The sequence below is a fragment of the Octopus sinensis genome, unplaced genomic scaffold, assembly GCF_006345805.1.
Source record: "Octopus sinensis unplaced genomic scaffold, ASM634580v1 Contig16136, whole genome shotgun sequence".
In the NCBI taxonomy this organism is placed as follows: domain Eukaryota; kingdom Metazoa; phylum Mollusca; class Cephalopoda; order Octopoda; family Octopodidae; genus Octopus; species Octopus sinensis.
In genome coordinates this window covers 1-50,941 of record NW_021834174.1, presented here as the reverse complement: position 1 = coordinate 50,941, position 50,941 = coordinate 1, and the positions used below count along the sequence as shown (strand labels likewise).

The window sequence follows — 50,941 nt, the reverse complement described above, 5'->3', positions numbered from 1 at the left end:
TTTTGCCATGTTCAACATGGCCAAAAAAGAATTTTTCCTGCTTAGGGTGCAGTTTTTGGCTGGAGGTGTGGTTGCACTGTGGATAGGTTTGTAGTTTCCACTTTTGTTGTTGTTGTTTTTTGTGTCTTCCTGAAATACTGGACCAGCATTACTGCAGCATGGTGTGTTTCTATTTTTATTTTTATTCAGGTTGTGTGTGGCTTGAAGCCCCGTTTCTGTTTGTGCGTCGGGTCCCTGGAAGATGAGTGAAGGGACAGTCACTCAGCAGACATGTTCTCTCACGTTGGGAATACCGGCAGATTTTGGGACTCCAAGTTGTGTGTGTTTTGAATTTCGATTTACTATTTGGTGGGGTGTTGATGTTATTGTGGGATGCGTGCTTTGGCCTTGGCGGTAGTGCGTCTAGTGCCGGGTAGATGCGTGAAGATGCAGTCACTATTTGTGCAGAGTCTCTGGCGCAGTGAATAGCGGCATATTCTGGGTTTCTTGTTTGTGCCGTGGGGGGCGCATTCTGCTTCTATGTTTCTTTAAGTTTTTGTTACTGCAGTGGTATTGAGGTGGTGATGTGGGGGAAGAGAGCAGTGGTTTCCTTTTTGTTTTTTGGTGATAGAAGACGATGGTGCAGCGGTGGTGATGATGATGATGATAATTGTGGGGTTGCCGTGAGAGCGGTGAAAAGATACTGGCATTTAGTGAATCGTCTAGTATGCTAGAGTTGAGGAGTGGCTGTTGTGGTGTTGTGCTTGACCGATGTTAGGGTCAGCCATTGTGCTGGGAACCAGGAGTGGCTCATTCTGTGTTGTGTTGTGGCTGCTGATTTTCTAGCTGTTGCTGTTCTTGAACAGTGAAAATATATATATATATATATATATGTAATATATATGTATATATTATTCATATATATATTATATAGACATTATATATATATATATATATAATATATATATTGTATATAATATGTATATATATGTATATATATGTATCTATATATGTATATATGTGTATTATATATATATATATATTATATATATATGTATATATATATAGTTATCCGTAATAATGAAGGGTGAAATTAATTAATTGGAAAAATTATCAATTACACCAAGTAGTCTTCGGCATGTAAAAGCCTCATTCGAGGAAAATTTAAGTAATACTAAGCAATAAGGGTTTAGCAACGAGTTGCCTTACCACATACCGAATTTAGAAATAGCAGTCAAAGGGTTATAGCTATTTCTTCTACTAAAAAGGGAGATCTCAGTAAAAACAGCATTTGGAAGGCAGACACAAACAGGTAAGAGAGAATGAATTGACTGCAATCTATCATACATTTTTTTAGTTATCCACGGACGTACATTTCGAAATCAAGTTTTTTAGGAAAGCATAAGAACTAAATATTAAATATTAAATAATAAATAATTCTATCTTACCGAAACTTCTTTTCTCTTCAGCGTAGAATACTATAATCATAAATGATTATATATTGAATTTTGAGATACCAGAAGGCACCAACTCAACTCAGTATCAGAGCGAGCTAGAATCCGCAACTGGTATCACCGAATTCAATTTGTGAATGAAACGATTGTGTCAACAGCCCCTTCCCACCCGCGTGTAGCCAAAACAAGATGCTGTGGTCATCTACTGAGATAAAATATGGTTATCCGTAATAATGAAGGGTGAAATTAATTAATTTGGAAAAATATCAATTACACCAAGTAGTCTTCGGCATGTAAAAGCCTCATTCGAGGAAAATTTAAGTAATACTAAGCAATAAGGATTTAGCAACGAGTTGCCTTACCACATACCGAATTTAGAAATAGCAGTCAAAGGGTTATAGCTATTTCTTCTACTAAAAAGGGAGATCTCAGTAAAAACAGCATTTGGAAGGCAGACACAAACAGGTAAGAGAGAATGAATTGACTGCAATCTATCATACATTTTTTTAGTTATCACGGACGTACATTTCGAAATCAAGTTTTTTAGGAAAGCATAAGAACTAAATATTAATATTAAATAATAAATAATTCTATCTTACCGAAACTTCTTTTCTCTTCAGCGTAGAATACTATAATCATAAATGATTATATATTGAATTTTGAGATACCAGAAGGCACCAACTCAACTCAGTATCAGAGCGAGCTAGAATCCGCAACTGGTATCACCGAATTATTTGTGAATGAAACATTGTGTCAACAGCCCCTTCCCACCCGCGTGTAGCCAAAACAAGATGCTGTGGTCATCTACTGAGATAAAATATGGTTATCCGTAATAATGAAGGGTGAAATTAATTAATTTGGAAAAATTATCAATTACACAAGTAGTCTTCGGCATGTAAAAGCCTCATTCGAGGAAAATTTAAGTAATACTAAGCAATAAGGGTTTAGCAACGAGTTGCCTTACCACATACCGAATTTAGAAATAGCAGTCAAAGGGTTATAGCTATTTCTTCTACTAAAAAGGGAGATCTCAGTAAAAACAGCATTTGGAAGGCAGACACAAACAGGTAAGAGAGAATGAATTGACTGCAATCTATCATACATTTTTTTAGTTATCCACGGACGTACGTTTCGAAATCAAGTTTTTTAGGAAAGCATAAGAACTAAATATTAAATATTAAATAATAAATAATTCTATCTTACCGAAACTTCTTTTCTCTTCAGCGTAGAATACTATAATCATAAATGATTTATATTGAATTTTGAGATACCAGAAGGCACCAATCAACTCAGTATCAGAGCGAGCTAGAATCCGCAACTGGTATCACCGAATTCAATTTGTGAATGAAACGATTGTGTCAACAGCCCCTCCCACCCGCGTGTAGCCAAAACAAGATGCTTGTGGTCATCTACTGAGATAAAATATGGTTATCCGTTAATGAAGGGTGAAATTATTAATTTGGAAAATTATCAATTACACCAAGTAGTCTTCGGCATGTAAAAGCCTCATTCGAGGAAAATTAAGTAATACTAAGCAATAAGGGTTTAGCAACGAGTTTTACCACATACCGAATTTAGAAATAGCAGTCAAAGGGTTATAGCTATTTCTTCTACTAAAAAGGGAGATCTCAGTAAAAACAGCATTTGGAAGGCAGACAAAACAGGTAAGAGAGAATGAATTGACTGCAATCTATCATACATTTTTTTAGTTATCCACGGACGTACGTTTCGAAATCAAGTTTTTTAGGAAAGCATAAGAACTAAATATTAAATATTAATAATAAATAATTCTATCTTACCGAACTTCTTTTCTCTTCAGCGTAGAATACTATAATCATAAATGATTATATATTGAATTGTGAGATACCAGAAGGCACCAACTCAACTCAGTATCAGAGCGAGCTAGAATCCGCAACTGGTATCACCGAATTCAATTGTGAATGAAACGATGTTGTGTCAACAGCCCCTTCCCACCCGCGTGTAGCCAAAACAAGATGCTGTGGTCATCTACTGAGATAAAATATGGTTATCCGTAAAATGAAGGGTGAAATTAATTAATTGGAAAAATTATCAATTACACCAAGTAGTCTTCGGCATGTAAAAGCCTCATTCGAGGAAAATTTAAGTAATACTAAGCAATAAGGGTTTAGCAACGAGTTGCCTTACCACATACCGAATTTAGAAATAGCAGTCAAAGTGGTTATAGCTATTTCTTTACTAAAAAGGGAGATCTCAGTAAAAACAGCATTTGGAAGGCAGACACAAACAGGTAAGAGAGAATGAATTGACTGCAATCTATCATACATTTTTTTAGTTATCCACGGACGTACGTTTCGAAATCAAGTTTTTTAGGAAAGCATAGAACTAAATATTAAATATTAAATAATAAATAATTCTATCTTACCGAAACTTCTTTTCTCTTCAGCGTAGAATACTATAATCATAAATGATTATATATTGAATTTTGACAGATACCAAGAAGGCACCAACTCAACTCAGTATCAGAGCGAGCTAGAATCCGCAACTGGTATCACCGAATTCAATTTGTGAATGAAACGATTGTGTCAACAGCCCCTTCCACCCGCGTGTAGCCAAAACAAGATGCTGTGGTCATCTACTGAGATAAAATATGGTTATCCGTAATAATGAAGGGTGAATTAATTAATTTGGAAAAATTATCAATTACACCAAGTAGTCTTCGGCATGTAAAAGCCTCATTCGAGGAATTTAAGTAATACTAAGCAATAAGGGTTTAGCAACGAGTTGCCTTACCACATACCGAATTTAGAAATAGCAGTCAAAGGGTTATAGCTATTCTTCTACTAAAAGGGAGATCTCAGTAAAAACAGCATTTGGAAGGCAGACACAAACAGGTAAGAGAGAATGAATTGACTGCAATCTATCATACATTTTTTTAGTTATCCACGGACGTACATTCGAAATCAAGTTTTTTAGGAAAGCATAAGAACTAAATATTAAATATTAAATAATAAATAATTCTATCTTACCGAAACTTCTTTTCTTTCAGCGTAGAAACTATAATCATAAATGATTATATATGGATTTTGAGAGATACCAGAAGGCACCAACTCAACTCAGTATCAGAGCGAGCTAGAATCCGCAACTGGTATCACCGAATTCAATTTGTGAATGAAACGATTGTGTCAACAGCCCCTTCCCACCCGCGTGTAGCCAAAACAAGATGCTGTGGTCATCTACTGAGATAAAATATGGTTATCCGTAATAATGAAGGGTGAAATTAATTAATTTGGAAAAATTATCAATTACACCAAGTAGTCTTCGGCATGTAAAAGCCTCATTCGAGGAAAATTAAGTAATATAAGCAATAAGGGTTTAGCAACGAGTTGCCTTACCACATACCGAATTTAGAAATAGCAGTCAAAGGGTTATAGCTATTTCTTCTACTAAAAGGGAGATCTCAGTAAAAACAGCATTGGAAGGCAGACACAAACAGGTAAGAGAGAATGAATTGACTGCAATCTATCATACATTTTTTTAGTTATCCACGGACGTACGTTTCGAAATCAAGTTTTTTAGGAAAGCATAAGAACTAAATATTAAATATTAAAAATAATAAATAATTCTATCTTACCGAAACTTCTTTTCTCTTCAGCGTAGAATACTATAATCATAAATGATTATATATTGAATTTTGAGATACCAGAAGGCACCAACTCAACTCAGTATCAGAGCGAGCTAGCAATCCGCAACTGGTATCACCGAATTCAATTTGTGAATGAAACGATTGTGTCAACAGCCCTTCCACCCGCGTGTAGCCAAAACAAGATGCTGTGGTCATCTATTGAGATAATATGGTTATCCGTAGTAGTAATGAAGGGTGAAATTAATTAATTTGGAAAAATTATCAATTACACCAAGTAGTCTTCGGCATGTAAAAGCCTCATTCGAGGAAAATTAAGTAATACTAAGCAATAAGGGTTTAGCAACGAGTTGCCTTACCACATACCGAATTTAGAAATAGCAGTCAAAGGGTTATAGCTATTTCTTCTACTAAAAAGGGAGATCTCAGTAAAAACAGCATTTGGAAGGCAGACACAAACAGGTAAGAGAGAATGAATTGACTGCAATCTATCATACAATTTTTTAGTTATCCACGGACGTACGTTTCGAATCAAGTTTTTTAGGAAGAAGCATAAGAACTAAATATTAAATATTAAATAATAAATAATTCTATCTTACCGAAACTTCTTTTCTCTTCAGCGTAGAATACTATAATCATAAATGATTATATATTGATTTTGAGATACCAGAAGGCACCAACTCAACTCAGTATCAGAGCGAGCTAGAATCCGCAACTGGTATCACCGAATTCAATTTGTGAATGAACGATTGTGTCAACAGCCCCTTCCCACCGCGTGTAGCCCAACAAGATGCTGTGGTCATCTACTGAGATAAAATATGGTTATCCGTAATAATGAAGGGTGAAATTAATTAATTTGGAAAAATTATCAATTACACCAAGTAGTCTTCGGCATGTAAAAGCCTCATTCGAGGAAAATTTAAGTAATACTAAGCAATAAGGGTTTAGCAACGAGTTGCCTTACCACATACCGAATTTAGAAATAGCAGTCAAAGGTTTAGAGCTATTTCTTCTACTAAAAAGGGAGATCTCAGTAAAAACAGCATTTGGAAGGCAGACACAAACAGGTAAGAGAGAATGAATTGACTGCAATCTATCATACATTTTTTTAGTTATCCACGGACGTACGTTTCGAAATCAAGTTTTTAGGAAAGCATAAGAACTAAATATTAAATATTAATAATAAATAATTCTATCTTACCGAAACTTTTTTTCTCTCAGAGCTAGAATACTATAATCATAAATGATTAGATATTGAATTTTGAGATACCAGAAGGCACCAACTCAACTCAGTATCAGAGCGAGCTAGAATCCGCAACTGGTATCACCGAATTCAATTTGTGAATGAAACGATTGTGTCAACAGCCCCTTCCCACCCGCGTGTAGCCAAAACAAGATGCTGTGGTCATCTACTGAGATAAAATATGGTTATCCGTAATAATGAAGGGTGAAATTAATTAATTTGGAAAAATTATCAATTACACCAAGTAGTCTTCGGCATGTAAAAGCCTCATTCGAGGAAAATTTAAGTAATACTAAGCAATAAGGGTTTAGCAACGAGTTGCCTTACCACATACCGAATTTAGAAATAGCAGTCAAAGGGTTATAGCTATTTCTTCTACTAAAAGGGAGATCTCAGTAAAAACAGCATTTGGAAGGCAGACACAAACAGGTAAGAGAGAATGAATTGACTGCAATCTATCATACATTTTTTTAGTTATCCACGGACGTACGTTTCGAAATCAAGTTTTTAGGAAAGCATAAGACGAATATAAATATTAAATAATAAATAATTCTATCTTACCGAAACTTCTTTTCTCTTCAGCGTAGAATACTATAATCATAAATGATTATATATTGAATTTTGAGATACCAGAAGGCACCAACTCAACTCAGTATCAGAGCGAGCTAGAATCCGCAACTGGTATCACCGAATTCAATTTGTGAATGAAACGATTGTGTCAACAGCCCCTTCCCACCCGCGTGTAGCCAAAACAAGATGCTGTGGTCATCTACTGAGATAAAATATGGTTATCCGTAATAATGAAGGGTGAAATTAATTAATTTGGAAAATTATCAATTACACCAAGTAGTCTTCGGCATGTAAAAGCCTCATTCGAGGAAAATTTAAGTAATACTAAGCAATAAGGGTTTAGCAACGAGTTGCCTTACCACATACCGAATTTAGAAATAGCAGTCAAAGGTTTTATAGCTATTTCTTCTACTAAAAAGGGAGATCTCAGTAAAAACAGCATTTGGAAGGCAGACACAAACAGGTAAGAGAGAATGAATTGACTGCAATCTATCATACATTTTTTTAGTTATCCACGGACGTACATTTCGAAATCAAGTTTTTAGGAAAGCATAAGAACTAAATATTAAATATTAAATAATAAATAATCTATCTTACCGAAACTTCTTTTCTCTTCAGCGTAGAATACTATAATCATAAATGATTATATATTGAATTTTGAGATACCAGAAGGCACCAACTCAACTCAGTATCAGAGCGAGCTAGAATCCGCAACTGGTATCACCGAATTCAATTTGTGAATGAAACGATTGTGTCAACAGCCCCTTCCCACCCGCGTGTAGCCAAAACAAGATGCTGTGGTCATCTACTGAGATAAAATATGGTTATCCGTAATAATGAAGGGTGAAATTAATTAATTTGGAAAAATTATCAATTACACCAAGTAGTCTTCGGCATGTAAAAGCCTCATTCGAGGAAAATTTAAGTAATACTAAGCAATAAGGGTTTAGCAACGAGTTGCCTTACCACATACCGAATTTAGAAATAGCAGTCAAAGGGTTATAGCTCTTTCTTCTACTAAAAAGGGAGATCTCAGTAAAAACAGCATTTGGAAGGCAGACACAAACAGGTAAGAGAGAATGAATTGACTGCAATCTATCATACATTTTTTTAGTTATCCACGGACGTACGTTTCGAAATCAAGTTTTTAGGAAAGCATAAGAACTAATATTAAATATTAAATAATAAATAATTCTATCTTACCGAAACTTCTTTTCTCTTCAGCGTAGAATACTATAATCATAAATGATTATATATTGAATTTTGAGATACCAGAAGGCACCAACTCAACTCAGTATCAGAGCGAGCTAGAATCCGCAACTGGTATCACCGAATTCAATTTGTGAATGAAACGATTGTGTCAACAGCCCCTTCCCACCCGCGTGTAGCCAAAACAAGATGCTGTGGTCATCTACTGAGATAAAATATGGTTATCCGTAATAATGAAGGGTGAAATTAATTAATTTGGAAAAATTATCAATTACACCAAGTAGTCTTCGGCATGTAAAAGCCTCATTCGAGGAAAATTTAAGTAATACTAAGCAATAAGGGTTTGTCCGTGGATAACTAAAAAAATGTATGATAGATTGCAGTCGATTCATTCCCTCTTACCTGTTTGTGTCTGCCTTCCAAATGCTGTTTTTACTGAGATCTCCCTTTTTAGTAGAAGAAATAGCTATAACCCTTTGACTGCTATTTCTAAATTCGATATGTGGTAAGGCAACTCGTTGCTAAACCCTATTGCTTTGTATATATATATATATATATATATATATATATATATATATATATATTATGTTATGTATATATATATATATATATATATATTGTATATGTATATATATATATATGTATATATATATGTATATGTATATATATATATGTATATATATATATGTATATGTATATATATGTATATGTATATATATGATATATGTATATAATGTATATGTATATATATGTATATGTATATATATATATGTATATATATGTATATGTATATATTAATATGTATGATATATATATGTGTATATATATGTATATATATATTATATATATGTATAATATTATATATAGTATATATATATATATATGTATATATATATATGGTATATATATATGATATATATATATATATATGTATATATATATATATGTATATATATATATGTATATATATATGTATAATATATATATATATATAATATATATATATATATATATATATATATGTATATATATATATATATAATATATATATATATATATATAATATATATATGTATATATATATATACATATATATAATATACATATATAGTATACATATATATATATATACATATATATATTATATACATAATATATAATATAATATATATATACATATATATATATATATATATGCAAATACATACATCATTACATATATATATATATATATAATATATATATGTATGTATGTATTTGCATACACCAACACACACACACACATACATACATATATATATGTACAGCACATGGCAGGAACTGTAAACTGGTTAGCATTAGGAGAATACACCCAAAGAAACCCCAAAAAATCAGATTGGAACCCAGTGCAGCATTATGGTTAGCCAGCTCATGTCACACTGTGCCACTCATGCCAGTAAAATTTCCGCTAAAAGATGATGATGATGAAAACACAACACAGACAACATCAATGTCAATTTAATTTTTTATTCATTATTCCCATGCTCTATCGTTCCACCACTGCTTATATCTCTGAGATACTCTTTACTCTTTTACTTGTTTCAGTTATTTGACTGCGGCTATGCTGGAGCACCGCCTTTAGTCGAGCAGATTGACCCCCAGGACTTATTCTTTATAAGCCTGGTACTTATTCTATCGGTCTCTTTTGCCGAACCGCTAAGTTACGGAGGATATAAACACCAGCATTGGTTGTCAAGCAATGCTAGGGGGACAAACACAGACACACACACATACATATATATATATACATGTATACAATGGGTTTCTTTTCAGTTTCCGTCTACCAAATCCACTCACAAGGCATTGGTCGGCCCAAATCTAGAGTAGAAGACACTTGCCCAAATCGCAAAAAAATAGGGATTTTCATAGAAAAAAGCACCTTTTTGATGTAAATAATTTTTGGTGTTAACATGGTCCAATTTGAATTTTTTTCTTCTACGGAAGGAAGAGCAAGCCTTCTTCTATCATACTCTCAATTTTGGTCAACTTGCGCTGCAGGGTCTCGGAGGAGATAGTGTTTGTTGATGGCTACCAAGTTGTCTGGCATACACAGACAACTTCACCTTTATATATGTTAGTTAGTTAGTTAGTTAGTTAATTTGGCTCAAAAGCAAATAGCAAGGCCATGTAGGGGGACATGGAGTTAAGTACAGGGTGGTGTTCATGTAAAGAGTTCAGGCCACTTGAGGTCAAGGGAGACTTTGAACAAAGCGGTCGTCGGCATCTTCATCATCTCGTCTGGCAGCTTGTTCCACGGATCCGCAACCCGGACGGAGAAAGCTCCTCTCCTTCGATTGAGATGAAATCGTCGCAGGTAGAGCTTTTCTGAATGACCCCGCAGCCGACGCTCTGGAGCAGGAGTGAAGAACAGCTTTTTCGAGAGGTTACACTGATGTTGTGGGCGAGAATGAGATCACCACGGCGGCGCCGTTTTTCTAGAGAATAAAGGTCGAGCGTCCTCAGCCTTTCTTCATAAGACAAATTTTTGAGACCATGAACCATGCGGGTAGCCAGCTTCTGGACTCTTTCGAGATGCCGTATGTCTTTGAGGAGATAAGGAGAAGAGTCTTGAATCCTGTACTCCAGTATGGGTCTCACCAGCATGACATAGAGTGGTAGGAATATGGCTGCTGTGAGCATTCCGAATGACCGTCGAATCAAGAACAGAATTCCGCGTGCTTTGTTGGCAGCATGGACGCACTGGGACAAAGGCGAAAAGGAGGAATCCACCAAGATACCCAGGTCCTTTACCTGATCGGTCCTCTCCAGCAGCAGACGACCCGGCTCAAAATCAAGTTGAGTTGCAGGAGTAGAGCCAACAGGCAGATGACAGCACTTTGACACGTTCAGACACAGGTCCCATTCGTTAGACCACCTCCAAATTTGGTGGAGACATCGACGAAGATCCTCTATATCACCGCGAGGAGCGACCAGTTTGACATCGTCGGCAAATAGAAGGGTGTGTTGCGTGAGGTCGTCAGGCAAGTCACTTATGAAGACTAAGAACAATAAGGGCCCAAGATAACTGGTATGTGTTCACAAAGTAGAAACGATTAATACGAAAAAACCCTCCAGGCTGCATCCCGAAAATTCGTTTCTTTGCCGAATTTCTACAATGTTTACGGCAATTCGTTTTTATATCTTGATTTTTTATTTTTCATGCAATTTACGCATGCTTGCACGCGTAGTGAACACAGTTCACGTCAAACAGGTGACTGAGTAAAGTTCACTATTCAATGCATGGGATAAGGCCTAAACGAACACATTATCGATTTTTGCACTTGCAAGATGAATTTCGGAACAGAAATAGCACAGTTCAATTTTCATTCGCCTAAACTTTAAGTGACCCATTTTTGGTGGTTCTACGATTTTCTGGCTAGGAGATGTGCTGGGAAGTTAAACACACAGATACACAAGTTGAGTTTTATATATATAGATATATGCAATCATAAAGTTTTATTTTCTGCTGATAAAAAAAAAAACTTCAGTAATTAGTAACTAACAATGATCCTAAAGCTAGAATATAAAATAGAGATAACTCTTACTTGCACTCCCATCCCTGAGTTTTATTCAAACACCCCCACATTAGAGGGAGCCTGTCTTAAACCACAACAGGACAAAGTGAAATACCCACAGGTATCATATATTACATAGAAAAAGTATCTGTATATGATATATATATCACCATGATCACTGTGACCGACCAGGCTATCTGATGTTGCTACACATCACTGGTCACAATGCACTTCACATTGTTTTAGCCTTCAAATGACAACAGCCTGCTGGCTAAGCGAGCAGGCCAACAGAAGAAAGATGTGGCAAAAGAGTACAGCAGGATCACTACCACCCCCTGCTGGAGCCTCGTGGAACTTTGGGTGTTTTTGATCATTAAACACTCACAACGCCCGGTCTGGGAATCGAAACCGTGATCCTACGACCGCGAGTCCGCTGCCCTAACCACTCGGCCATTGCGCCTCCACATATGATATACTCTTTTACTTGTTTCAGTCTTTTGACTGCGGCCATGCTGGAGCACCACCTTTTAGTCGAGCAAATCGACCCCAGGACTTCTTTATAAGCCTAGTACTTATTCTATCAGTCTCTTTTGCTGAACCGCTAAGTAACGGGGACGTAAACATACCAGCATTGGTTGTCAAGCGATGTTGGGGAGACAAACACAGACACACAAATATATATATATACACGACAGGCTTCTTTCAGTTTCCATCTACCAAATCCACTCACAAGGCTTTGGTCAGCCTGAGACTATAGTAGAAGACACTTTCCCAAGGTGCCACGCCGTGGGACTGAACCCGGAACCGTGTGGTTGGTAAGCAAGCTACTTACCACACAAACAAAAGACATCAATATTTATATACCTGACATTTCACTTTCAGCTTTAAATGAAGGTAGATAACTATGAATATATGAGAGGATATTAAAACTGTTTACACAATAATGGGGAGGAGGTTAGATACACAGCAACAACAACAAATAAACATTTCAAAGTTTATCTTTATTTCAAAAGTTAATTTCTAAGAAGAAAATAACCAATTCAGGAAGGGAGTCTCTTATGTTGTTGATAGATTTGCTAGAATTAGTAGCCAAATCCTGCTCAATTCAATTATCACATTGGACAATGTGATGTTGGGTTCCCTATACTAAGGATAAAGTCAGGAGGGTCCTGGCTGGAAGGCATTTGATCATGAGTCTCTGTTTAGTCAAGGTTGACCTTGGACTAAACAACTGCAGCATTTACACACAAGTTCAATTTTCTTCTGATGGTAGACATTCAAGTGCCTCAAAGCATTCAGCTTCCTCAAGAGCTTTTCTGAGTGTTTTGAGTGTTCGTCTCTCTGGATCACAACTTGTGTACCATGTGTGCAGCATCTGGAAGCTCTGCTCTTTAGTGTTTAAAGGATTGTCATGCCTGATAATCCCCAGTTGGACATTTCTGATTCCTAAATTCCTGCCTGCAAAACATAAAACAATGAGAAATAATTTCAAAATCATTAACGATTACATAAAAGATGTGTACTGTAGTTTGTCATAAATGTAACAAATAAATTATGTCAATGAGAAATAGTTAAGAACATTAAAAAAATAAATAAAAGATGTTGTTCTCTGTTTTTAGAATGTAATTAAATAATAACGAGAGAGGTGGAAATACAGATGAAAATGGTGAGATTTTAAAGAAAGAAAATAATTGAAAATACACTTGTGAAAATTTATGGTAAACAGATGGTAGGAGAAGTGTTTGTGGAGGCAAAAGTGTATGGAAGACCTAAAGAATAAAAATAGACCATCAACAGTCAATCCATTTGATCCACCCAACCATTGTCTCTGATCAATATTCTTGGGAGGATTGTAAAGACAGAGTCTTCAGGCATCTCCCCCATAGGGTCCTATCAGAAGCAGCCGTCATTAGAGCTTTTGGTTGGGTTCCCAAACATAAACAGCTAAGACAATGGCTATCACCCAACCATTTAGTTCGTGATCTACCCCTAGGACCCCTGCTCCATTGGTTTGGCTTGAAGAATCTGTCTTGTCATTTGTTCCTGCAACACATGTCCATAGTACCAGAGATGTGGAAAGGAACTGGCTCAACCTGGAGAGATTCCCAGATCTCTGGACTATACATCCTATTTAGTATCATTACTCCAGGGACCCTTCAAAGGAATCCCATTTTGGCCGTCTGATAACATTCCATGGTCAATGCCTGAAATAGTTGTCTGAGATGCTTCTCCTCTTCTGAATAATTGATAACTAAAGCATATCAAGAGTTAGAAATATCTAGAAGATATGGTTTGAACTATCAGACAATACCAGTACTATTAGGCATATCTGGGCCAATTCAAATACAAAGAGACAAGATACCAGAATGATCTCAACTACACAAAGCATTGGGTCATCCTATAAATAATAATGCATTTGTTTTATACATCTTTTATTCTTCAAAATTAAGATAAACAAAGTTCTTTTTTAACCTAAAATATACTCTCTATCATTTTCTACAATGCTCTTCCATCTATCTGGTGCACTTGCAAGGCCCCTCTTCCAAAATTGACTTGTCCATGACAAAAATTACTTCTCTACTACCGTTCTGACCTCATCTACAGGTAACATATTTTTTACATCCAAATAAGTTTGAAGATGGGGCAATGACTGGTGAATATGGTGGGTGGGGAATTGTTTCTCATTCAAACTGCTCCAGCCTTTGGAATGTCATCCTCACTCTATGTGATTGAACATTATCCTGATGGAAGAACACCTTTCGTCTTGAAACTGAAGATGGTCGTTTTTCTTCTAGCACTGACTTAAGCCGCTCAAGCTGCTTGCAGTAGATCTCCTTAGTTATTGTTTGGTTAGGGTTTAAAAGTTCAAAGTGGACCAAACCTTTCATATCCCACCAAACAGATAACAGCACCTTACGTGGGTAGAGACTTTTTTTATTCTGGAGTGCCAGTATTTCTCCTTTCCCTACCCACTGTCTTTGGTGCATAACGTATTTATAGAGAACCCTTTTCTCATCACCAGTCACTATTCAGTTCAAAAGAGGTTCATTCATGAGACATGGCAGCAGAGAAGAGCACACATTTACTCTGTGTGCAATCCATTGACCCAATTGCTGATTTTTCCAATACCATGCAAGTATCGATGAATGGCTGCTGAATGGACCGAATCCAAGCTTCTCTGCTAGTTACAATGGGATTTTGTTCCACCAGGGTTGTAGGATGTCCTCGTCCAAGCTCTACATATCTTCCAGAACAAAGTTGATCTTCTTGGCTGTAGTTTCCAGCTCGGAACTTCTGAGACCACCATTGACACTGGCTTACGCTTATTGTCCAATCCCCATATACTGCATTAATATTCCTCGCACTTCTGTTGCATTGTTGCTTTACTGAACTCAAAGCAAAATATTTCGAATATGCCTTTGTCACTTCCATTATAGCTTTGAAAAAATAACTGTTAAAATTAACTGCACTCTTCAAAACTCACACTAAGAATAAGTACAGGTACTGCTTTTATAGCAAGTTGATGCAGATAGTTTATCCCATCCCCCTCTGACTTTTAGTTCATACAATTGAAAACACTGCATTACTTATGGGATGACCCAATACAAAAATATAACACATTTTGGTAGACAACATGGGTCCATGACTCATAATCTCTTTGAATGGTTCAAGGACATGATTTAGAGAGAAATCAATAACACTGAAGAACAAACTTTTAATTTTTTCTTGTCTTTGATAAGTTAAGTGTTATTTCCTATTTACTTCCATCAAGAAATCAAAGGAAAGGACATCTGTTTCCTTCAAACGTTGCTTTTGTCACCTGGACATCAATGTTTTGAAACCTATTTCCAAACAGATTCAGTGCTGAGTCACTGAAGCAGAATTTTCTAGAATTTTCTAGAACTATCATCAAGAAGTTACTAAAACTTCCAAGAATTTCTAGAACGTTCTGGCAACATATACCAGTGTAAAAAAAGGGATGACAAGATCACCAGTTCAGTTTATTTCTAACTATCCAAGAACTGCATTCATCACAGATGGCATCAAGAGGTTGTAAGCATCTGGCAGATACATTCTGCTGTGTCTGTGGTGAATTTATCAAGACAACAGCGTAAAATCACTGTGAAACAACATCAGCTGAAATGTGTGAGGTCTACAAGGTATATATTGTGACGAAAGCAAAGTTTGAAGGAGATACTAGCCATTCTCGTATTTTCTAGGATTAAGCAAATTGGAAATAACAATTGTTATCCATGGACAAAAATCGTTGTTACTCAGTGTAATAGAGAGGTGTTAAGTTAAACCAAGCAAAGAGGAGAGTTTTAACTTGCAGGAAAGAAGACATGAATCACCAACATAAACACCATCCACCTACGTACAATCAACCATTACATGTCAGTGAAGAGTGGTTCACAACTAGATGGACACTGGACAGTGGAGTGACTGCAACGTGCCACTCACTATACACAGGAGCATGTAAAAAAGGATGCACTTAATGATGTAGTCCTGTACTACCAACTGAAAGACAGAGATGTCCCACCTGAAATACTTTCCATCGTATTTCTGATTAAAACAGGCAATTTGCAAAGAAAAAACAATAAAACGTAAACTTAGTAAAAATGTAAAACAAACAAAAAAAATTATCATTAATTCACCAGTTTACCCTTAAATGACATATTTTAATCTGCTCTCTCAAAAGACAATATTAAATCGATTGTGTCCTCTAATTTAGCCATTTTACTGACCCCGCTAATCTCGGTGGCTATTTTATGATGTTTCAGTAATACCAACACCTTTAATAGAATCACTTTACAGCTAGCCTTTCAATTGGAAAGTAGGAATGGGATCTTCTCTTAGTCATGCTGACAAACAAAAGCTGACACTTATTGAAATCAATTAAGTACTGTTATTTTATACTCACCAACTTGCTGCCAGTTGGCTCCTAATAGTTTTGCAACATCTTGGAGACACCTCTCCTCTAACTTTGGAGTTTCTGAAATAAATATTTGCAACTGTTATACTTGAGAGTAAAAATTCTTTATTAATAATCTATATTTTATTATAGTGGGACATACCTGTCATCATCGCTGGTCATCGGGTGACCACTATGTTTTTGGTCAACATTTTTATGCTTTCTCCAGTGGGACCAGGTAAATAGCTCAATACTTAGGTCTACAACAAAATAGACTGACCTTCCTCAATTTCCTTTCTCTATTAAGACATCTTAAATAATCTAACAATGTTACAATTATCTCATTTAATTATCACTTGATAACACTGTTTTTCTTTTAGTTTTCATTTTTTTTCCTTATATATGTGCCACATGTATTTGAGATGTTAGAAGACTTCTTAATGAAGCAGATTTCTCTCCAGGTGGGCAATGATCAATTCTACAGAGGGGAGCAAAAACATATCAGGTATCCAAAAACACTTTATGCTTTCACAAAATCTTATTAACTATATATAATTGTTCATCCATAAATAATAGCAATAAAAAAATCTGAAATGTTGCATAAAAACTGATACTCAAGAATTTTATAAGCAAGGAAGGGATACAGATCAAACTGGAAGCATCAAATCTTTTATTTGCTAGGAAATGTTGGCTTAGCTATTGCCTTTAACCCATCTTCTGTTTGTGCCATGACCTCTATGCTTCTACTCTTACTGGACAATGAGATAGCATACCATCGTCCAAAAGATTTTAGAGGTTTCTCTTTAACCCTTGGCATGGTTGTGTATGCTGTTTTGAACTTCACTTGCTTCAGCTAACCTTTTGACAAATGACTGCATTAATTATTTGGTTTAAACCCCATTCTTGACCAAAGAAATAGTTAATCCAGTCCATCCAGAACTATTTGCATACCCTTTTGGTCTCTTGTTAGTATTGTTATATCATCCTTTAAAATTCCTTCTTGGGAGATTTCACTCGAGCCATTTCTTCTGATCAATCTGCTGATCTAAGTAACATCTCCATAACAAGCACAAACCAAATGACTGATATTGTGCAACCTACAGCAATTCCAGTTTCAAAACGATGTCTGTTGTGAAATTTTCTGTCGGGAACCAAATTTTGAAATTATTACAGCAGCTTCTAGCCAGATCTCTAATCTTCTCTCATATATAAAAGAAGTTCATTGGTTCCATCACTAATTTGTATGGTACAGAACCATAAGCATCAACCAGATCAGGTCATACAACGTTCAAATCCCTTTTATTCTTCTTTATGTCTTGTATTGCATTGCAGATTGAAAAATCATGTTCTACCCATCCAGTGGTTCTGGACATTCCAGCATTCTGGACACTCTTGGTCTCATAGTCATTATTTTGGAGATGTGTAGCTGATCTCTTGGCAACTGGACCCATATAAATCTTGCCATCTACATTCAAGATTGAAAAGGTTCTGAACTGCTCAATCAGTTCTGTTTCAGCTTTCTTTGGTAAGTAATTTTTTTCTGCCTTGTACTAGTCATCAACCATTTCACCTTTATGCCACAAACTATTAAGTACAGCTTATAACATAATTGTGCACAATACCTGTACACTTTCTATGATACGCCATCACCTCCTGGGCACTCTTTGCTTTTGCCTTCTTCACTCAGCTATATAATTGTTTCTGCTAGAAACCACCAAGTTGAGATTTGAGTCATGGTTTTTTGGGGGCATTTCAAACTGTCCATGAGTGGGAATGGATTATCTTACTTAGGATCAGTGTAGATCTCCTGTATGTGCCCCTCCAGTTCATCATCATCACTTCACGTCCATTGTCCATGGATTGGACAGTTTGACTGAGGCTGGCAAGTTGGAAGGCTGCACCAGACTCCAGTCTGATTTGGCATGGTTTCTATGGCTGGATGCCCTTCTTAATGCCAACCATTCCCTGAGTGCAATGGGTGCTTTTACATGCCACCAGCACGGCACCAGTATCTGCCATGACTGCAATTTTACTTGGCTTGATGGGTCGTCTTCTCAATACTTGGCTTAAAGGTCATGTTCTAAAACACCAAACAATCAGTCTCACTAAAAAGCCAACTGAAGTCTCACCAAAATAGACAGAAAAGCGGAAGGTTTTACTTGATATGATTGGAAGAGATGATTCAGTTGGACAGCAATATAGTGTGGTAACGAGGGTTTTGAAATATGATCAAAAATGAATGTTAATTATGAATTCTTCGATTAATACAAGTGGATAGATCTGTAGGAGAGAGTATGAAGTCAATTAGTTTGACATGTTATGTAACTTGTAATTGTTTTACTGACCTGTGAGGAATGAAATGAAAAGTCAACCCAAGAAGGTACTGAACTCAGAGAATGAATGTTAATAATAATAATAATAAAAGCTTAATTCAACTACTAAAACATTGTTTCTTTTTAAATGATACAATGTAATGACCAAGGTTAATCATCTGACAATGAGAGTAGCCTGCAGTTAGCTAACATGGACATTCAGGCCTATAACTAGCAGAAATAAACCCGTAATGGCATGTTGTGGTTTCATGTAGCAGTGTGCAAATTGAAAACAGTTGAACGGGAATGGATAATATTGGTTTCAAATTTTGGTACAAGGCCAGCAATTACAGAGGAGGGGACTAATTGATTACATCAATCCCAGTACACAACTGGTACTTGCTCATCACCTTGGCAGAAATGGACAAGATTAATAGCTGCAAAAATAAAGCAGATTGTAACTGGTGAAATTTCAAATTAGTAAATAATAAAACAAAAAAGTTAAATATATATATATTGAGGTCAGTAGGGATAGCTAAGAATGCTTTTCTAGCTATCCCTACTGACCACTAACCATACCTAAGCTGGATTTCATTTATTACATTTTATCCTGCCGCTCTTAACATCTGCAAACAGCTTCCGAGTAACCTCATAAGGTTTCTTAACGAGCTGCTCTCTAATTCATTTACTTTCCTTTCTTCTTTCAACATGTCTGATATTTCTTTGCATAAGTTTGAGAGGAACGTTTAATTTTGTTGAATACATAACAATCTTTCTTGTATTTGTGCCACAATAAAATGCACCCAGGATCCTTTATAAAGTGGATGGTGTTAGGAAGGGCAGACCATCATAGGAAAGCTGGAATATTTTAGTGGGACATGATCCTCAACCAACGAAGGTGGACAGTAACTGCTAACAAGAACTGACTTGGACAGTGACCCCTCCACCATCAATTCCACAGGAACATGGAAATCAGATGATAAATGATGAGGACAATGTCATTTATTGTATCTTGCAGCTAGTATCTATCAAAAAGAGAATGCGAGAGAGAGAGAGAAAAACAACAAAGAAGCAATGGCTATCTCAGTAGCAAGCCAGTGTTTTCTACTTCGATAAAGACAATGCATTTAATGGATGTAATGATAGATTTCCTATCAGTGACAAAAAGACAGGATGTTGACAATTGGAATGCATTTCATTGTAAGTCTGCCAGATTATGAGAGACTCCTGCTAAAACAACAACAACTTATTAGTAAACAGTATAAATGCAAAACGAAGGCCTTGTCGTTAAAGCACTTGTTCACCCCCAACCAAATAACATATTTTAGTTCTCTATTCCAAAAGACATCATTAACTTTTGTCTGTTCTAACCTTGGTGGGTATTCTCTTAAATTTCAGTAATTTCTTCAAAAGAATTATTAAACAGATAATTTTTCAATTGAAAATTAAGAATGGAACCTGTTCTCAGTCCTTCTGACAAACAAAATATGCTCAAGTGAAGTAAAACTAACTTGAAGTCACTTACGGACTTATTTTATACTCACCAACTTGCTGTTGCTTAACTGCCACCTTCTTCGATGTGCTATGGGCGCGGTTTTCCTCCAAATTTAAACTCTCTGAAATAAATATTTAAAAGTTTTACAATATATAGTTAAATTTTTAAAAAATTATTTCTCTTAATAGTCTATATTTTATTAGTGTCAGGCATTCCTATTATCAATGGTCAACTGGTGATACCATGTTAAAGCTCAATATTCAGGGACACCACAAAATAGACTAACCTTCCTAAATTCCTCCCCTTTTCTCTCTCTATTAAGACAGCCTACATAATCTAACATTTCTGCGAATATCTCATTCAATTATCACTTGATAAAACTGTTTTTCTCTTCATTGTGTCTTTTCTTTCCTACAACCTGTTCTCAGACATTCACACAAACAATATATTTCAGATGAAATTAAAATTTATAGAAATCAATTACAGTTATTTTATACTCACCAACAGACTCTACAACCATCTTGACTGCTTTCTCTCTACACCTCGGACACACTGAAATAAGGATTGGAAATTAAGAATGGAACCTGTTCTCAGACATTCACACAAATAATATATTCAGGTGAAGGTAAAATTATAGAAATCAAGTACAGTTATTTTATACTCACAAAACAGACTCTACAACCGCCTTGCTGCTTTCTTCAGACTTTGGACACACTGAAATAAGAATTGGAAATTAAGAATGGAACCTGTTCTCAGACATTCACACAAATAATATATTTCAGGTGAAGGTAAAATTTATAGAAATCAATTACAGTTATTTTATACTCACCAACAGACTCTACAACCGCCTGGACTGCTTTCTCTTCAGACTTTGGACACACTGAAATAAGAATTGGAAATTAAGAATGGAACCTGTTCTCAGACATTCACACAAATAATATATCTCAGGTGAAGGTAAAATTTATAGAAATCAATTACAGTTATTTTATACTCACCAACAGACTCTACAACTGCCTGGACTGCTTTGTCTTCAGACTTTGGACACACTGAAATAAGAATTGGCAATTAGGAATTGAACCTGTTCTCAGACATTCACACAAATAATATATTTCAGGTGGAAGTAAAATTTATAGAAATCAATTACAGTTATTTTATACTCACCAACAGACTCTACAACTGCCTGGACTGCTTTGTCTTCAGACTTTGGACACACTGAAATAAGAATTGGAAATTAGGAATTGAACCTGTTCTCAGACATTCACACAAATAATATATTTTAGGTGGAAGTAAAATTTATAGAAATCAATTACAGTTATTTTATACTCACCAACAGGCTCTACAACTGCCTGGGCTGCTTCTTCTTCAGACTTTGGACACACTGAAATAAGCATTTCAAAGTTTTATACTTCATAGTAAAATTTCTTTGTCTCGTTTAATAATCTATATTCCATTATTGTAAGGCATTCATATCATCAATAGTCAATTGGTGACCACTATGCTTTCGGTCAACACTTTCTAAGCTGTTACTATATAATAATTCAATATTTAGAACCACAACAAAATAGGCAAACCTTTCTAAGTCTCATCTTTCTCTTAAGACATCCTATATACTAATCTAACAATTCTGAAATTCTCTCACTTAGTTATCACTTCATAACACTCTTTTTCTCTTAGTTTTGTTGTTTCTTTCTTATGTCTTTGCTGGACAAGTTTAACGCAAAATTTCACATTGGTTATTTGTTCCTAACCATTAGAAAATTGCAGACTACAGCCTACAAATGACTACAAAAGCACAAATTTCACAACTTTTGAAGTAAACGCAGTGGTGTCACCCAGCACACTGCCTCATGAAAGTCACTGCTAGCTCTCACTGTGCGCGCAACGGTGTGCTGCCATCTGTTGGCATGCTACAGAACTAGTCTGAACTTTCTGATACTACCTTGGACCAGGCTTCATGTTTGAATTAAAACGAATCAACTCAAAAGTAAAGCCAAAAGGTGAAAGAGTCAGAAAACAATGTCTCTTTTAGCATTAATCACATCTAAAAACTAACGAGTGTGAGTATAAAATGTCTAAAAGGATGGCAAACATTATAACAAGTGTTAATCATATATAGTTACAAACAAGGAGTTGCATGTCTCCACTACAATATGAAATGCATTATTCCATACCAGAAAGTTGATGAGACAACAGACAGATCAAGAAAGAATGTTCTTACCAAATCCACTTTTGCTGCGTATGTGTTGTCGACATATGGGGCATTGCTTAAATGTCATTTGAGAACAGCAATTCTGACAAGTAACGGTATGTTGACATGGATGGAGTGTGACAGTAGCCTTTTTCTCTTGACACCACCGACACCTGTGGAACAAAATATAAACACCATCCCATTAACATTCATTTATAATAAAATATTTCGTTGTGGACATGTTTAGAGTACAGAATATTAAGGGGCACAACAGTAACCAGCAAGAGTACATCGTAAATTCTTCTGTAAACAATTACATACAAGCAGATTTGTGTGCATACAAGTGTCACATTAACATACACATATAAGGGTGGGCTGAAAATATCAAAGGCTGACTAGGGTGCAGCCTTCCAACATGCCATCCCAGTCAAACAGTCCAATCCATGCCAGCATGGACAACATACGTTAAATGATGATGATGATGATGATGACATACACATTGTTAGTGTGTGTTTTATGTTATTTTTACATGAAAGCGTACATGACAACTGATTGAGTCAGAGAAGAGAGAGAGAAAAAATTGTTGGTAGACAGATAAATCCTATTTACTTCTAAATAGCAATTTGAAAATGTATTCATTCACTTTATTATTTAGTACTACATTTTCATGGAGGTCACCGAACTCTAAAATAGTCAGGGGTGGATGGTGAGGTATATCAGTCAACACAAGCAATCATGTGAATGTCATCAAAATAGTGTTTTTCGTTTGATCCACTAACAACTGTATTTTCTGTTTATTGTTCTTATTATTGTTGTGTGGTCTTAAGGCTGCAAGCTGGCAGAATCATTAGCACACGGAGCAAAATGCTTTCTGGCATTTCGTCTGCCTTTACATGCTGAGTTCAAATTCAGGTGCAGTTGACTTTACCTTGCTGTTGATAAAATAAGTACCAGTTGAAAACTGGAGATGTTGTAATTGACTTATCCCCTCCCTGACCTTGCTGGCCTTGTGCCAGAATTGGAAATCATTATTGTTGTCTTGAGTCAAGACACTAATGACGGAATAATACATTGGGAGAATTCAAACTAAATAAACATATAAACATGATTATATACAAAGGAGAAAATGTCCTGGTTTATCTTGTCGTTGCCAGTGAGTACTTACAGTGATTGTAAAAATGTTTTTAATTTTTCTTTCAAATGTTGATTTTTTATGTAGTCCAATGGGGTCACTTTCTTATCATTACGATGATATAAGCTGGCTCCTTTGCTGGCAAGATAACTCCCAACTACTATTCCAGAGAACCTCCTATCCATGTCCAGTTGGAGCTCTCTGCAGCACTGCAAATGATGAAATATAAAACGATGAGTAGAATATTACACAAATATATATTGTAGATAAACAAATCATGTCAAATGTAGGAAATATAATGGAACAAGTATCACAAATAACAGAACACAACAAACCAACAAGAACCTATCTTTACAACTGGCTTAATAAAGCCAACTGGCCATAACAAAAGAAATACTTATGGAAGAGTATTGTATATATAAATATAACACAACAACATAACAACAAACAATGGCAAGCAACATTTTGTTACACAAAGGCCATTCTAATTACCATGCGGGTCGTCTGATGGTCTATGGTCACTCAAGGTTTTCTGTAATTCCTTGTGGAGATTTTAACTGGTAGCAACAAGAAGTATTTTTTTAACAACATATATACTCCTACTTGAATTTGCAAAACTGCCATCAAAACTCAGATTTTTGACATCTTCAGATCTGCATCTATGAAAGCAGTCACCCATATTTTCCTACTGGTAATTTCGATAATCCAAATATTGATTGGGAAACGTTTCACTGGTCACTAAGTGCAACTCATTTCCATAACAACAAACAATGAACAGAGAACACCAAGAACATAATAATTTCTTCAGACACAGCAACAAAACCAACACCAGACAGACATATCCAAGCATATCAATAATGTTTCCAAAATTTATAAAGAAACATTTTTGGCTGATGAAGTGAAGTAAAGATTGGTGTGGTGGTTGAGGCAACACACCAACACATTATAGCCAAGAAATTGTTGAAACTGTTAGTCTGATAGACAATTCCTATAATAATGGGTCGTTGACTGCTAGAGTAGCTTCTTCTCACCAAAGAAGACATTACAACAATACACAGGTGACCATCAACTGTCTGAATTACAGTCACACATCTGTAGTGACCGTTACATATTTGGGAATCAAAGAGTTGCTTAAATTCTGCAACAACAGACAATAAATGCCATCAGATCTAGCAGTGGATAGATGCTGATGTCTTTCAAACAAACAAACACACACACACACACACACACATATATATATGCACCTAGAAGTAGTTGATAGCTACTGTTATCTAGGTAATCAAGTCAGTAGTGGAGGTGGATGTGCCAAGAGCATAGCTGCTAGAATAAGATTAAGCAGGGCAAAGTTCAGAGAGCTTCTATCTTTGTTGGTAACAAAGGGCCTCTATGACTATCTGTCTAGTTACATCGTCATACATACAATCTTGTGACATCACACTTTTGTATGCACATCTTAATGTAAATTCATTCTCATCACATCTCCCTTCTTTACAATCATTGCAAGGGGTATTACTGTAGTCAATATACACACAAAGTACAAGCCCTGGCAATATTTGGAACCCTAATTATCAACTTTGAATAAACTCAGTTATATATTCATTATCATACTGATAAAAGAAACTTTCTTCGAAGTCCATGAATATATTTTCTTTAAATTTAATTGTCCATAAACGAATTTATTTTCCTTTTCCTTTCTTTGAAAAAGAATAATGAAATATGCTTTCTCGCAATTAACACAGTTCAACTCGTTTAACTTGAAATTCGATATTTAAAACAGTTTGTGAATTTCTCTTTCTTAAATTTAAAGACTTATCTCTGTCGTTGGTCACCTCTCCTTCATACAGTGATGGCAGTGTTTACATGACACATATTTAAGATGGGTTACCTTTTTTACAGTGGAGTGGCCATGCTTTTGAATGTGAAGATGAATGAAGAGATGAATATTGTTAGTTACATAATACAACTGGTGCTATCAGGAGAAACTGAATTATTTAATACTAAAGGAGGAGAAGTGGATGGGAGTGAAAGAAAATAGCAAACAATGTCTGCCTGTTTCTCTACTTCTCTCTCTTTCTCTCACTCACACATACACAACTTCTCCTCATCATTTTACATTCGTTTTCTATGCTGGCATGGGTTGGATAGTTTGGCAGAAGCTGGGCAGCTGCAGAGCTGCTCAGGCACCAATTGCCAGTTTTGGCATAGTTTCTACGGTTGCATGCCCTTCCTAATGCCAACCACACACACATATTCACAAACATTTTTATAAACTTACCTCATCTAAAATGGGAATGGGTTCCACCTCAGAATGGAACATCTCTTTCTTTTTTATGGCGAGGTGCAAACAATTATTGCCATCATTGTCGACAGCATTTATGTTTGCACCAAGTATAATAAGTTTATGGATTATTCCGAGGTGGGCCCCGGAGACGGCTTTCAGCAATGGTGTCATTTTCTTATGATTCTCAATATCCAGTTTCAGTGAATCCTTTGTGGAAGTAAAAATAGAAATTGAAAATGTACATGGGATATGTGTTAGGGACATGATAAATATATTAAGAGGTCTTAAACAGATTGTTTCAGCCTAATCTATATTTATCTCTCACTATAGTAAGTTTTAGGGGAGCAGAACAAGAGTGAACATATAATTAGCAGATCAAAACTAGTAATGAAGAATTATGATGTTGCTATATTAATAAGGGGTTCATAAAACAGGTGAGTTGGTTAGTGTCCACATCCTTAACATTCCTGTACATACACACACATATACATGAATGTTATGGAAGTGAGATACACACAAACACACACACACACACACATATATATATATATATATATATATATATAATATATATATATATATACACATACGGGAGTGGCTATGGTAAATAGCTTGCTTACCAACCACATGATTCCGGGTTTAGCCCCGCTGCATGGCACCTTGAGTAAGTGTCTTGTACTATCTCGGGCTGACCAAAGCCTTGTGAGTGGATTTGGTAGACAAAAACTGAAAGAAGCCCATCGTATATGTGTGTGTGTGTGTTTGTGTGTCTTTGTTTGTCCTCCCAACATTGCTTAACAATCGATGCTGGTATGTTTGCATCCCTGTAAGCTAATGATTTGGCAAAAAGGATCAACAGAATAAGTACTAGGCTTACAAAGAATAAGTCCTGGACTCGATTACATGTTGTGGTGAGAGTCACAAGAACGCGTGCAAGAACAGACTTGACTGAACGACTATGAATAGTAGCAGTCTGAGTGAGAGACCAGAGAGAGTAGGTGTTAATTGCAGGAAGTCGTAAGGTGTTGTTTTCATTGTTTGTTGGTTTGTGTATGGATTGTTGTTGTTACCCTGATCCGTAATATGTTTTATTGTTACTACAAGGTTATAGTATAAACAGTATCGTGTCATAATAATTGGTGATACAATACATATATATATATATATATTCAATAATATTATATACTGAATTTATATTAAGTGCTCCATTGTATAAAATAATATTAATACTATTAAAGTATTTATATATTTAATATGAGTGATATATACATATATATTTTAATAATATATTATTATTATTAATATAAGGAAATCAATATCGAATTTTTCACAAAGATATACCCATATGAAAGACTTTATGTATTAAAAATGCATATAAATAAATAAATAAATATTAAAAAATATAAATATGATGTATAAAATAAATTTGAAAGTTTAAAAGTTTTGAATTAAGTTTTAAGCATCTTACAATCGTTTCGCAAAAGGGTTGACCCTATAATAAAGTCCTATGTTGTTAAAGCACTTATAGACAACCCTTCTCCTCTTCAGAGATATAAAATATGAATATTGAATAATGTACCGAATGATATTTTTATATAAAAATTTGAATTAAAATTGTAAAATGGTGTTTCATATGGGTATATCTTTGTGAAAAATTCGATATTGATTTACTTATATTAATAATATATTATTAAACAATACATATATTTATATATATAGGGTTTCTCCTATGTAATGTAGTGATTATGTAGTGCATAAAATGATGGTGTAGTGTATGCAGGTTGAAGACTATTGTATGTTTATGGGTTCTGCCAAATGCAAGCTTTCTTTTCAGGTACGTGGTGCTGCTGTCCCCCATCCCAGGGTCTCATGGACCCATACCTTCAACACCCTCAGAGTTAGTACTCTCAACGTTGGCACACTGAAAGGTAGGTCTGGTGAGATTGTTAACATGCTTGAACAGAGACGTGTAGATTTGTGCTGCATCCAAGAAGGTAAAGAGGAAGTTCTCCTAGGTTCCTCACAGGCAAAGAACATAAGTATAAGATTTTCTGGGTAGGGAACACTGATGGAGTCGGGGGCATGAGTATACTTCTTGCAGAGAAATGGGCTGATAAGGTAATCGGGATAGTCAGAGTCTGTGATGGAATACTTAAGTTTAGATTAGTGCTGCAACATGGATTAGCAACCATTATCTCGGCTTATGACCCTCAGCCAGGGCTACCTGATGAACAGAAAGACTGATTTTATGACACCCTCTTGCAGACTACCTCGTCAATGAATGACAGGGACCTTCTCTTTGTGGCTGGCGACTTCAATGGGCATGTTGGACAACATGCAGGGGGCTTCCATGTGACATGGTGGCTATTGTTTTTGTTCCCACAATTTGTTGTCCACCATGTACCCCTGGAAGATACCTGGGTGCTGCCCAACATGTCCATTGAAATCACCAGCCATGAAGGTCACGGTCATTTATCTTTGAAGTGGCCAGCAGAAGAGTGTCATAGAAGTAGCCCTTCAGTTCATTTGACAGACCTGTAGGGGCGTGTGGGGGAGGTGCGCATAAGACGAGATACTTGTTGCATGGCTAATGTGCCCCATCGACAGTGCTGTGTCTACATTGGCTGCAGCTATCAGCATCTGAAAAGGTTGTTATTAGCATTTGCTCCGCCAGCATGTTCTCTCCAAAGGGTATTTTTCAAGTTATTATTATTATTATTATTATTTTATTATTATTATTATTATTATATCATCATTATTAATTACTATTATTATTATTGTTATTATTCAAGTCACTGCCTGGAACTGAACTCGGAATCTTGGGGTTAGTGGCCTGTACTATTAACCACTATGCCAATGCCACAGGCATATGGCAGAGTGGTTGATGACGATATATATGATCTGATATATATGGGTTGAATTCATGACCTTGTTTTGTCTGACCATTAAAAAGATAGTACTATCAGCAGTGGTGGTACTATTGGACTGTCATCACCACTACTAAATCATCATTGTTATTACCAACAATTAATTATTCTTCACAGACTCAAGACCGCCATTTAAAGGCTGCTGCAGTGCAGTGATTAAATCTTACCCCCAGAATTTCGCTGGTATTTTGATGATATAAATATTGAATAATAGAGAGAGGATATAATATTATTTGTTAACTTACCTGGGCCAGCATCAACGATACCACACCATAGTGTGCCTGAAAGTTATACAAAGAGGAGAGGAAAAAATTATTATAATAGATAAACCAATGAAAACAAATGTAATTAGGTCATTATAACCTAATTACATCAATAATTACATACACACAAATACACATTATACTATGTGTGTATATATATTATATATATATATATATATATATTATATATTATATATATATATATATATGAGTTTAAGAAAGTAAGTAAGAGTAGATAAAATCTGGGCTGCTACATAAGTTTCAAAGCAGGTGGAACATCAGAACTGGTAAATATCCAACGAGGGTTTACCACAGGCTACTCTTCAGACCAAGGGTGTCTAGATTAAATCAGTTTACAGTATCAATAGGAGGCACATGTTCAAACACAGAAGATGCGGTAAGGGATAAACCAACAACCTTGCACTCCAATAACCCCTTTTGTTCCTGAAAGTTGTTTCTTACATTTTCTATGGATTGTTTGAAGCTCACCTTCCTACATCTCAATCCATGGAGCCTACATATATATATATATATATATATATATATATATCATCATCATCATCATCATCATCGTTTAACGTCCGTTTTCCGCGCTAGCACGGGTTGGACGGTTTGACCGGGGTCTGGGAAGCCAGGGGCTGCTCCAGGCTCCAGTCTGATCTGCAGCAGAGTTTCTATGGTTGGATGCTTCCTAACGCCAACCCACTCCGCGAGTGTTGTGGGTGCTTTTTACGTGCCACCTGCACAGGTGCCAGGGGGGGGTCCGGCATCGGTCACGATCGGTTCGAGCTTTTAACGTACCAGTGGCACGGAAGCCAGCCAAGGCGGCGCTGGCATCGGCCACGTTCGGATGGTGCTTTTTGGGGGTGCAGGTAATATAGGGAAGCACCAGTGGGGAGGGTTGGGGTAAGAGGAACGATGACAGGCAGGGTTGGTGCAGGTTCGTAGGAAATAAAACGTAGGACATCACGAGTGGGGGAGGGGACTGGAAGGAGATAGCTGGTTGAGGCAGTGACAGATTCAAAACAGGAGGAAACGTAAGATAAGTGGGGCGGTTGATGAGCTGCGGCGCTAGCTGCTTGTCTTGGTGGGGAGGGAGGGGTAATACCATTGAAAGCATGTGAGGAGGAGGGGTAGGAGGGAGAGACACACGTAATGTTGGTGGGGGAGGGCATATCCGGTGTAGATGGTGTGAACAGTGTTCACCGTATTGGTGGTGGGGGTGGGAAAAGGCGGCGCACCGCGAATGGCGAAGATCGAATTAAAGGATTGAAGGTACCTTAAAGACGAACGAATGGCGGAAATGGCGATGTTTTAGGGTAGCATAGAGAAATGAACGAAATTAACTTTTATACCGGAGGGGTTTAAAGAATTAAATTTCGTGGAGAAAGAAAAGGAAAGCAAAGCACGTTAGTGTATAATATATATATATATATATATATATATGAGGTGGGGACCTAGAAGGGCCCAGAATTTTGCAATATTATTTTCTTTGCTTAGTTTTACGTATTAACACTATTATCACCGTCAAAGTAGTCCCCATTTGAAGCAATGCATCGACCCAGACATGTTTCCCACTATTTGTAGCAGTGCTGGAACTGCCCTGAATGAGGTTGGACCTCAAGTGACAAGTGACCATTCGAAAAGCATGAAAACCACTCGTGATTTTGTGTTTTGCTCGTGGCATCATGGCAGTGTCCTCGTAAACTGTTTGAAGCATGACAACTGTTTCGGCTGCCGTTTTCTCCAGCAGAAAACAGAATTTCATGGAAGCAAGCTGATCCTTCATTTCAGCCATTGCAAAACTCGAACAGGGGAGAAGCCCTGCAAAACAAAGATGCACCACATGGTAACAGCACCATCCTCAAAGATGCCACTTGGCAAGCTGATGCCTGAGTATCGCATCAAGTGGCTTCTAGCAGCAGAAGCCTGAACTTCAATGGCCTTCCCTACAGAAACGTTTCCGGCCACTTTTGGGTACCCCCTCGTATATTCGATATACTCTCTACATTATAGACCAACGATAGATATACACACCTGAGTAAACACAGCAATCTATATATGGTATGATGAACAACTGTTATATAGCCATGAAATTTAGGATGGGGAGAAGCGTTAATGTGGATTATAAGGACCCCAGTACATGACTGGTATTGTATTTTATTAGCCTAGCAAAGATGGAAGGACAAGGTGACCTCAGCAGGATTTGAACTCTGAACATAAAGTGTGGTAAATAAATACCACAAGGTATTTTGCCCAACAGCAATCAGACACAAAAACAGGAGAAAAGAGGGAGGACAATTTATTAAATGAACCCCTGGATATTACTGGTGCAGATTTTCACTCCAGGCTGTTAATAAATACTCTGGCAGGATTTGAACTTGGAACATAAACAGATCAAACTAAACACTGTAAGGAATGATTCTGCATTTAGCCCAGGTCAGAGGAAAGAGGAAAATTATAAGAGAGAGGGGGTGAGGGTTTTATATGGAATGAAAAGAAGAAAAGGAAAGATTTGAACTTGTAACGTTGAGGTAACGAAGGATGAGATGAAGTAAGAATCTAGTCAGGTAACAACAGCAACAATAATAATTATGATGATTAATTAATGAAGTAGGTTACAGTGTCATTAGAGTGTGAGAGAGAGAGTTGAAGCACGACGTCCCATGGTGGGATTATGACATGAATGACTCAAAACAAGAAAACAAACGTTATTGAAAACATTAAAGAAAAAGATCTGGATAATCCAAATCCATTGGGGACTTACTTTTGAACTGCCACATGGAGAGGAGTGTCACCATCATTGTCCATTTTATTGGCATTGATGCCATTTTGTCGTAGGAGAAGTTCAGCTGTGTCTGTGTGTCCATTATAAGAGGCATGATGTAGAGGTGTCCAACCATCGTTGCTCACCACCCTCACATCAGTGCCATTTTGTTGTAGGAGAAGTTTAGCTGTGTCTGTGTGTCCATGAAGTGAGGCAAGATGTAGAGGTGTCCAACCATCGTTGGTCACCACACTCACATCAGTGCCCTTTTGTTGTATGAGAAGTTTAGCTGTGTCTGTGTGTCCATGAAGTGAGGCAAGATGTAGAGGTGTCCAACGATCTTTGTCCACCACCCTCACATCAGTGCCATTTTGTTGTAGGAGAAGTTTAGCTGTGTCTGTGTGTCCTTGAAGTGAGGCAAGATGTAGAGGTGTACAACCATTGTTGCCCACCACCCTCACATCAGTGCCCTTTTGTTGTATGAGAAGTTTAGCTGTGTCTGTGTGTCCATTCTGACAGGCAAGATGTAGAGGTGTCCAACCATCTTTGTCCTTCACCCTCACATCAGTGTCCTTTTGTTGTAGGAGAAGTTTAGCTGTGTCTGTGTGTCCTTGATAAGAGGCAACATGTAGAGGGGTCCAATGATCATTATTTTGCTGAGTGACCTAAAAAAGATAAACAATAAAGACATTAAAGATGGCGTCAAGTGGATGGGGGTGGGGCAGCGCAAAAATGAAATATTTCAGAAAAAAAGAAAGAATCAGATTAATAAACAGGTGGAATGAAGTTGGAGAGGAGTAAATAAATGAGGTTCATATCATACCTGTACCCACAGACACACACACACACACACACACACATATATATATACACTCTCACGCACATATATATACATATGTGTTTTATATTTTCACTGATCACTTGTTTATATATTTTTGTGTATATATGTGTTTATGTGTGTTTATATTTGTGTATGTATAGATCTCATCATCATCATCATCATCATCGTTGAATGTCCGCTTTCCATGCTGTCATGGGTTGGACGGTTTGACTGAGGACTGGTGAGCCAGAGGCTGCACCTGGCTCAATCTGGTCAGGCAATGTTTCTACAGCTGGATGTCCTTCCTAATGCCAACCACTCCGAGAGTCTAGTTGAGTCCTCTTTTGTGCCACCGGCATGGGAGCCAGTCCGGTGGCACTGGCAATGATGATGCTTGAATGTTGTTTTTCATGTGTCACTGGCACGGGAGCCAATCCATGGCCCTGGCAACGATCACGCTTGGATGTGCTTTTAACTTTCCACTGGCATCAGTGGTACTGTCATCGGCCACGTCAGCGATTGTGGTTTGTTTTCACTGGCCTCAAAAAGTCTTCACAAGCAAAGTTCATTGTCCAATGAATGAGGGGTACCCATAAGTGTCCTGGTTACACCCCACATTCGGATGTGCTTTTAACGTTTCACTGGCATGAGTGCCAATCAGGCGGTACTGTCGTCGGCCGCATCAGCAATTTTGATTTCACTTGCCTCAATAGTTCTTCGGTTTATCTTCCAATGAATGAGTATTCCTAAGTGGGCTGGTTACATCCACTGGCATAGGCCATGGTTTCCCTTGGCTTGTCGAGTCTTCTCAAGCACAGCATATCTGTAAAGGTCCCGGTCACTAGTCATTGCCTCGGTAAAATCCAATGTTGGAAGGCCATGCTTCACCACCTCATCCCAGGTTTTCCTGGGTCTACCTCTTCCACAGGTTCTCTCAACTGCTAGGGTGTAACACTTTTTCACACAGCTGTCCTCATTCATTCGCAACACATGACCATAGCAGCGCAGTCATCTCTCCTGCACACCAACTTTTCTCCCATGTATGCACAGACATCACAAATCCTGTGGAGCATACTGGCTTCATTCCTTGCAAGCTTAGCCATGTCCTCAGCAGTCACAGTCCATGTTTCACTGCCATGTAGCATGGCTGTTTGTACACATGCGTCATACAGTCAACCTTTTACTCTGAGTGAGAGGCCCTTTGTCACCAGCAGGAGTAGGAGCTCTTTGAACTTTGCCCAGGCTATTCTTATTCTAGCAGCTACACTATCAGAGCATCCACCCCTGCTATTGACTTGGTCCCCTAGTTAATGGAAGCTATCCACTACTTCTAGTTTTTTTCCCTGGAATGTGACAGAAGCTGTTCTCTGCGCATTTTCCGTGGTTATTGCACCTGAGCATCTGCCACATACAAAAACTATCTTCCCAGTTAGCCTTCCTTTGATATTACTGCACCTCTTATGTGTCCATAGCTTACACTGGATACATCTTATAGTTTCTACCTACACCTTTTCTACAGATTGAGCAGGGTCATCTACCTGAAGGTGTTTGTGATTTGTCTGCCTTGCTACTTATTAAGACTTTGGTTTTAGCTAGGTTGACTCTAAGGACCTTCGATTCTAATCTTTGCTTCCACACCTGAAACTTTTCCTCTAGTTCTGATAGTGACTCACTAATTAGAGCAAGGTCATCAGCATAGAGGAGCTCCCAGGGGCATCATGTCTTGAATTTCTCTGTTATTGATTGGAGGACTATGATGAATAAGCGGGAGCTAAGGACAGATATTTGGTGGACCCCTACCCCTACTCGGAATTCTTCTCTATACTCGTTGCCAACCCTCACCTTACTGACAGTGTCCCTGTATGTGGCTTGCACAGCTCTCATTAACCATTCATCTATCTCTAGTTTCCTCATTGAGCACCAGATAAGGGATCGGAGGACCCTGTCAAAGGCTTTCTCCATGTCAACGAAAGCCAGGTACAGAGGTTTATCTTTGGCTAGGTATTTCTCCTGCAGCTGTCTTACCAGAAATATAGCATCAGTGGTGCTTTTCCCTAGCATGAACCTAAGCAGCATCTCATCTAAACTGACTCTCTCCCTAATTAGTTGGGCTATGACCCTCTCCGTGACCTTTATTACCTGATCCAACAACTTAATACTTCTATAATTATTTGTATCTAAAGCGTCACCTTTACTTTTGTAGCAGTTGTCTATAGTGCTACTACACCAGTCATAGGTATGAGTCCTTCATGTATCACCTGGTCAACTAGACAGGTAACTAGGCTATAGCCAACACTGCCAGATATTTTGAGTATCTCTGTGGTGATTCCTGATGGGCTGGGTGCTTTCCCTGTCTTCATACTCTTAATTGCTTTATCTACCAAGGTATGTCAACTCGGATAGCTGATCCCTGTTGGGTCGACATTCAGCAGACTCTCTTTCTCCCATTCATTCTCTTTAAAGAACAACCTTTCATAGTGGCATTTCCAAACCTCTCTCTTTGCAGTCTCGTTTAATGCAAGTGAACCATCATTCATGCGGATACATTTCTCTCCTACGACATCACGATTCTCTCTCACACACTGTCTTGCAACACAAAATACCTCAAGTCTTTGGTCTTCATGGCACAGAACATTGGCAAATTTTTTCTTATCTGCTTCCCCTCTGGCTAAATAAACCTGTCTCCTAGCTTCCCTTCTGGCAGTCTGATACAATTCCCTGCTACCACCGCTCTTCCAGTCCTTCCAAGCCTGTTTCTTTTGTCTAATAGCCCTGTCAACAATGCTGTTCCACCACCGTTACCTTAGGTCGAGAGGGGACTTTGCACCATCCACAGATCTGGTCAGTGGCCCCCAGCAGGTTGTCCCGTAGAAACCTCCAGTTGTCTTCAACATCATATGATGCTATATCCCCTTCTATTTCGTCAAAGGCTTTGAGTAATAGGTCTGTGTGAAGAAAATTTAAAATTAAACAAATATAAACTGTTTAGAGAAACTGCTGAACAAATAATTTCCATTTTGTGAGACCATTTCCAAAACGACCACCCATTTTTCAATGAAATTTAACAGAAATCCACCCTTTTCCATGTTGTAGCAAACAATTATGTCTGGATTGTGGGAAAGAAAGTGAAAAAGTGAGTGTCATGGGAGGAGGGGTATTGATCTGCAACTCATCAAAGTTATTTATTTTATTACCATAATCATCATCTACACACAAGGAAATGAGCAACTTTCAAAAGAGTCCCCCCCCCACCACCACCAGTTTCTCCTAAATTTGTTTACTTAAAAAATTTTTTGGGACACGGAGTTTCCGGAAAATTGCCAAAAAAATCGGCAGTGGAATTTCCACCCCCCTCCCAAATTCTTCAACTTTGACTTTTTTCCCCAACACTAACCCTAACCCAACTACAGAAATGTTTTGAAATTTTTGTCCGAATCATCATCTCCGTATTTTCCCTCATATTCTGAAAAAAAAATTGTGAAAAAAGTAAAGAATGAAGGAAATAGGGGTGGGGGTAATTTAAAAATGCCGATTTTTGCCAATTTTTTTGCAGATTCGTATTTCCCTTAACCGAAAAGCGGGATTTGTGTCGGGGAAAAAAATTTAAAGAAAGGGTGGTTTTTTTGTGGGGTACAAAAGGAAGTCTTGCAGCAACTTTTATTTATAAAAATATGAATCATCAGTTATGAAGAAACAAAATTTGGGGCACTAAACTGTATGTGTATATCATATACATATAACACACACACATTCATATATATACATATCTATATACACAAATATAAATGTATTCGCTAACCTGTAAAATGTTATTTCCTTTGCTACTTAACAGACTTTGACTACATCATCATAGTTGTTCTGCGCAGCCCGATGTAGAGGTGTGTTGCCCCATGAGTTCTGCTTATTAACATTTGCTCCCCTGGAGACTAAGGAGGCCACAGCACCAATTTTACGGCTGAAAGGAAGAAAAAAACATAAAACATCAGAGACATTCACTTAACAATTACATTAAATATACACTCGTGTTCAATTAAACGCCTAAAAACCTATATCTATTACAGCCGCGTGTGTATATCATCATCATCGTTTAACGTCCGCTTTCCATGCGAGCATGGGTTGGACGGTTCAACTGGGGTCTGGGAAGCCCGAAGGCTGCACCAGGCCAGTCAGATCTGGCAGTGTTTCTACAGCTGGATGCCCTTCCTAACGCCAACCACTCCGAGAGTGTAGTGGGTGATTTTATGTGCCACCGACACAGGTGCCAGATGAGGCTGGCGAATGGCCACGCTTGGATGGTGTTTTTTTATGTGCCACTGGCATGGAGGCCAGTCAATGCGGTACTGGCTACGGCCACGTTCGGATGGTTTTTGTATGTGCCACCGGCACTGGTACCACAAAACTACAAATTCCATTAGTGTTCATCGAGTTTGCTTTTGATTTTGTCCATTTTCACTTGCCTCAACAGGTCTTCACAAGTAGAGTTATGTGCCCCAAGAAGGAAGGTATGCATAGGTGCACTGACTACGTTCCAGATAGGGGCCATGGGGTATGGCCTCACTTGTCCATCCGGGTCTTCTCACGCACAGCATACTTCCAAAGGTCTTGATCTCTGGTGAGACCTAAAGAGCGAAGGTCGTTCTTCACCACCTCGTCCCAGGTTTTCCTGGGTCTGCCTCTTCCACAGGTTCCCTCAACTGCCAGGGTGTGGCACTTTTTCACACAACTATCTTCATCCATTCTTACTACGTGTCCATACCAGCGTAGACGCCTCTCTTGCACACCACATCTGATACCTCTTAGGTCCAACTTTTCTCTCAAGGCACTTACACTCTGTCTGGTATGAACACTGACATTACACATCCAACGGGGCATACTGGCTTCATTTCTTGCAAGCTTACGCATATCCTCAGCAGTCACAGCCCATGTTTCACTGCCATGTAGCATGGCTGTTCGCACACATGCGTCATACAGTCTGCCTTTTACTCTGAGCGAAAGGCCTTTTGTCACCAGCAGAGGTAAGAGCTCTCTGAACTTTGTCCAGGCTATTCTTACTCTAGCAGTTACACTTTCGGCACACCCACCCCCACTACTGACTTGATCACCTAGGTAACGGAAACTATCAACTATTTCTAGTTTTTCTCCCTGGAATGTGGCGGAAGACGGTCTCTGCGCATTTTCAGTGTTTATTGCACCAGAGCATCTGCCACATACAAAACTATTTTCCTAGTTAGCCTTCCTTTGACATTGCTGCACCTCTTATGTGTCCATAGCTTACACTTGGTGCATCTTATAGAGTTCCTACCTACGCCTTTTCTACAGATCGAGCAGGGCCATCTACCTGATGGCGTTTGAAATTTGTCTACCTTCCTACTTATTAGGACTTTGGTTTTAGCTAGATTGACTCTAAGGCCCTTCGATTCTAATCCTTGCTTCCACACCTGAAACTTCTCCTCGAGTTCCGATAGTGATTCAGCAATTAGAGCAAGGTCATCAGCATAGAGGAGCTCCCAGGGGCATCCTGTCTTGAATTCCTCCGTTATTGCCTGGAGGACTATGATAAATAGGAGGGGGCTGAGGACTGAGCCTTGGTGGACCCCAACCTCCACCTGGAATTCTTTGCTGTACTCGTTGCCAACCCTCACCTTACTAACAGCGTCCCTGTACATGGCACGCACAGCTCTCACTAACCATTCATCTATACCTAGTTTCCTCATTGACCACCAGATAAGGGAACGGGGGACCCTGTCAAAGGCTTTCTCCAAGTCAACGAAAGCCAGGTACAGAGTTTTATCTTTCGCTAGGTATTTCTCCTGCAGCTGTCTCACCAGAAATATGGCATCAGTGGTGCTTTTCCCTGGCACGAAACCAAACTGCATCTCGTCTAGGTTGACTCTCTCTCTAATCAGTTGGGCTATGACGCTTTCCGTAACCTTCATTACCTGATCCAACAGCTTGATACCTCTGTAATTACTTGTATCAAGAGCGTCACCCTTACCTTTGTAGCAGTTGACTATTATGCTACTACACCAGTCATTGGGTATGACTCCTTCGTGTATCACCTGGTTAACTATATGGGTGACTAGGCTATAGCCGACACTGCCAGATATTTTGAGCATCTCAGCAGTAATTCCTGATGGGCCTGGGGCTTTCCCATTCTTCATGCTACTAATTACCTTAACTACCATGGAACTGTCAACTCGGATAGCTGGTCCCCTTTTGGGTCGACATTCGGCAGACTCTCTTTATCCATTCATTCTCTTTGTTGAGCAACCTTTCATAGTGGCATCTCCAAACCTCTCTCTTTGCATCCTCATTCAGCGCAAGTGAACCATCATCCATGCGAACACATTTCTCTCCTACCACATCACGATTCTCTTTCACACACTGTCTTGCAACACGAAACACCTCAAGTCTTTGGTCCTTTTTCTTATCTGCTTCCCCTCTAGCTAAATATACCTGTCTCCTAGCTTCTCTTTTCGCAGTCTGATACAATTCCCTACTACCGCCTTTCTTCCAGTCCTTCCAAGCCTGTCTCTTGTCTCTAATAGCCCTGTCTACAACACTGTTCCACCACCACGTTACCCTGGGACGAGATGGGACTTTGCTCCATCCACAGATCTGGTCAGTGGCTTTCAGCAGATTGTCCCGTAGAAACCTCCAGTTGGCTTCCACATTTTGTGATGCTATATCCCCTTCTATTTCGTCGAAAGCTTCGAGTAGAACTTCTCTAAATCTCCGACCATTTACAGGATCTTTAAGTTTCCAGACTCTTCTCCTCCGAACTGGTCTTATTCTGGGCATCCATTTGGCCCTGATTCTGAAGTCGCTAACTACTAATCTATGTTGAGGGGTACATTCCTCACCTGGGAAGGTTTTGGCATTAATAAGCAGCCCTTTTTCCCTCTTTCTGGCGAGGATGTAGTCGATCCGGCTAGTGTGTCTGCCAGAACGGTAGGTGACTAGGTGAGAGGTGGGTTTCCTGAAGTTGGTATTGCAAATCATAAGGTCATTTGCATCGCAGAACTCCAGCAGCCTGGTTCCCTCCTCGTTGCGAGAGTCAAAACCATGGCCCCCGTGTATGCCGTGGAAGCCCCCGACATGCCGTCCAACATGTCCATTTAAATCACCTGCCACAAAGAGAAGGTCACTGTCATTTGTCAACGAGGTAGTCAGTAATAGGGTGTCATAGAATCGGTCTTTCTGTCCTTCTGGTAGCCCCGGCCGAGGGGCATACGCCGAGATAATGGTTGCTGACCTATGATAAAGCACTAGTCTAATCTTAAGGATTCTGTCACATACTCTGACTACCTCGACTACCTTATCAACCCTTTCTCTGCAAGAAGTATACCCACGCACCCTACCCCGTCAGTGTTCCCTGCCCAGAAAATCTTGTACCTGTATTCCTTGCCTGTGAATATATATTATATATATATATATATATATATATATATATTACTAGCAGTATCGCCCGGCTTTGCTCGGGTTTGTAAGGGAATAACTACTATATAAGCATTTTTAGAGAGTTACTTCCCTTATAAATTCGGGCTTTCTTAGCCATTTTCGTTTTGGTGTCTTCAAGCCATGAAGTCGTTGTTCTAAAAGAACGCTGGTTTCCTTCACAACGCATTACGACGTTGATTTCTTTACACTCCTTCCCCACAGCTTCACGAGGGAGGGAAGGGGGAGAAGCAAACAGGTGCAGCTGTGAGCGTGGACGCCAACTCCGCCGCCATCGACATACGATGCATTTTATGCATTAAAATGGAATAAAAAATTATGTTAAATTATTTTTAAAATCATAGACTCATCGTTGACGCGCGTTAATAGTCAGACGGGCTCGATATGAATCACGACTATAAGATACCCGAATTTGGTTAAACTGCACCGCAAAATGTGGGAGTAGTTAGGAATCTAAATCGAAGGGGACAGACAATCACACAACTAGAGTTTTATATATATAGATATGTCTGTGTGCGTGCATGCCTGTATAGACATAACAACACAAGTGTGCTCCCCCAACGAATTTGTTTCCCTGCAACTTCTAGAAAAATGGATATTTTTTAATGAAATTTCTTTCAAAAATATGCTTCAGAAGGCGAAGATTCCAATTATATTGGAATTTATTGTGAGAAAAAAATTTTTAGTGGGTGCAGAGAGAAATTTGGGAAAGTTCGCCCGAGTTCTGCTTTATCCCCCCCCCCCCAAATATATATTTTCTAATGAAATTTTCAATAAAACCGTTTCAGATGGTGAAGATTCCACTTATATCGGAATTTAATATGAAGAAAATTTTAAAACTTGGTGGATTTGCAGAGATATACACTAATACACATCAGAAAATGAAAAGATGAACTTTGGAAAAATAACCGTGATGTGTGTCTGTATATATGTGTGTGTATCCACCAAATATTTAATGTTTTTTCATGTTAAATTCCGATATAATCCTAATCTAATCCATTTGAAAGGGATTTGTAGAAATTTTCACACAAACAAAATATCCATTTTTCTGAAAGTTTCTATAAGGATTTAAGTCAACTTCTCAACGTTTGAAAATTTGTTTTCACAACAAATTCCAATATAATTGGAATCTTCATCATCTGAAGCATTTTTGTCATAGAAATTTCATTAAAAGATATCCATCTATCTAAAAGTTATAAATATGGAAACAAATTCGTCGGGGGTCCCAGTTGTGTAAGTATGCCTATATATATATATATATATATATATATATATACCATATATATATATATGGATCTTTTATTTTTGAACGGCAAATGTCAACACAATGTCTAGTTAACTAAACATTTTAAAACTTCGTATACTGGTAGAATGTGTCAAAATAAAACATTTTTTTCTTTTGGCTTTCTTGATAAAATTGTAATTCGTTTGTTTAACGTAGTTTAATTTTTCGAATTTTAACCAATGAATCGCCTCTAATTGAGCTAAAATCATTTGCTGCGTCTAAAACTGAGACAACATCCTGTCACTAAACCTCACCCTAAGTTTTTTTTTCTTAATTGTTAAATTAATTAATTGTTACGCGTGTAAAAAACGGAAGGCTAAAACGAAAGTAATGGAAAATAATTTAAACCATTAACAAACAAAATAATTCTATAATTTTATACACACGCTTTCCATTTGGTAGACGGAAACTGAAAGAAGCTCGTCGTATATATATATATGTGTGCGTGTGTGTCTGTTTTTGTCCCCCTAGCATTGCTTGACAACCGATGCTGGTGTGTTTATGTCCCCGTCACTTTGCAGTTCGGAAAAAGAGACTGATAGAATAAGTACTGGGTTTACAAAGAATAAGTCCCGGGGTCGAGTTGCTCGATTAAAGGCTGTGCTCCAGCATGGCCGCAGTCAAATGACTGAAACAAGTAAAAGAGTAAGAGTATTCGTTTACTACATGTTGTTTCACACCTATTGCACTATTTTTTCCTTTTTTCTTTGCTTGGGCCAAACACAAGATTTTAACTAGTGTTTCCCTCCTCTGTCTTCTCCATCTGAAGGAGCCATGTCCCTCTTCTAATGCAAGACACCTTTCTCTCCAGCAATATTAGCTCCCCCCCACCACCACCTCAACCAGTCGAGAGGTCTTTGTCTCGCAATTAATTGGTGACCTCACTGGTTCTGATGGCATGTAAAAGGCATCCAGTACACTCTGCAAAGTGGTTGGTGTTAGGAAGGTCGTCCAGCCATAGAAACCAAACCTAAGCAGACAGTAGTGTTTGGTGTGGTCTTCTGACTTGTCTGTTCCTATCAAACCCTCCTACGCATGCCAGCATGGAAAAGGAACATTCGATGACGATGATGGTGTGTGTGTGTTTGTGTGTTTGTGCAAAATTCTGGAACAATTTGTGACTGCAGAAGCTATAGAAACTAACAAGAACTTCAAAACATGTTTCATTGTCCAGAGATGACCTTATGAAGCACAATTCAAAATATAATAGATCTCAAAATGTGTTGAGTGAGTTGCAGATGGAGGTGAGAAATAATTTCTCTAAGAACTGTTGGCTCTCAAAGAATATCTCCAAAACAAAAAAATCTGTTTTGACAACAAATAACGAAAAAGATTTTTGTGATTCAATGAAGAGGATTCATGGAGAAAATGAGAAAAAGATGTTATTTGGTTACTACTATCATGCTGTTATCGTGTCACACTGCCACTATTATGGTATCTTTGGATATTCAAATAGTCTGGAATTGCAAAAAACTTCAAAACAAAAGCAGATCTGAAGATTTTAGTTAATTCAAGTCTTACTTAATCACAGCATAATGTAAAGCTGTCAGACCTGCTTTGTCACTCATGTCCATATTGGCTCCAGATTCTATCAAGAAGTCCATTAGACTTGTGCTGCCCTGTGCACATGCTGCCATTAAGAAAGTTTTACTGTGTGAGTTTCTTTGGTTGACCTGAAGAGAAGAAAGAGAAGATATATAAAATATATCAAAGGAGAGAGAGAGAGTAAAGAAGATGCTGGAGTGAAAGAAAGGGATATGAAAGACGAAGAAAGAAAGATACACACACACACACACACACACACACCAGTGTGCAACATGAAATAAAATGTCTTGCTGAAGAATACAACACACAGCCCAGACTGGGAATCAAACTCACTATCTCCTGATTGTGAACCTGTTGCCCTAACCATTGAGCCATTCACCTTCATATACATATACACACATATACATACACACACACATGTATGTATGTATGTACGGGTGGAGGAACTCTCGAGAGTCAATGGCCATCCAATAAATGTCTTAAGGCTGTATCATGCACGGGAACATAGAAATAATCGGACCGAATACCCGATCGCATGGTTAAACCATTGGGAGTGAAGAACTCCTAGCCTTTGTTAGGGCATTCTTCTAGGCGAAGGTAACTCAGGTAACTGGGATAACTCCGGCATAAAACCTGCAGCTCAGTGGTTACCGATGATGTTGACTTGTTCTTCTTTTCGGATTATGTCGGCTGTTGCTTAGTAAGTGGGATTGACTCAGTGCACAGCCTTTCCTCACTTTAAAAAAAATCTTCTTGCACAGGCATTGCACGATAACAACATTGATTAAGCTTCGTACAATGGCCATACTCGATAACGAGGGGGCAGCCACCATATATATGTATGTATGTATGTATGTATGTATGTATGTATGTATGTATGTATGTATGTATGTATGTATAGTTCCAGTCATTCAAGTCCCACCACTGGTCTAAGTACAATAAAGCTACAACTTCAAATTCTCACAAACATTTAACTTAGACATTGTTACCTAATTAGATTACTATATCCATACTTTGTTATATATATACTGATATGTATGCATGTATGTATGTATAGGATGACTCACGAGTCATCTTTGTAATCATAAAGCGAGACAGATGAGTGATAATCTGGCCACTGGTGGTGGTGTAACACACCATACTAATCATATCTGTCGGGCATGTGGAAGAGAGTGTAATTCGGCAGGAGGACTTAAATGACATGCAAAGGTACATGAAGCCCAGTTACAACTACAGCCGGCTATTACCAGTAAAGGTTTTAGTTGCCAATTCTGTACAAGACATTGTAGATCTTTAGCTGGGCTAAAAAGTCACATTCGATCACAGCATCAATAACAGTTAAGTTTCGTGCAATTGCCATACTCGATAACGAGGGGGCAGCCATCATGTATAGGTTGTGTCTCCAATCTGGTATGCTCATTTTGTCCAGAATGCCAATCTACTGGAAGCTGTCCATAGATGTACAACCATAAAATTAGCCTCACTCAATCACTTATCATTTCTTAAATGTATTGCTTCTCCATGCATCGACACAGAATTTTGTCCTTTCTAGCAACTCACTTGATCCCACAAGATTATCCCTCATCTTTCAACAACAACTTTGACCACTTCTGGAATTTAATATCTTTACCACTCTCAGACATGCTTATAAAATAAAAAACAAAACCATTCCAGTTTCCATGGTATCGGAAACAAATATTTTATGCTCAGAATTGTCAGGGTACGGAATAAACTATCTACACTGGTTGTTAGCAGTCAGAACACTGTAACCTTCAAAAACACCACACTTTCTGTAATTCAGAAACACTGGTTCCTATGCACCCTTTCCTTTTTATGGTCCTTTTACTGCTCCCTTTTCTGTCTTTTAGTGTTCTATCCCGTGTACGATGGCATGCACTTTAGATGGTCATTGGTGTCTTTCTTTACATGACTTGTACTTTCTGTATTTTCATAGAAGTGGACAGAGCAATATCGAGGGAAATCAGTACAAATATACCGTTTCATGGTAGATGGAAGAGTCTTTCTTATGAAACATAAGATGTCTGTCTTAGTTACAACCTTACTTTTATCCGACTGAAGGGGAAAAAATCAGTTGAGAAAATATCCCAGTTTATTACTGGTATGTATGATATCAATTATGAATTGAAGAGAACACTGACAAGATTTCAAACGTGGTATCTGATAGGAGACACACAGGTAAATAAGAGAAACCATATAAACAATACAACTGTAGGGATTAGGCCATAAGATGGTGTATAAAGTAACTGAAAAGGGGAAGAGCTATAAAGGGTCAAAACCTCAGAAATAATTGTGTAGATTCTGAATATATCAGACTGGATTTTAGTTTAGTATTCCCTGGTAAAGCTCATGAAATTCTACACTTTGTTATCACTGATGTCTGGCATAGTAGCACTTTCATTTCATGCTATAATGATGAAAGAGGTTTAAGAAATGGTGAGAGAAGAACAGGATGTTTGAAATGAAGCATGGATCTTCAGATGTCATATGTCTGGTGAAACAGCAATGTGGGATCTACTTGGAAAAGAATGAAAGCAAATCTACAAGAAAGGTGTAGAGCACAGGTAAATCAAGGTGTAACAGGTAAACAGGTAAATAAAGATTGTTTAGTTCATGCATAAGCTCAAGGAAAAGATTGATAATCTATTTATGTTAGTCACTGAATCTATTACAAAGTAATTACTTGTAATTAGACATCTGTGACATCTTTGGAACACACCAATCACAACTAAATATGAGCAGCTATGGAAAAGTAGACACAAATGAAAAGAAACAATGGAGAAAATAAGAAATATTATGAAAGTAGTGATCAGAATTTTGAGCCTAAATGTGGCAGCAGTATCAGGGCTTACATTAGTTTGTAGCCATACAATATTTAAAAAGGTGTGAGTGGTTCATACACAACTGCATTACAGCTGTACAAACAACACTATCGACTCCACCTTGAGGAAAACACCTACCCTCACTAACTGGCAGACATTCACCCACCATTGAAATACATGTATGATGGTCATCAAGAAAATAAAGGATGTTTTTTACTGCATTTCACCATTTGTCAGCTATCTTCCCTTCCAAATTAAAGCCTCATTTTCTGGTCTCTTACCAAGAGTATCTCTATAGATTTTACAGAATCATTCCACCCACCGCTCCCTAACCATGATGGTTCTCTGATCCAAACACAACTACACATTGAGTTTCATATATTTGTACCACCACAGCCGCCTTGGCTCCCTGGTCCTTATAAAATTTTCCACAATCCCTACCCAATGGTAGTACTACTCTATTAGAGAAGCCCTGTTTTATAATTTTTGCTGATAGTGTCCTATCTGCTGACTACCAGCCAGTCATTCTAACTTCCAATATTTCAATTATGAAGTAAAAAGTCATAAACAACCATTATCTTTGTCCCTTTGGGTATCTTTTTCTATTCAAAGAGCACCAGTACAGTTCCATAAAGCCAGTTCAAGCAGGGGTCTGATTCCTACGTGACTCCCCATGTTTTGGTTATGTTGACAACTTCTGCAAAAGAAATAGTGTAGCCCTTGACATCGGTAAAACCTTCAACTGTGTATGGCAAGAGAATTTCTTGACAAAGTCACCATTTATCTATAGGATCCATCTGTCCCCCATCTCTTGGACTGAATTTCCTGCCAGAATATTCCATTGCAGTGTGTGAGGATGGGTTTCTCTCTCACTGACATTCCATCAATTCTGGCATACCTCATTGTCTGGTTGAATATTTATAAAAAGTGACAATGATGAGGATTAGAGGAAAGAGGTAAAGAAAGATATGAAATATTATGGACAAATATATCTGGTTATTTAGGAACATTTAATATTGTGTATAAAATAATAAACAAACATTCAACATTGAAGAAGCAATATAAAGTAAACTTACCGTTTCAGGATTTTCTTTGATAAATCGTTTCACATCTTCAAAGTTCCCAGTCAGAATCTTGCTTATAATCTTATTTACATCCATGTCTTTTGAATGAAAAGGAAAGTAAGATGGTTTTTAAAAACTTATAAAATGAAGTAAGAGCAATTTAAAGAAGACGGAACAGCTAATTTGTGAAATTAACATGCAAATGGCTGAGTACACCACAGACGCGTGTACCCCTAATGTAGTTCTCAGGGAGATTCAGCATGACACAGAGTGTGACAAGGTTGACCCTTTGAAATACAGGCACAACTCATTTTCGCTGAGTAAACTGGACCAACGTGAAATAAAGGTCTTGCTCAAGGAATCCTCCTACTCATTCCCCGCCCCCACCAACCCACCAACTCTCTGCGCATGAGTGGCTGGGAAGCAAGCATATTAATGTGTTAATGCGTATCCGCAGGTTTGTAAGTAGTTGGACGCATCTATCAATGGTGCTACCACAAACCCCAGTGGTGCTTGATTATTGCACCCAGAATCTCTTACTGGTCACCTGATATGTTATCTACTTACCCGCCTATCTCCCCTCTCTTAACCATTTTGATACTAACCCGGCTGAAGCCGGCTCTGGCTCTGTGGTAAAATGTCTTGTTTTCATTAGTTTTGAATTAAAATCTTCCACGAAACCTTAGTCACAATTTGTTCCTAACACTAGCTTAATGATGAATACATTATTTTAATAATTCTTTGTTATATTTAAAATTAATTGAAAGAAACACAGAGCATCTCTACAGAATATGGTAACAAAAGGCTTTAAAAATATAATAGAGAAACAATTCTTAACCCTTTTGATACCAACCCAGCTGAAACTGGCTCTGGCTCTTTAGTATAAATGTCTTGTTTTCATAAGTTTTGAATTAAAATCTTCCATCAAACCTTGGTCACAATTTATGTTCCTAACACTAGCTTAATAATAACTAAGTTATTTTACTAAATTCTTTGTTATATTTAAAATAATTGAAAGAAACACAGATCATCTCAAAATAAATACAGTAACGAAAGGGTTAAGGGGGCATGTAAGCACAGCCTATATCCCCAAACTCTGGTCAATTCTTAGCCCCCATTCTCATCAACACTAGTCCACAATTGTGTTTCTGGGGGTTGTGTTCCCACTCTACCTTCTCCTGATCTCCCTTCCCTTCAAGCCGTGTACCTCTCAAGTATTTCGTTTTGGTTACTGCATGTATTTCTTTATACATGCTGCCCTTATGCGGTGCATCTACCAATTGCAGCTATTGTGTGACACAACGATGTGTTACCAAATACTGAAACAGGTGTAACATGAAATGAAGGAGGGCCAGGTTGAAGCCCCTGCTTGTTTCTCTCGTTAATGATGTGCTTTTTATATTATTACAGCCCTCCGCTGATTGTACAGGATCCAGTTTGAATTCAAAATGGAAGGAATTTAAACTGATTAACCTCAAGTGTCAAAATTTGGATGGAACAGTGTCATGCATGGAGCACATCCTATCACACAGGCATTGATACATATATATATATATATATATATACTAGCTGAAGGTGACCCGCTCTACGCGTGGGTAAGAGTGTCGTTGTTACCTTCTGTTGCTTCCTTTCAGCACGTAAAAAGCACCATCCGAACGTGGCCGATTGCAGCGCCACCTTGACTGGCTTCTGTGCCGGTAGCACGTAAAAAGCACCAACCGATCGTTGCCGCTGCGAGCCCCGCTGGCACCTGTGCCGGCGGCACGAAAAAAGCACCCACTACACTCACAGGGTGGTTGGCGTTAGGAAGGTCATCCACCTGTAGAAACACTGCCAGATCAGACTGGAGCCTGGTGCAGCCTCCTGACTTTCCAGACCCCGGTCAAACTGTCCAACCCGTGCTAGCACGGAAAACGGACGTTAAACGATGATGATGATGATGATTCTCTCTCCTTTCTCTCTCACTTTCCCACTCTGTTACTCTTCCTTTCTCTCAGACTCTCCCTCGCTTTCTCTTACTCTCTATCTTTATCTATCTCTCTCCCATTTATAAACAACAAAAGATCTTGAGTAAGTTGAGAAATAAAATATTTAGAAAGATCAATCAGAAATATCAGGCAGTGGCAACGGAAAGGTCTGCTTCAAAGCAGACAGCAAAACGCTAACATTTAAAAGGGACAGACGAACTTGCAAGCTGAATAAAAATAATAAAATATTGGAAACCAAAGTTTGAAGGGATAGAATGTGAGGATAGTATAGTCACCATGACTGGCATTTCTTAACGACGGAGAGCAACGTATTGACAGTTTAACGGCTAGCGTAAAATTTTGAACTTGATGTAAAAGAAAATTTGTAAACACCAAGTTTTGAAGTGATTCTTTCTCGCGACAGTAGACTCACCATGGCAAGCATTCAAAACTTCTTCATCATGGACGGCAACACATTGATGATTAAAAGGCTGGCGCAAATTTTTTAGCTTGATGTAACAGAGAATTCCTAAACACTCGCTCCTTTAAATTTTAATCCTCTTCCAGCCCCATTTAGATCCCTTTTCACATTTTGGTTAATATAACCCAATTTCATTTGGGTCTACTGGGGCTACATTTTATAAGATGAGGAATTTTGTCCTAGAGGTGACGCCTTTCATTTGAGGAAAAAAATAGTTGTCATGCAAACTTGCCAGCACTTTTAACATAGGTGTGCATATTTTCAGCTGAACTGACCGACCACATAATGCACACATTATATATATATATATGTATATATATATGTGTGTGTGTGTGTGTGTGTGCACGCAATATATATACAAATTATATATATATATATATATGTATAAATTAAATTAGAGATAAAACCACTAATAGACAAATCAAACAGTGAAAAACCAAAAACAAAAACATAAAAATAAAAATATAATATATAAAATATATAAAATATAAAATTGAAAAATTTAAATTATTTAAATTTAAAATAAAAATTATTAAATTATATTTATAATTTGTTTAAAAATATATATAACTATCAAAAAGTATTAAAAAGTTTAATATTCATAAATACAGATATATACGCTTTGTATATATACATTATATATACATATTTATATATAGAACACACACACACATATATAAATGAACGCAAGAAATATCTGATTCATAATATTTGTTCTCATGATTGTGTGTTGTTTGTGGTGATGGTAATTCTCTCTATGAATGCAGACAGCGAGATAAAGAACGCCGTTTGACGAACTTATAAAGGGAAAGTGAAGGGGAGTTAGAGGGGAATGGAGGAAATAGCGTGAGTGAGGAAGACAGATACATTAAACAATGGGAGTGGACTTGTCAAAGTGGGTTTTTGGCCCTAGCAACGACACTTTTTAAGATAGGGATTTCTAACGTAGCCCACGGGCATCAACACCTCCTTTTACATGTCCCTGTAAATTTTGGAGTCAATCGGACAGGATGTAGTGGCCTTGAAAGCAATCCAAGCGGTCGAAATACATTTCAGTTTTATATATATATATATATATATATATATAAAATATTATTAGAGACAATTAATATATATTAATATATTTTACTATAAAATTGGATTTAATCCTAAATCTGATTTTTTTCCCTGTAAATTTGGATTTATTCCCTAATATTTATTATTATATATATATATATATATCACGTGATCACGTGACCGACCAGACCATCAGATGTTGTTACACATCGCTGGTATTAATGCGTTCGAAGAATTAAGTCCAAGAAGGAAGAAATGTTATTTACATATATCTATTCGTTTGCCCAACTGGTTGTTACAGAGACAGTAGTAATTCTAGTGATAGTGACAACAAGGATGACTCGCTAGTTAGTAGTTCATACGTAGAAAAAGGTTGTCTGTCTGTAGAGAGGGAAAGAGTAAGGTAGTCATGGTGCTGACTAGAAAGGAAGAAAAGATAAAGGTGGCATCGCCTTTCTCGCAGCTGAAAGCCTCTCTTTGCATGTTGAGCAAAGGGAAGTGCTGCTCTTGGTTAAGG

At 37.7% G+C, this 50,941-nt stretch overlaps 2 protein-coding genes and 1 long non-coding RNA gene across 4 annotated transcripts; all 3 read right to left on the bottom strand.

Moving 5' to 3' along the window:
• Positions 1 to 5,146: 5,146 nt before the first annotated feature.
• On the bottom strand, positions 5,147 to 9,314 carry LOC118761660. The gene is made up of 3 exons (XR_004997545.1): positions 9,294 to 9,314; positions 8,151 to 8,153; positions 5,147 to 5,337 (listed from the first exon to the last, which is right to left on the bottom strand). It is a non-coding gene; the product is annotated as an uncharacterized LOC118761660 (long non-coding RNA).
• A 3,299-nt stretch (positions 9,315 to 12,613) lies between these two features.
• LOC115230687 (E3 ubiquitin-protein ligase MIB2-like) lies at positions 12,614 to 32,024 on the bottom strand. 2 transcript variants are annotated; one of them, XM_036499765.1, is made up of 14 exons: positions 31,909 to 32,024; positions 29,124 to 29,159; positions 25,946 to 26,158; positions 23,704 to 23,879; positions 22,569 to 22,711; positions 21,678 to 21,728; positions 21,512 to 21,562; positions 21,346 to 21,396; positions 21,180 to 21,230; positions 20,852 to 20,902; positions 20,400 to 20,471; positions 16,553 to 16,624; positions 12,939 to 13,089; positions 12,614 to 12,822 (listed from the first exon to the last, which is right to left on the bottom strand). In XM_036499765.1, the coding sequence occupies exons 2-14, from the start codon at positions 29,133 to 29,135 to the stop codon at positions 12,744 to 12,746; spliced, it is 1,173 nt and encodes a 390-aa protein (XP_036355658.1). In that variant the 5' UTR covers positions 29,136 to 29,159; positions 31,909 to 32,024; the 3' UTR covers positions 12,614 to 12,743. The 2 variants fall into 2 exon arrangements, with proteins under 2 accessions (XP_036355658.1, XP_029656683.1); XM_029800823.2 differs by having other exon boundaries at positions 12,614 to 13,089.
• Positions 29,135 to 47,024, bottom strand: LOC115230688 (ankyrin-1-like). The gene is made up of 5 exons (XM_029800826.2): positions 46,933 to 47,024; positions 42,993 to 43,144; positions 36,563 to 36,683; positions 31,909 to 32,573; positions 29,135 to 29,159 (listed from the first exon to the last, which is right to left on the bottom strand). The coding sequence occupies exons 1-5, from the start codon at positions 47,014 to 47,016 to the stop codon at positions 29,135 to 29,137; spliced, it is 1,047 nt and encodes a 348-aa protein (XP_029656686.2). The 5' UTR covers positions 47,017 to 47,024.
• Positions 47,025 to 50,941: the final 3,917 nt, after the last annotated feature.

Coding starts and splice junctions, on each gene's coding strand:
- LOC115230687 (XM_036499765.1), bottom strand. Junction 21,231..21,345: donor GGCAGTTGTAGAGTCTGTTG/GTGAGTATAAAA, acceptor TTCTTATTTCAG/TGTGTCCAAAGTCTGAAGAG. Junction 12,823..12,938: donor AAAACACTCAGAAAAGCTCT/TGAGGAAGCTGA, acceptor AACAGAGACTCA/TGATCAAATGCCTTCCAGCC.
- LOC115230688 (XM_029800826.2), bottom strand. CDS start 47,016: ATGGATGTAAATAAGATTATAAGCAAGATTCTGACTGGGAACTTTGAA. Junction 36,684..42,992: donor TTACATTATGCTGTGATTAA/GTAAGACTTGAA, acceptor TCTTCCTTTCAG/CCGTAAAATTGGTGCTGTGG. Junction 32,574..36,562: donor ACTATGATGATGTAGTCAAA/GTCTGTTAAGTA, acceptor TATCTTTTTTAG/GTCACTCAGCAAAATAATGA.